This window comes from Aegilops tauschii, chromosome 6, assembly GCF_002575655.3.
Source record: "Aegilops tauschii subsp. strangulata cultivar AL8/78 chromosome 6, Aet v6.0, whole genome shotgun sequence".
NCBI classification, from domain to species: Eukaryota; Viridiplantae; Streptophyta; class Magnoliopsida; order Poales; family Poaceae; genus Aegilops; species Aegilops tauschii.
This window is the reverse complement of record NC_053040.3, coordinates 18,645,313-18,717,401: the sequence shown is the minus strand read 5'-3', so window position 1 is coordinate 18,717,401 and position 72,089 is coordinate 18,645,313. Positions and strand designations below refer to the sequence as shown.

The window sequence follows — 72,089 nt, the reverse complement described above, 5'->3', positions numbered from 1 at the left end:
ACAGAAGCCTTCACCACCGCATGCACCGCTAGTGGGAGAGAAAGAGGGCAGGGAAACCATACAGTTCGCATCCTCTATACATGGAGCGGTAGCAATTAACACACATTTTCCCCTCTTTCTCCAAAGCCCCAGGTAAAGACCTCCACAAAAGATCAGTCAAATAGCAGGCATCAGTGATTCCTATCATTGTTGTCCTCGTCCATCACATACGCCCCTTCTTGATCTTGCTCCTGCATTTGGCACCCCTCCTACAGGGAATTAATCACCATCAACTTCGAGTGAAGCCCCATCCCTCGTAATCCTAGTCTAGTCCAATGTTGTTCATACGGGTAATTCAGTTTAAAAAATGCAGTGGGTAAGCATCCATCCTCGAACATTCGGAACAATAAGGGAATACGGTCTAAAAAGGCACTTCCACTGTTTTAGACATTATAGTTGAAGTAGCAAAAAATACTCAGGATGGTTGTAAATATTAAAGATACGAAAATAATGTGAGGACACCAAACACATAATATCATTTAAGAAAACTGAAACATTCACGAAGCTCGAAGAAATAAAATATTGGCACCCATAATTTGATCATTATGAAGTAGGGGCACATCCGCATATTGGACTGCAAGGCAAGATACCATTCGCAGCAGAGCGATCAACAACAACACCTAGTAGCTGCACATGAGCCAAAAAAGAAGCCACAATATTAAAAGAAGACCGTCTCTTCGTGTGACATCTATATGGAAAATATGCATGTAAGCATGTTGGCAAGAGCAACTCATGATGCAAACATAGCACAGATCATGAACAAGTTGTTAAGAACTAGTGGTATAACTCAAAGGCACACCTTATACAAATGAAGAACTTGATAGAAACTAATTAATCAGTTTAATACACCAGTAACATAAACAAAAAAAATCATTCATCATCTTATTAATTATGTAACCATGACAAAAAGACATGCTTATAGCAAAAATAGAAATTACCTCACCTGTTCAACCAAAACAGCACATTGGCAGATCTCTTGTGTTCAGAGATTTGGATCCACCCATTTCCAGCCAACTCCCCTGCCTATATCAAATGAAGCCCAATAAATCAACGAAAAAACAGGGAGAAGTTGGATCATGACAATGCACGGTACGCTTTTGTGACAACTACAGTACATGAAGCCACATTAGTTGTGAGGTGGAAAAGATAATTATAATATTCCTTTACCAAGACATGCTTGGACTACTTAGAAGTTTAGAGAAAATACAATCATACAGAACACAACTGCAGAGACTATGTAAAGGTTAATGCCCAATATGGCTGAAAGAAAATATGCACAAATTGGAAAAACTCAGTCTTCTCAAACTGAGCATTACTTGTTATTGCTCGAATTTGAAGAAGTAGTATTATTTTCCGATGAAAATGTACATGCCGCCATGAATTGATGATTAGTATGAAGAACAAACAAGACAAACAATGTCTTGCAAGGAGACACATTGAGTGAAAAACGTAACACAAGCTTTAATCATCCAATCGAGAGTAACACATTTTCAAAGATTACTTGGTTCACTATACTATTTACATGGAGTAGACAAATACTCACATCACATGAACACTAATACAACAAACACATATCAATAGTAATTGGAAGTTGGAACTAATCCTGTTACAAATGAGGTACAGAGGTATTACCTGCAGTGCAGAAATTTCTGTAGGGAAAGTAAACCGTATCAGCCCACTCATCCGTTTTAGAAATTAATCTGATCTGCATCGACTTAAGGTGGAGCATGAAGTCGCCACTGTACGTAGACAGCACCATCACATTTAACTCCTCGTCATACCTCATCATCTCTGCATTTCTGAAGGCGCAAGAAAAGATCCCCTCCAATTGATTGATTTTCTGCAGAAGCACCCATCCGGCAAGACCATCAGAGTTCAGTTTCCTCTTCCATATATGAATGCCCTCCCATATATGAATTCCTGGTTTCGACATAACGGCGAGGCCAAAACACTTTCCTCATCTGTCCGTAAGAGCTGAAAGGACCAGTTGTTGACATGTTGGGCCTCTACCGGCATCTCGAATTCTCGATGACACAAAGAGTATGCCTTTCAGTATCAAATGCAAGGATTTCGCGTCCATGAAACAACCAGTAAACTGTTTCCCCGATGAGGATGCCGGGCCTTAGTTTCAGAACCATATCTGTAGTCGACGTTGAGACAATATTCCCCCATACACCCGACGCCGAATCATAGACACAAGCGAGTGATGTCTTCAAGTCTCTACTGGTGCAGATTAAGACCACTTTGAAGGCGGGGCTCAAGAAGCAATCGTCGTGCACATGCCTGTCTTGATCGTCAGCACACATCACCGTGGCGCACCTACAGAAGCTCTCCCTTTCGGTGTCGCGGAGCTCCGATGGAAAAGACACGCGGTGCTGCTGGCTGTTGAGGGGATCCCACACAAAGACTCGCTGAGCATGACGGCGAGGCCGTGGCGGCAGCCGAGTAATTCCCAATCAACCCCGTGCTCTGGCACAAACAAGCGTTGGGACGGGATGCGATTGGGCGGGTCCAAGACGGGACACGGGAGTGAAGACCGGAGTGAATACAAGAGACCCTTTGGAGAAACCCAACGGAGGAGGTCCGGGGTGGTGTCTCCTCAAGCTGTGAAGAAACCGAACAAAGAAGCCTTCGGCGGGGATGCGGTCGGGCGGGTCCAAGATGGATTTGAAAGCGGAATATCTGAGACGAGACCCTTTGAAGAAGCCCAAGAGAGGAGGTTCCGGCTGGTGTCTGCTGAAACGGTGGAGGAAGCGGGGATCAGAGAGGATACGGCGCCAGCGCGCGCACACGGGGAGGCACGGGAGAGGGTTGACGGCACCGGAGGAAGCCGGAGGAAAATCTCTCGGAGGAGGTTCTCATCCTCCAGCGGCGCTGGAATTGACATGGCGCGGCGGCCGGAGTTTGCTAGCCTGGCCGCGTGAAGCCTGGCACGCGCGGAACGACGCCCAGCACCACCCTCCGGCTCCTGGACACGGCCCCCCGGAGCTGCTGCGGTAGGAGTGGATGTCGGCGGATCAGGAAGCGGGACGCGTCTGGAACGGATCGGGAGATTGGAACTTTGTTATATGAACTTTGCGGTAAGATTGGAACTCCGTGTCCGTATATGTCCGTTACTTATATGAGGTTACAAAAAAAGAGGACAAGTTAGTTTCGATTCCGCTTCAATATGTGCCACTTCATAGCTCGGAAAGTCAGATTCATTTGTGATCCGTGCCCAGCCTCTCCTACTACATACTTTTTTCTTCAAAAAAGGGTCACCCCAGCCTCTGCATCAGAACGATGCATACAACCAACTTAATTAAATAGCAAAAATGTTCAACAAAGGTTTTAAAGTCTTAAAAAAAAGAGCTCACATAGAGCCAAAATAAAGTAGACATAAAGCCACAACCGGCTGGTATAAGAAAGATAGGAAAACTAATTGCCTATCTTATTACATGACCGTCATTCAAACCAGTTGAAAATATTCCGTGCTACCATCTCCCACCGGATAGATCCAGTAACCAAATGCTCCCTGGCCTCCGTCGGAGTGAGTAGCGACCACATACGGATCAACGCAGTGGCTCGGAAGATAACCTGCAAAAAATGAATATTTGTTGTTCTATTAAAAACCAAATCATTTCTGCAGTTCCAGACTACCCTCAATAAAGCATATACTCCTACTCGAATGTGTCTTGCTGTTTCGAACTCTATCCCGTTAAGCCACGTCCCAAATAACGTGCTGACAGAGTTCGGAGGAGTAATGTTAAAGGCTATGCGAACCGTTCGCCATAGAACTTTTGCCAACGGGCAGTCAAGAAAAAGGTGTTTGGTAGTTTCATCCCGATCACAAAAACTACATCTAGTATGTCCAATCTAATTACGCTTTTTCAAATTGTCCTTTGTTAAAATGACTTGTTTATGTACAAACCACATAAACACTTTAACTTTCAAAGGGACTTTGACTTTCCAAACATATTTGGAACTAGGAATGGAGTTAGAATTGATAACATCGAGATACATCGATTTAACCGTAAACTCTCCAGTCCTAGTAAGCTTCCAGCGCAATTGATCGGGCTGTTGAGACAGCTGGACCTCCATGAGTCTACTCACTAAATGGAGCCAAGCTTCCCAACGATTTCCAACAAGCGTCCTCGTGAATTGAATATTGAGAGGGATGGCCTGAAGTACTGTTGCAACGTAAGCGTCTCTTCATTGAACAATGCTATATAAAGACGGGTATTGAAGTGCGAGGGGTGTTTCCCCTAGCCAAGTATCCTCCCAGAAACGCATGGTGGTGCCATTTTCGATTATAAACTTTGTCCTATGGAAAAAGGCTGATTTAACTCTCATCAGCCCTTTCCAAAAAGGCGAGTCCGTCGGCCTCGCTGTCACTTGGGACAAAGTTTTGGAGTGGAGGTACTTACTACGAAGAATCTGCGCCCATGTGGCCTCCGTCTCTACAGATAACTTAGACAGCCACTTGCTGAGAAGACATATGTTCTTGACTTCAAGATTTTCAATGCCAAGCCCCCCTTGGTCTTTTGGTCTACTCCCATTTGGCGAGTCTGTATTTTCATTTTAGTTCATCACTCTGCCAGAAGAATCGGGATCGATAGAAGTCCAACATTTTCCTAACTCCAACTGAAACCTCGAAAAAGGACAAGAGAAACATAGGCATACTCGTGAGAACCGAATTAATAAGAATTAATCGTCGTCCATATGACATGAGCTTGCCCTTCCAGCAGCTCAGTTTCTTTTCAAATCGATCCTCAATGCACTTCTATTCTTTGTTTCTTAGCTTACGATGATGAATTGGTATACCTAAATACGTGAAAGATAAAGCTCCCAATACACACCCAAACAATTGCCTATAAGCCTCTTGTTCCTCATTGGCCTTGCCAAAGCAGAACAATTCACTCTTATGAAAGTTAATCTTTAACCCGGCCAATTGTTCAAATAAGCATAACACCAATTTCATGTTTCTCGCTTTTGCGAAATCATGCTCCATGAAGATGATAGTATCATCAGCGTACTGTAAGATAGACACACCTCCATCAATTAGATGAGGCAGCAGTCCACCTACCTGTCCGGCCTCCTTAGCCCTTCCCATTAGAATTGCCAACATATCGCAGTACGGATACATACTATAAGAAATGATTTTTCAAATATAAACCAGGGATCGTATCTCAGTACGGATACAATCGACTGACTCGGAGTATAGTCTATCAATATTTATCTCCACTTGGATACGCAGGTCGCAACATTCTAGATCAAGGGTAATTCTAGCAAGTATCAATGTGGTTGGACCCGTGGTGGCGTTGGCATGGACGCGCAAAATGGAGAGAGACAAGGGGCGGGGAAATGAAATGACGGACGCTTCTTCAAAGCAAACACTTGGCTTCCTTGCATTCAAAAAAATATCAAAATAAGAAATGAAACCAACACATTTATCCAAACAATGTTGACCAATCCTTAACAAGTACACCCTTTAGTTATTACAATGAACTAGTCCAATGCACGTGCATTGCCACGGAATACGAAATAAAATGTAGTCATTATTATTATATATTTGTCTTAACTCAAAAATGTCTGCAGAACATGGCAGTACATGATTTTCATTCATATCCACTCGCTGCTTTGCTCCAAGTCAGCCTTTGTGTTTCATTAGGCACCCTTTTTCTTGCATGCAACGAAAGTGATATATTTCTCCCTTCCCTCTTGCCCCACCTGTTGGGGAACGTAGTAATTTAAAAAAAAATTCTACACACACGCAAGATCATGGTGATGCATAGCAACGAGAGGGGAGAGTGTGTCCACATACCCTCGTAGACCGAAAGCGGAAGCGTTAGCACAACGCGGTTGATGTAGTCGTACGTCTTCACGATCCGACCGATCAAGTACCGAACGCACGGCACCTCCGAGTTCTGCACACGTTCAACTCGATGACGTCCCTCGAACTCCGATCCAGCCGAGCTTTGAGGGAGAGTTCCGTCAGCACGACGACGTGGTGACGATGATGATGTTCTACCGGCGCAGGGCTTCGCCTAAGCACCGCTACGATATAATCGAGGTGGATTATGATGGAGGGGGGCACCGCACACGGCTAAGAGATCAAGAGATCAATTGTTGTGTCTCCAAGGGGTGCCCCCCTCCCCGTATATAAAGGAGTGGAGGAGGGGGAGGGCCGGCCCTCTCTATGGCGCGCCCTAGGAGGAGTCCTACTCCCATCGGGAGTAGGATTCCCCCCCTTCCAAGTAGTAGGAGTAGGAGTCAAGGAAAGGGAAGAGGGAAGAGAAGGAAGGAGGGGGCGCCGCCCCTCCCCCTAGTCCAATTTGGACTAGTCAATGGGGGGGCGCGTGGCCTGCCTCTCCCTCTCCCCTAAAGCCCAATAAGGCCCATATACTTCTTCCCCCGTATTCCCCTAACTCCCCGGTACTCCAAAAAATACCCGAACCACTCGGAACCTTTTCGATGTCCGAATACAGTCGTCCAATATATCGATCTTTACGTCTCGACCATTTCGAGACTCCTCGTCATGTCCCCGATCTCATCCGGAACTCCGAACTACCTTCGGTACATCAAAACACATAAACTCATAATATAAGCGTCATCGAACTTTAAGCGTGCGGACCCTACGAGTTCGAGAACAATGCAGACATGACTGAGACACGTCTCCGGTCAATAACCAATAGCGGAACCTGGATGCTCATATTGGCTCCCACATATTCTATGAAGATCTTTATCGGTCAAACCGCATAACAACATACGTTGTTCCCTTTGTCATCGGTATGTTACTTGCCCGAGATTCATCATCGGTATCTCAATACCTAGTTCAATCTCATTACCGACAAGTCTCTTTACTCGTTCCGTAATATATCATCCCGCAACTAACTCATTAGTTACAATGCTTGCAAGGCTTATAGTGATGTGCATTACTGAGTGGGCCCAGAGATACCTCTCCGACAATCGGAGTGACAAATCCTAATCTCGAAATACGCCAACCCAACAAGTACCTTTGGAAGCATCTGTAGAGAACCTTTATAATCACCCAGTTACGTTGTGACGTTTGGTAGCACACAAAGTGTTCCTCCGATAAACGGGAGTTGCATAATCTCATAGTGATAGGAACATGTATAAGTCATGAAGAAAGCAATAGCAACATACTAAACGATCAAGTGCTAACCTAACGGAATGGGTCAAGTCAATCACATCATTCTCCTAATGATGTGATCCCGTTAATCAAATGACAACTCATGTCTATGGTTAGGAAACATAACCATCTTTAATTAACGAGCTAGTCAAGTAGAGGCATACTAGTGACACTCTATTTGTCTATGTATTCACACATGTATTATGTTTCCGGTTAATACAATTCTAGCATGAATAATAAACATTTATCATGAAATAAGGAAATAAATAATAACTTTATTATTGCCTCTAGGGCATATTTCCTTCAGTCTCCCACTTGCACTAGAGTCAATAATCTAGATCACATCGCCATGTGATTTAACATCAATAGTTCACATCATCATGTGATTCACACCCATAGTTCACATCGTCATGTGATCAACACCCAAAGGGTTTACTAGAGTCAATAATCTAGTTCACATCGCTATGTGGTTAACACCCAAAGAGTACTAAGGTGTGATCATGTTTTGCTTGTGAGAGAAGTTTAGTCAACGGGTCTGCCACATTCAGAGTCGTATGTATTTTGCAAATATTCTATGTCTACAATACTCTGCACGGAGCTACTCTAGCTAATTGCTCCCACTTTCAATATGTATCCAGATTGAGACTTAGAGTCATCTGGATCAGTGTCAAAACTTGCATTGACGTAACCCTTTACGACGAACCTTTTTGTCACCTCCATAATCGAGAAACATATCCTTATTGCACTAAGGATAATTTTGGCCGTTGTCCAGTGATCTACTCCTAGATCACTATTGTACTCCCTTGCCAAAATCAGTGTAGGGTATACAATAGATCTGGTACACAGCATGGCATACTTTATAGAACCTATGTCTGAGGCATAGGGAATGACTTTCATTCTCTTTCTATCTTCTGCCGTGGTCGGGCTTTGAGTCTTACTCAATTTCACACCTTGTAACACAGGCATGAACTCTTTCTTTGACTGTTCCATTTTGAACTACTTCAAAATCTTGTCAAAGTATGTACTCATTGAAAAAAACTTATCAAGCGTCTTGATCTATCTCTATAGATCTTGATGCTCAATATGTAAGCAGCTTCTCTGAGGTCTTTCTTTTTAAAAACTCCTTTCAAACAGTCCTTTATGCTTTGCAGAATAATTCTACATTATTTTCGATCAACAATATGCCATACACATATACTTATCAGAAATGCTGTAGTGCTCTCACTCACTTTCTTGTAAATACAGGCTTCACCGCAAGTCTGTATAAAACTATATCCTTTGATCAACTTATCAAAGCGTATATTCCAACTCCGAGATGCTTGCACCAGTCCATAGATGGATCGTTGGAGCTTGCATATTTTGTTAGCACCTTTAGGATTGACAAAACCTTCTGGTTGCATCATATACAACTCTTCTTTAATAAATCCATTAAGGAATGCAGTTTTATTTATCCATTTGCCAGATTTCATAAAATGCGGCAATTGCTAACATGATTCGGACAGACTTAAGCATAGATACGAGTGAGAAACTCTCATCGTAGTCAACACCTTGAACTTGTCGAAAACCTTTTGCGACAATTCTAGCTTTGTAGATAGTAACACTACTATCAGCGTCCGTCTTCTTCTTGAAGATCCATTTAATCTCAATGGCTCGCCGATCATTGGGCAAGTCAATAAAAGTCCATACTTTGTTCTCATACATGGATCTCATCTCAGATTTCATGGCCTCAAGCCATTTCGCGGAATCTGGGCTCATCATCGCTTCCTCACAGTTCGTAGGTTCGTCATGGTCAAGTAACATGACCTCCAGAACAGGATTATCGTACCACTCTGGTGGGGATCTCACTCTGGTTTACCTACGAGGTTCGGTAGTAACTTGATCTGAAGTTACATGATCATCATCATTAGCTTCCTCACTAATTGGTGTAGTAGTCACAGGAACAGATTTCTGTGATGAACTACTTTCCAATAAGGGAGCAGGTACAGTTACCTCATCAAGTTCTACTTTCCTCCCACTCACTTTTTTCGAGAGAAACTCCTTCTCTAGAAAGGATCCATTCTTAGCAACGAATATCTTGCCTTCGGATCTGTGATAGAAGGTGTACCCAACTGTCTCCTTTGGGTATCCTATGAAGACACATTTCTCCGATTTGGGTTTTAGCTTACCAGGATGAAACTTTATCTTATAAGCATCGCAACCCCAAACTTTAAGAAATGACAACTTTGGTTTCTTGCCAAACCACAGTTCATACACTGTCGTCTCAATGGATTTAGATGGTGCCCTTTTTAACGTGAATGCAGCTGTCTCTAATGCATAACCCCAAAACTATAGTGGTAAATCAGTAAGAAACATCATAGATTGCACTATATCCAATAAAGTACGGTTATGATGTTCAGACACACCATTACGCTGTGGTGTTCCAGGTGGCGTGAGTAGTGAAACTATTTCACATTGTTTTAACTGAAGACCAAACTCGTAACTCAAATATTTTACCTCTGCGATCATATCGTAGAAATTTTATTTTCTTGTTACGATGATTCTCCACTTCACTCTGAAATTCTTTGAACTTTTCAAATGTTTCAGACTTGTGTTTCATCAAGTAGATATACCCATATCTGCTCAAATCATCTGTGAAGGTCAGAAAATAACGATACTTGCCGTGAGCCTTAACACTCATCGGACCGCATACATCAGTATGTATTATTTCCAATAAGTCAGTTGCTCGTTCCATTGTTCCAGAGAACGGAGTCTTAGTCATCTTGCCCATGAGGCATGGTTCGTAAGCATCAAGTGATTCATAATCAAGTGATTCCAAAAGTCCATCAGCATGGAGTTTCTTCATGCGCTTTACACCAATATGACCTAAACGGCAGTGCCACAAATAAGTTGCACTATCATTATTAACTTTGCATCTTTTGGCTTCAATATTATGAAAATGTGTATCACCACGATCGAGATCCAACAAACCATTTTCATTGGGTGTATGACCATAGAAGGTTTTATTCATGTAAACAGAACAACACTTATTCTCCAACTTACATGAATAACCCTTTTGCAATAAACATGATCCAATCATATTCATGCTCAACGCAAACACCAAATAACACTTATTTAGGTTCAACACTAATCCCGAAAGTTATATGGATTGTGCGATGATGAGCAAATCAATCTTGGAACTACTTCCAACACACATTGTCACTTCATCCTTAACTAGTCTCTGTTCATTTTGCAACTCCTGTTTTAAGTTACTACTCTTAGCAACTAAACCAGTATCAAATACTGAGGGGTTGCTATAAACACTAGTAAAATACACATCAATAACATGTATATCAAATATACTTTTGTTCACTTTGCCATCCTTCTTATCCGCCAATTATTTGGGGCAGTTCCGCTTCTAGTGACCAGTCCCTTTGCAGTAGAAGCACTTAGTCTCAGGCTTAGGTCCATACTCAGGCTTCTTCACTTGAGCAGAAACTTGCTTGCCGTTCTACATGAAGTTCCCTTTCTTTCCCTTTGCCCTTTTCTTAAAACTAGTGGTCTTGTTAATCATCAACACTTGATGCTCTTTCTTGATTTCTGATTTCATCATCATGAAAAGCTCAGGAATCGTTTACGTTATCCCTTGCATACTATAGTTCATCATGAAGTTCTACTAACTTGGTGATGGTGACTAGAGAATTTTGTCAATCACTATCTTATCTGGAAGATTAACTCCCACTTGATTCAAGCGATTGTAGTACCCAGACAATCTGAGCACATGCTCACTGCTTGAGCTATTCTCCTCCATCTTTTAGCTATAGAACTTGTTGGAGACTTCATATCTCTTAACTCGGGTATTTTCTTGAAATATTAACTTCAACTCCTGGAACGTCTCATATGGTCCATGATGTTCAAAACATCTTTGAAGTCCCGATTCTAAGCCGTTAAGCATGGTGCACTAAACTATCAAGTAGTCATCATCTTGAGCTAGCCAAACGTTCATAACGTCTGCTCCTGCAATAGGTCTGTCACCTAGCGGTGCATCAAGGACATAATTCTTCTGTGCAGCAATGAGGATAAACCTCAGATCATGGATCCAATCCGCATCATTGCTACTAATATCTTTCAACTTAGTTTTCTCTAGGAACATATAAAAATTTAAACGGGGAGCAACATCGCGAGCTATTGATCTACAACATAGATATGCTAATACTACCAAGACTAAGTTCATGATAAATTAAAGTTCAATTAATCATATTACTTAAGAACTCCCACTTAGATAGACATCCCTCTAATCCTCTAAGTGATCACGTGATCCATATCAACTAAACCATGTCCGATCATCACGTGAGATGGAGTAGTTTCAACGGTGAACGTCACTATGTTGATCATATCTACTATATGATTCACGCTCGACCTTTCGGTCTCCGTGTTCCGAGGCCATATCTGTTATATGCTAGGCTCGTCAAGCTTAACCTGAGTATTCCGCATGTGCAACTGTTTTGCACCCGTTGTATTTGAACGTAGAGCCTATCACACCCGATCATCACGTGGTGTCTCAGCACGAAGAACTTTCGCAACGGTGCATACACAGGGAGAACACTTATACTTTGATAATTTAGTGAGGGATCATCTTATAATGCTACCGTCAATCAAAGCAAGATAAGATGCATAAAAGATAAACATCACATGCAATCAATATAAGTGATATGATATGGCCATCATCATCTTGTGCTTGTGATGTCCATCTCCGAAGCACCGTCATGATCACCATCATCACCGGCGCGACACCTTGATCTCCATCGTAGCATTGTTGTCGTCTCGCCAATCTTATGCTTCTACGACTATCGCTACCGCTTAGTGATAAAGTAAAGCATTACAGGGCGATTGCATTGCATACAATAAAGCGACAACCATATGGCTCCTGCCAGTTGCCGATAACTCGGTTACAAAACATGATCATCTCATACAATAAAATTTAGCATCATGTCTTGACCATATCACATCACAACATGCCATGCAAAAACAAGTTAGACGTCCTCTACTTTGTTGTTGCAAGTTTTACGTGGCTGCTACTGGGCTTAGCAAGAACCGTTCTTACCTACGCATCAAACCACAACGATAGTTTGTCAAGTTGGTGCTGTTTTAACCTTCGTAAGGATCGGGCGTAGCCACACTCGGTTCAACTAAAGTTGGAGAAACTGACACCTGCCAGCCACCTGTGTGCAAAGCACGTCGGTAGAACCAGTCTCGCGTAAGCGTACGCGTAATGTCGGTCCGGGCCGCTTCATCCAACAATACTGCCGAACCAAAGTATGACATGCTGATAAGCAGTATGACTTATATCGCCCACAACTCACTTGTGTTCTACTCGTGCATATAACATCAACGCATAAAACCTGGCTCTGATACCACTGTTGAGGAACGTAGTAATTTCAAAAAAAATCCTACGCACACGCAAGATCATGGTGATGCATAGCAACGAGAGGGGAGAGTGTGTCCACGTACCCTCGTAGACCGAAAGCGGAAGCGTTAGCACAACGCAGTTGATGTAGTCGTACATCTTCACGATCCGACCGATCAAGTACCGAACGCACGGCACCTCCGAGTTCTGCACACGTTCAACTCGATGACGTCCCTCGAACTCCGATCCAGCCGAGCTTTGAGGGAGAGTTCCGTCAGCACGACGGCGTGGTGACGATGATGATGTTCTACCGACGCAGGGCTTCGCCTAAGCACCGCTATGATATAATCGAGGTGGATTATGGTGGAGGGGGGCACCGCACACGGCTAAGAGATCAAGAGATCAATTGTTGTGTCTCCAAGGGGTGCCCCCTCCCCGTATATAAAGGAGTGGAGGAGGGGAGGGCCGGCCCTCTTTATGGCGTGCCCTAGGAGAAGTCCTACTCCCACCGGGAGTAGGATTCCCCCCCTTCCAAGTAGTAGGAGTAGGAGTCAAGGAAAGGGAAGAGGGAAGAGGGAAGAGAAGGAAGGAGGGGGCGCCGCCCCTCCCCCTAGTCCAATTCGGAGTAGTCAATGGGGGAGGGGCGCGGCCTGCCTCTCCCTCTCCCATAAAGCCCAATAAGGCCCATATACTTCTTCCCCCGTATTCTCGTAACTCCCCGGTACTCCGAAAAATACCTGAACCACTCGAAACCTTTCCGATCTCCGAATATAGTCGTCCAATATATCGATCTTTACATCTCGACCATTTCGAGACTCCTCGTCATGTCCCTGATCTCATCCGGGACTCCGAACTACCTTCGGTACATCAAAACACATAAACTCATAATATAACCATCATCGAACTTTAAGCGTGCGGACCCTACGGGTTCGAGAACAATGTAGACATGACCGATACACGTCTCCGGTCAATAACCAATAGCGGAACCTGGATGCTCATATTGGCTCCCACATATTCTACGAAGATCTTTATCAGTCAAACCGCATAACAACATACGTTGTTCCCTTTGTCATCGGTATGTTACTTGCTCGAGATTCGATCGTCGGTATCTCAATACCTAGTTCAATCTCGTTACCGGCAAGTCTCTTTACTCGTTCTGTAATACATCATCCCGCAACTAACTCATTAGTTACAATGCTTGCAAGGCTTATAGTGATGTGCATTACTGAGTGGGCCCGGAGATACCTCTCCGACAATCGGAGTGACAAATCCTAATCTCGAAATACGCCAACCCAACAAGTACCTTTGGAAGCACCTGTAGAGCACCTTTATAATCACCCAGTTACGTTGTGACGTTTGGTAGCACACAAAGTGTTCCTCCGGTAAACGGGAGTTGCATAATCTCATAGTGATAGGAACATGTATAAGTCATGAAGAAAGCAATAGCAACATACTAAACGATCAAGTGCTAAGCTAACGGAATGGGTCAAGTCAATCACATCATTCTCCTAATGATGTGATCCCGTTAATCAAATGACAACTCATGTCTATGGTTAGGAAACATAACCATCTTTAATTAACGAGCTAGTCAAGTAGAGGCATACTAGTGACACTCTATTTGTCTATGTATTCACACATGTATTATGTTTCCGGTTAATACAATTCTAGCATGAATAATAAACATTTATCATGAAATAAGGAAATAAATAATAACTTTATTATTGCCTCTAGGGCATATTTCCTTCACCACCACCACTCTCTTCATCCACCATTACTCTAGCATCATTGGTGCTAGTCATGGACTCATAGTTGTTGTTCCTAATGGCTACACATATTCTTGCACAACTATATGCTTCTTGCCACATCTTGGACGCATATATTGCTCGCATCAAATTCTGACCGAAACACCATGCAATTATAGTGCACAACTATCAAACCCAGGCAGAGAAAGCTTAATGGCAAAGGGTGAAAAATTGGGCTGGGTTTTTGAGATGTCTTCCTAACGAACAAATTTGACACCAGCCAAAGCGACCGCTACAGAACAATTCATTTCCTCAATTTCACCCTTCACGTCTGCTCCTCGACTCTATTTTCACTCGCTTTGTTACAACACGTAATTCTCCATTATGACCTGACAACTAACAAGAGACATTAAGTGGAACACATTAACACGAATGTCAACTCTGCCAACAAATATTTGGTGATACTGGGGCAATGATCAAATTCTCCTCCGGCTCCAAACCAATCAAGGCATAGGGCAAAATATAACAAGGATACTAAATATTACAAGCTACAACAGGGGATCGATAGTTTCATCTCGGTCCCAATAGCGTTCAACACCTAGTCGAAACAGACCGAGCCACCATCTTCTTTATCTCCGGTGGCTACAAAATAGCAAAAGGATAGAGCGCTATTGATTACATGGCTGTTTCAGCGAACTGCGACATGAAAAATGTTGTTATTCGCTCATGCTTCCTGCTCTGCCAACTACGACCATATCGTACCCCTAAAATCACTTACTGTAGTGGAACTCCTTTTCTGTGACCACTTTGCAAGAAGACAAAAATATGTATTCTTCCTCCTTTTTTGTACTCCACCATCATGTGTCACCATCTTCTTCAAATCCAGTGAACCTTCTAGTGATTCTCATAATCATCTGCTGATGGACACCTCAGTGATACTATGGCTAAAGATGTGTGGATGCCGTAATAGATCCTCACTTTGGAATGGCATAGAGGTAGACATCAACAAGTTGGAAGGAACAAAGTTTTCTATCTGACAGAGAAGCAAAGATATTTAAGACCGCTCATAACAAACGCCAGTAATTTCCGCACTTTAAAATCAACAATGCGGCATAGAGGTAGACATCAACACGTTGCAAGGAACAAAGTTTTCTATCTGACAGAGAAGCAAACAAATTTAAGACCGCTCATAACAAACGACAGTAATTTCCGCGCTTTAAAATCAACAATGCGTCAGCGAATCATCTAGAAAGTTATATGCTCATTATATAGTGTTTCCTACAAATACACAACAATTCTTCCAGTATCATTGTTAGAGATGTGCTACTGTTAGTTGACATATCAAATTTATACTAAGACATCTATAATTCCAAGTTCACATGATATTGTTGCCAGTTTATATCCAACAAATTTAAAAACCACAATACCAGATATCATACTTTAAACATATTGAAGATTATGTTGTTTATTTCTTTCTCAATGTTTATAACAAATAGTGATTTAGGAGAGAAATAAACAACATAATATTTTGTGGAAACTTTTGCAGTCGATGAAAAGCTTGATCATTACAACATAATGGTGCTGGATTGGAAGAAAAAGTTCACTTAATAGGTCAGATACACCATGCATAGCAGTGTCGAGGGCACACCAGAATTAACGAATAGCATGGTAAAATGCCATTCAGTTTCACAAAGGCATGCATCGAGCTAGTGCTGACAAACTTTGGTGCCTTTTTCACACTTGCTTTCTGCATCTCCACTCTAGGATCAAAACACATTCCCGGTAAACATTTGGAATTTTAAGTTTGTCCGAGAAGAAGGAGTAAACTCACTAAACTACCAATACAAGCACAAAGCATGTCCATATCTCCGTACAAAAGACATAATGCAGTACATGTATCAGTTTGGATACACATGCTTCAGTCAACTTGACCATGACTAACTCCGTGGTCATTTTATCCTACAATCCAGCATGGCCGGAAGTCACTCTTTTGTAAATGTTCGATGAGATTTTTGCACTACGAAGAGTACGAAAAATAAGGAGGGAGGATAATGCAAAAATAAAAGTTGTCTAAATGGTGACTTGAACCAATGATATTTAGCTGTACACATGGAGCAAGAAGTGCCTATATATGTACGCACCTATATTGCATGTGCTCGTACGTGTGAAGTACTCCTGGCCCAAAGTAATGGTTAATGGGCTAATGGCCGGCTAGTTAATTGGCCCAGCAGGCTAGCATCGTTACATGCATACGTACATTCAATACACACGCACGTGGCAACACTTTGCATGGAGTTCGTACATATACACTGCGCGTATGTATTTGGTATCTGCGGCCGGCAAGCACGCGCATGTACGTAAGAGAAAAGAAAAGGAGAGAAAGGGAGAGTCATGCACGTCACAAGCCCTTGCTGTTTTCATGTACATGCATGAAGTGTCAAGAGTACGCTGGTGTATACGTATTTATACTCATATACCCGCCGGCGAGCTTGCGCGTACATATCCGAATACCCGTAATCAGAAGTATACTATGTATATGGAATGTATCCATGTGTTGCCAACTTGGCATTGGGTGTAAGATGCACTCATACACGTATGATGTTGGGATTTGGCCTGACACGCACTCGTACGAGCCTGAGAATTGGCAAGTAAATACTGGACTTTACTCTCGATCAGGTACGTTTCCTTTTTGGTTTTATTTTGCAGGCTCATGAGATCAAGCAGTCGGTCAACCGGGGACGAGGCGCAATGCAAGAAATGGAAAGAGTGCAAACAATCGGCAAGCTTTAAATTGGAAAGAGAGGAGAAGATCATCATTCAAAGGCATATACATGACCGTATCAGCTTATTTTCCATACTTGGAGTAGGCTTGTGCGTCAAGAAGAATTAAGAAAGGAAACCTTGTGGGCCAGGCTGTGCGTCGGCTCTCCATGAGACCCCGGTTCTCCCAACCTATAAATACAGGAGCAAACCTACGTGAGAGACCGGAGGGAGGCAGCCGAGGCCAAGAGAGATACAACGCACATATCAAAACCCAGGACGCACCTTTGGGAGGACTTGAAGATGGTGGCCGCTGTGTGCAGGTTGCAAGCAGCACGCGCCTGAAGGCGGCGGGCGGTGCCTGTACCTGAGGAGATCAAGACGCGCTGAGCACCCAGGAGGACGTGCCCATGGCAGCGGGGTGTGCACCGAGAAGGACGCAGTGACGACTATGGAAACAGCGTCACAATAATCTTTCTTTTTCTATGTGTTGTCAGCTGTTTTGCAGGAAGAACTCACGCACGCACAAATAGAAGAGGCTAGGCCCGGGCAAAGGAGACGCGCCGGCGACGGCAGCTTCCAGAGAACCCAGGCAGGAAATGAGAGAAGGAGGCAGCGCCGGTGTACGACGACGCGCCATGGTGCCGAACACGCCGCCGAGATAACGGCTGTGCGGAGATACAGCTGTGGGAGGCATCTACATTCATACAATCACAAGAATCGTGCAACAGCTAGCACGCCATCTGGTACGTTGAAGTGGTTTTGTTTGCAGGTTTCACGACGGCAGGCACCAGATCGCATCAAGACGACGAGGCTACTTCCGCACTTCACCAAAACGCTGAAGACGACAGCGTACCGATGGTGCTGCCGCCACCCTCTACATCATCAAGCCGACGTCTACTTCGTCATGCTGGAGCCAGAGAACGGAGGCGTGGCGCTCGTTGGGGACGTCGCTGATGTCTACTGCGCCAAGACGGAGCGTGCCAAACGATGGAGGCGTGGAGCTCGCGAGGATGCCACCGTCGTGGCGTCGTCGATGGCGGCGCGGAGCTCGCCAAGACAACGCCAATCGCCAACATCATCAACCCGATGCCGCGGAGGATCATGGAGTTGAGCTCGCAAGGGGGACGACCGTCGTTTTCTTCATCAACCCGGTGCCGCGGAGGATCATGGCACGGAGTTCGCAAGGAGGACGCCCCCGTCACCTTCATCATTGTGCCGGCGCCACGGAGGATGGAGATGTGGAGCTCGCGAGGATGCGGCTGCCGTGCCATGGAGGATTGAGGTGCGTAGCTCGCCAAGACGACGTCTATCGCCAACATCATCAACCCAGTGCCGCGAAGGATCATGGAGTTGAGCTCACAAGGAGGATGCCCATCATCTTCTTCATCAACCTGGTGCCACAGAGGATCGCGGCGTGGAGTTTGCAAGGAGGATGCTCGCCACCTACTTCATCATGCTAGAGCCAGGGGCGGAGGCGTGGAGCTCGCAGGGATGCCGCCGTGTGCCGCGAAGGTTGGTGACACGGAGCTCGCTAGGATGACGCCCGTCGTCTCCTTCGTCTATCCGGTGGCGTGGAGGATGGAGGCACGGAGCTCGCAAGGATGCCGCCACCGTGCCGTGGTGGATGGTGACACGGAGCTCGCAAGGACGACACACATCATCATCATCAAGCCGGTGCCGCGGAGTATGAAAGCGTGGAGCTCGCGGGACGACACCATCGATGTCCACCTTGTCAAGACGGAGCCCGCAACCCGGAGTCATGAAGACGAGATACGCCCCGATGCTGCCCGCACACTAGTAGAAAACTGGGCTTTGGTCACAGGGCAATATTCACATTAGTCCCGGTTCAGTCACGAACCGGGACTAATGTTAGCATTGGTCCCGGTTCGTGAGGCCAGGGGCCTGCCGGGCCTCGTGGGGGCATTGGTCCCGGTTCGTCTAGCCCCTTTGGTCCCGGTTGGTGGGACGAACCGGGACCAATGGGCTTCGCTCCTGGCCCACCATCATTGGTTCCGGTTGGTGTCTTGAACCGGGACCACAGACTGCCCTTTAGTCCCGGTTCATGCCACGAACCGGGACCAATGAGGTGCCTATATATACCCCTCGCCCACGAGCAGAGCACTCCAGTGTTCTGTTTTTCTCTGGCCGGCGAGGGGAGGGCTTTGTGTGGTGCTCTAGCTCACCTCCTATGCACATGAGGTGTTCGATGAAATGCCCGAGCCATAGTAGTTAAGCTTTCTCCCCTCGAAGCTCGACCTCAAAGCTCCATTTTCCTTGAGATTGTCTAGGTTTAGCGGAATGCACGCAGATGAACCGGCAATGGATGTACGGTGACAGACACACCTCCGAGTACATTAAGGGCGTGCATGATTTTCTCGAAGTGGCCGAGGAAAACAAGCAGAATGGTTTTATGTGTTGTCCATGCCCTACATGTGGGAATACGAAGTCTTACTCTGACCGGAAAATCCTTCACACCCACCTGCTTTACAAGGGTTTCATGCCACACTATAATGTGTGGATGAGGCACGGAGAAATAGGGGTTATGATGGAAGACGGCGAAGAAGAAGAGGACGATGACAACTATGTGCCCCCTGAATACGGTGATGCTGCAACGGGGGAAGCTGCTGAAGATCAAGAAGAACCAGATGATGTGCCCAATGATGCTGCAACGGGGGAAGCTGCTGAAGATCAAGAGGAACCAGTGCCCGATGATGATGATCTCCGCCGGGTCATTGTCGATGCAAGGACGCAATGCGAAAGTCAAAAGGAGAAGCTGAAGTTCGATCGCATGTTAGAGGATCACAAAAAAGGGTTGTACCCCAATTGCGAAGATGGCAACACAAAGCTCGGTACCGTACTGGAATTGCTGCAGTGGAAGGCAGAGAATGCTGTGCCTGACAAAGGATTTGAGAAGCTATTGAAAATATTGAAGAAGAAGCTTCCAAAGGATAACGAATTGCCCGACAGTACATACGCAGCAAAGAAAGTCGTATGCCCTCTAGGATTGGAGGTGCAGAAGATACATGCATGCCCTAATGACTGCATCCTCTACCGCGGTGCGTACAAGGATCTGAACGCATGCCCGGTATGTGGTGCATTGCGGTATAAGATCAGACGAGATGACCCTGGTGATGTTGACGGTGAGCCCCCCAGGAAGAGGGTTCCTGCGAAGGTGATGTGGTATGCTCCTATAATACCACGGTTGAAACGTCTGTTCCGAAACGAAGAGCATGCCAAGTAGATGCGATGGCACAGTGAGGACCATAAGAAAGACGGGAAGTTGAGAGCACCCGCTGGCGGGTCGCAGTGGAGAAAAATCGAGAGAAAGTACTGGGCTGAGTTTGCAGGTGACCCAAGGAACATATGGTTTGGTTTAAGCGCGGATGGCATTAATCCTTTCGGGGAGCAGAGCAGCAATCACAGCACCCGGCCCGTGACTCTATGTATGTATAACCTTCCTCCTTGGATGTGCATGAAGCGGAAGTTCATTATGATGCCAGTTCTCATCCAAGGCCCTAAGCAACCCGGCAACGACATTGATGTGTACCTAAGGCCATTAGTTGAAGAACTTTTACAACTGTGGAATGGAAACGGTGTACGTACGTGGGATGAGCACAAACAGGAGGAATTTAACCTGCACGCGTTGCTGTTTGTAACCATCAACGATTGGCCCGCTCTTGGTAACCTTTCAGGACAGACAAACAAGGGATACCACGCATGCACGCACTGTTTAGATGACACTGAAAGTATATACCTGGACAAATGCAGGAAGAATGTGTACCTGGGCCATCGTCGATTTCTTCCGACCAACCATCAATGTCGAAAGAAAGGCAAGCATTTCAAAGGCGAGGCAGATCACCGGAAGAAGCCCGCCATGTGTACCGGTGATCACGTACTTGCTATGGTCAATGATTTACACGTAATCTTTGGAAAGGGTCCCGGCGAACTAGCTGTTCCGAATGACGCTGAGGGACACGCACCCATGTGGAAGAAGAAATCTATATTTTGGGACCTACCCTACTGGAAAGAGCTAGAGGTCCGCTCTTCAATCGACGTGATGCACGTGACGAAGAACCTTTGCGTGAACCTGCTAGGCTTCTTGGGCGTGTATGGGAAGACAAAAGATACACCTGAGGCACGGGAGGACCTGCAACGTTTGCATGAAAGAGACGGCATGCCTCCGAAGCAGTATGAATTAGGTCCTGCCAGCTACGCTCTTACGAAAGAAGAGAAAGAAATCTTTGAATGCCTGCTCAGTATGAAGGTCCCGACTGGCTTCTCGTCGAATATAAAGGGAATAATAAATATGCCAGAGAAAAGTTCCAGAACCTAAAGTCTCATGACTGCCACGTGATTATGACACAACTGCTTCCAGTTGCATTGAGAGGGCTTCTACCGGAAAACGTCCGATTAGCCATTGTGAAGCTATGTGCATTCCTCAATGCAATCTCTCAGAAGGTGATCGATCCAGAAATCATACCAAGGCTAAGGAGTAATGTGGCGCAATGTCTTGTCAGTTTCGAGCTGGTGTTCCCACCATCCTTCTTCAATATCATGACGCACGTCCTAGTTCATCTAGTCGACGAGATTGTCATTCTGGGGCCTGTATTTCTACACAATATGTTCCCCTTTGAGAGGTTCATGGGAGTCCTAAAGAAATATGTCTGTAACCGCGCTAGGCCAGAAGGAAGCATCTCCATGGGCCATCAAACAGAGGATGTCATTGGGTTTTGTGTTGACTTCATTCCTGGCCTTAAGAAGATAGGTCTCCCTAAATCGCGGTATGAGGGAAGACTGACTGGAAAAGGCACGCTTGGAGGGGACTCAATAATATGTAGGGACGGATATTCTTGGTCTCAAGCACACTATACAGTTCTACAAAACTCTACCTTGGTGACCCCGTATGTCGATGAACACAAGAACAGTCTGCGCTCCAAACACCCGGAGCAGTGCGACGACTGGATTACATGTGAACACATCAGGACTTTCAGCAGTTGGTTGGAAACACGTCTCAGAGGTGACAACACTGTTAGTGATGAGCTGTACTCGTTGTCCAGGGGACCATCTTTGACTGTATTGACTTACAAAGGATACGAGATAAATGGGAATAAATTTTACACGATCGCCCAAGATCAAAAGAGCACCAACCAAAACAGCGGTGTCCGCTTTGATGCAGCAACCGAGAGGGGAAAGGACACATATTATGGCTATATAGTGGACATATGGGAACTTGACTACGGACATGATTTTAAGGTCCCTTTGTTTAAGTGCAAATGGGTCAATCTGTCAGGAGGCGGGGTACAGGTAGACCCATAGTACGGAATGACAATAGTGGATCTGAACAATCTTGGGTACACTGACGAACCATTCGTCCTAGCCAATGATGTGGCACAGATTATCTATGTGAAGGACATGTCTACCAGACTGAGAAAAGAAAAGATAAAGGAAGCGAATACATCATACGATGAGCCAAAGCGCCACATAGTTCTTTCAGGAAAAAGGGACATCGTGGGAGTGGAGGGCAAGACAGACATGTCTGAAGATTATGAAAAGTTTCATGAAATTCCTCCCTTCAAAGTCAAGGCTGACCCAAGCATCCTGATAAACGATGAAGATTATCCATGGTTACGACGCAATAAGCAAAGGACACAAGCGAAAAAAAAGTGAAGACTTTCTCTCCACAACTATTATGATGATACCATGCCAACTTTCAACCTTTTCGTAGTTCATTTGAAATGCCTGTTGTAACAGATGAGTTTCCGTATGAAACCCTGATATCTCGAAACAGATTGTCCATTTTGTACACGAAGTGCATCCAGTTTTTGACGTAACCCTCTCAACTTTTAGCACATGCTATGTGGGTGAAATGATGACACCATGCCAACTTTCAACCTTTTCAGAGTTCATTTGTAGTGCTTTTCAACTTCACGGCCATATAGCTCAAAAAAATCAGTAAATGCATGAAAAATAACAAATGAAGTCAGAAAGGGTTGAAAATTGATGATGTGGCTTTGAATGGTGCATTTTGAACACACAAAAAGTCTGGTGTTCAAATAAATTCAAAAAAATGAAATCCCTTCGTAACTGATGAGTTTTCGTCCGAAACCCTGATACTTCGAAAGAGATTGTCCATTTTGTTCACGAAGTGCATCCATCTTTTGTCGTAACCCTCTCAACTTTTTAGCACATGCTATGTGGGTGAAATGATGATACCATGCCAACTTTCAACCTTTTCAGAGTTCATCTAAAGTGCTTTTTAGTTTCAGGGTCATTTAGCTGTAAAAATCAGTAAATGCATGAAAAATAACAAATGAAGTCAGAAAGGGTTGAAAATTGATGATGTGGCTTTGAATGGTGCATTTTGAACACACAAAAAGTCTGCAGTTCAAATAAGTTCAAAAAATCAAATGCCTTCGTAAAACATGAGTTTCCGTCCGAAACCCTGATAGTTCGAAAGAGATTGTCCGTTTTGTACACGAAGTGCATCCAGTTTTTGCTGTAACCCTCTCAACTTTTCAGCACATGCTATGTGGGTTAAATGATGATACCATGCCAACTTTCAACCTTTTCAGAGTTCATCTGAAGTGCTTTTCAGTTTCAGGGTCATTTAGCTCAGTAAAATCAGTAAATGCATGAAAAATAACAAATGAAGTCAAAAAGGGTTGAAAATTGATGATGTGGCTTTGAATGGTGCATTTTGAACACACAAAAAGTCTGGTGTTCAAATAAATTCAAAAAAATGAAATCCCTTTGTAACAGATGAGTTTCCGTCCGAAACCCTGATAGTTCGAAATAGATTGTCCATTTTGTACACGAAGTGCATCTAGTTTTTGCTGTAACCCTCTCAACTTTTTAGCACATGCTATGTGGGTGAAATGATGATACCATGCCAACTTTCAACCTTTTCAGAGTTCATCTGAAGTGCTTTTCAGTTTCAGGGTCATTTAGCTCAAAAAAATCAGTAAATGCATGAAAAATAACAAATGAAGTCAGAAAGGGTTGAAAATTGATGATGTGGCTTTGAATGGTGCATTTTGAACACACAAAAAGTCTGGTGTTCAAATAAATTCAAAAAAATGAAATCCCTTCGTAACTGATGAGTTTCCGTCCGAAACCCTGATACTTCGAAAGAGATGGTGCATTTTGTACTAAAAAGCTTTTATAAAACTCCAATAGCAAAAGGAATCAACAAAAAAAACTTTTATAAACCTCTAGTATTATTGAAACTAAAATTATATAAAATTTATGCAACTAAAATTATCAAATCATTTTCTGTTCAAAACATTAAAAGCAAAAAGAATTTTCATAAAGAATGTTTTTGTTAGACATTTTAATAGAAAAAAGCATTATCATAAAGATTTTTTTGTTAGAAACTAAAATAACAAAATCTTTTTTTGAATAGAATCATAAAACACAGTAATATTAAATAGCAGGAAAAAGAATCACAGAAATTTCAAAGAATTCAAATTTGAAAACTAATGGCACTAACAGAAAGTTTATAATTTTTGTGACCTAAAAGCAAAAAGAATTAAAAAATAAAATTTAATAAAATAAATAAAAATAGCAACAGTAAGTATTTTGTTGTAAGTAGAAACAAAATACAATAAATAAAGCAACAAAGAAAAAGAAGTGCCATCTACTGGGCCACCACGGCGTGAATACGACTAGAAACCCAACCATGGGCCAGGATTCAGGCCCGCAGTTGGCCCAGTAGGCCCACAGGCACACAGTGTACGGTTCGGCCCGAAAGCCTGCAATTGAGAGGACCTCGAGAGGGTGGGCGCAGCAGCGCTTATAAACCACTCTCGAGCTCTCTCAACTAGCAAGGTGGGACTAAACTTTGGCCGCGACTCAGGCAGCACATGTCCTTTGGTCCCGGTTGGTGGCACCAACCGGGACTAAAGGGGGCATTGGTCCCGGTTGGTGCCACGAACCGGTACCAATGCCAACCCTTTAGTGGCACCAACCGGGACCAAAGGCCTCTTTTCAGCAGCCCAAAGGGCGGGAAACGGCGGGAAACGGCGGCCTTTGGTCCCGGTTGGTGCCACCAACCGGGACTAAAGGGTGGCATTGGTCCCGGTTGGTGCCATGAACCGGGACCAATGCTCTCAGTATATAAGAAAACACTTGGCATTTTTCAGATTCATCTCTGCATCAGTTGCCCCGCCCCGACGACGCCGCCAGGCTGCCCGAGCTCGCCCCGTCGACGCCGTCGACGCACAGCCGCCCCTGCCACGAGCACACCGCTGGCGGCCCGCCCCGACCACACCGCGCGCCCCTGCCCCGACCACGTCGTCGTCGCCCCAGCTGCCCCGACCACGCCGCGCGCCTGAGCTCGCCTCTGCCTCGCCCTGCCCCGACCACGCCGCCGTCGCCTCTGCCCCTGCCCCGACCACGCCGCCGTCGCCTCTACCCCGACGCGCGCCGTGCCTCTGCCCCTACCCCGACCACGCCGCACCTCTCCTTTGGTCAGGCCGGCCGGCACCGCTCCCTTCCCTCCCTGTTTTTTTTCACATATACAAGATGTTTTTTTCCTGATTATATGTATATGTGTGAGTATATGTATGTGTATATATCTGTTTATATGTCCTTTTTTAGATTTTTTTTGTTTTTTGCATTTTTATAAAAATGTATATATGTATGTATGTTCTCTGTGTATATATATGTTCATGTATGCAAAAGATAGATTTTTAGAAAAGTTAGGATTTTTTCTGTTCATTGATTTTTTTGGTGATATTAATTATTGTAGAATATGCAAATGTTTGTATATTCATATGAACAATGCATTAGGCAAAACCTTTACTTTTTTTCTAAATTTTCTATTTGAACATTTTTTTAAAACAAGCAATACTACAAGAATGAGAGGAAAAAGGAAAATAAGAAGAGGAAGAAAGGAGAAGAAGAGGAGAGGAAGAAGAGGAGAAATAAATAAGAAGAAGAAAAAAGAAGAAAAAGAAGAGGAGAAGAAGAAAGGAATAGAGGAGAAGAAGAGAAAATAGAATATTCTATTTTCTCTTCTTCTCCTCTATTCCTTTCTTCTTCTCCTCTTTTTTTCTTCTTTTTTTCTTCAATCTTCTCCTCTATTCCTTTCTTCTTCTCCTCTTTTTATTACTTCTTCATCTTCTTATTTTTTATCGGATATGTCGTTGTCGATATACCCCGTGTCCCGATAACTTCAACACGGGGGGGGGGGGGGGGGGTCGACCTACCCCCTCCCCGATAACATTATTTTCCAATGTATGTATGTCGTCGTTGTCGATATAACCCCTTCCCGGATAACTTCGACATGAGGGGCGATCGATATATATACCCCCTCTCGACCGTGATAACTTATACCACGGGAGCACCCCCGGCCCTCTCGCTCGACCAAAACTCTCGAGGACACCCAAACCCTAGAAAAAGACAATGTCGGTCTCCTACCCCCTCCCGCCGCGCCCCTACCCTTGAAGCGTTGCCGAGGCCACCCCAAACCCGGAATAAGCTAGGTCTATGTTTGCCACTAATATATCCACCTGCTGTCATGTTTGTGTAATAATTGCCATGTTGTAATATTTGCAGAAACAATGGAGCATGGACGAGACAAGGAAGCAGAAGAAGTGTTGGGGGACATAATCTTAGCCGGAGGTGATATCTTGTCGTATCTTAACGACAATGATGGTCTGGAAGAACAGGGTGAAGAAGCAGGCTACGGTGATCGAAGAGTGGAGGAGGAAAGACATGATTATGATGGCTCCGGTGACCCAATGCTGGTGCAAGAAGGAGCCCATGGTGACGGCTCCGATGACCGAACAGAGTCTGGCCAGGTAAATATATTAGTTAAGCCTGTGCTGACTAGCTAATTGATGCATTCATTGTTTTGGTATGTACACATATTAATTAACTCTCGTCTTTCTTCTTTTTTCTAGCCCTCCGGATCAAGCACAACTTCGGTAAAGAGACGAGGCCCGAAGAGAAAGTTGCGCTCAAATGAAAGGTTTGAGATCACAGCAATCCCGCGCGACGGCCAACCGATTGAACCCATCCGGACAAAGGAAGCATTTGCTGCTTAGTGCGGGGTTCTTGTTAGGGACAAGATCCCGATCAGCATCCACCAATGGTATAAGCCTAAGAAGGAAGACCCTGAGGTGTCTTATGTCAATGATATGTAGAAAGATGATCTTTGGACTGAGCTGAAGGAAAATTTCACCCTACCGCCAGAGGAGGATCCGAAGAAGCCAGTTAAAGAGCAATTAATCAAGTCTCATGCTCTTAAGAAGATGGCAGACCTATTCAGGAGGTGGAAGAATGAGCTGAAAACGTTTGTCGACAAAGAAAAGACACCAGAATTCATCGGCCGGTATGAGAAGATCAGAGATCACTGGCCCTCATTTGTGGCCCATAAGACATCGGAAAAGAGTAAGAAGATGTCAGCGACAAACAAGAAGAATGCTGCGAAGAAGAAGCTTCACCATCGCACGGGGTCAGGTGGCTACCTCAAAGCCCGGCCTAAGTGGGCCAAGGCTGAGAATGATCTGCTTGAAAAAGGGATTGAACCACAGACAATGAACTGGCCAGACCGTTGCCGGACTTGGTTCTTCGGGGCTGGCGGAAAATTGGACCCTGTATCAGGGAGGTGCGTTTGGACGGACGAGCTTTTGAGAATACCAGTCAAGAAGATTCAGCAATATATTGATTCAGCGCGGGAAGGGACGTTCGGTCCAGATAGAGAGAACGACGCACAATGGCCCTCAGGAATCCTGAGCACCCTGGACGGACACGAGGCACGCCAGGCTCCGTTCCGTGGAAGGCTGGTTTTCCGGACGCAGGCGGTTACAAAAGCCAGGAGAGGAGGAAAAAAATGGAGCAGACACAAATTCAGAAGCTGCACGAAAGGGTTCAAGTGCTAGAGGAACGAGACGGCAATCGACATGCCAAAACTACCCCCGAAGCTACCCCGCCATCTCAGCGGAGAAGCAGCGTGGCTTCCACCCAGCTGCTTCAGCCGGAGCATGTCTTGACGGCTCCTGCTAGCTACCCCGTGGATGCTATCACGGAGTCTCAACATTGCCACCTTATGGCGCAATGGCAGAACTTCAAAGTCAAGGCGGTTGTTGGCTCTGTTTTACCTCCTGAACCTGGCACAACCTACCATTGCCGGCCGATTCCAGAAGGATATGCTAGGGTGATGGTGGATGAAATAACGGAGGGATTTGAGGACCTCCAGCTTGACCACCCTACCGGTGAAGGGGAGACTCGGCTGGGTTCTGCTCTGAAGACTCCATGCCTATGGCGGAAGGAGCTCATTAACCTTCCGAACTGGACGCCTCCGGCGAGTAAGGGCACTCCGCCTCCTCCTTCGGCGAGTGATCAGGGCACTCAGCCTCCTTCTCCGGCGCGTGGCGGCACTCCGCCTCCTCCTCCGCCTCCTCCTCCGGCGAGTGATCAGGGCACTCAGCCTCCTTCTCCGGCGCGTGGCGGCACTCCGCCTGTGCCGGCGTGTCAGAGCAGCCAGCCTCCTCCTTCTCCGCCTCGTCAGGGTAGAAGAGACTCGCCGCCGCTCCGGCTGCTCCGGCGCGTCGTAGTCCTTCTCCTCCGCCTCGTAAGCAAGGAAAGAAGACAGCCGCAGTCGCTCCGTCTGCTCTGCCGGCGTCTAGTAGTACAGCTGCCAGAGGTGGGAGGCAATACAGATTCGGTCCTTCTCTGAAGACTCCAGAGAAGTTACCATACGATAGGACCGAGGAGGAAACCACGAAGATCGTGCGAGCCGAAGTGACGAACTTCTTTGAAGGGGTGAAAGCAAAGAAACATCCACCTCCGGAGGAGAAGATAGATCCGGTGAAAGCGAAGCGCACTCTGGCTGCCCTGACAAAACCACCAAAGTCTCCGCCGAGAGGCAACTATGAGCGCATTCTTGCAAAGACATTTGCCGAAGCGGAGCGGTCGGGAAGTACTGTCAGTGATCAAAGGTTAAAAGAACGACGAGCTGGGAAAAAAATTGCCCAGCTCGGCGAACAAGCGAACCAATCGTGCCCCCCGCTCAAGGTGTCTAGAGACATCGTCGCTAATGATCCGAGGATGGTGCCCGGTTATAGCAATCTTGGAGATTACCTGCCCGACGATGTACATTATGAAATCATGGAGGTGGACAAACACAAATACCATTACGGGAAGCCTCTCGTCAAAGATGAAAGATCTCTAACAACGATGATGCGAAGATTACATGATTGGTACATGAAAACCTGCAGAGAGTTTGGGGGAGGAATACTTTGACGCTGAGAGTTAAACCGGAGCATGACCTCGTTGGAATTGAACTGTTGAATGTTCCATTTGAGGAGTTCTTCCAGTTTTTCAATCAAAAGGCCCTCGATAAATCAACGATCAGTTGCTACTGTCTGTAAGTAGTACTACTTCTGTCATTAAGTCTCTCTATATAGGTCAGCTCTTTCATTGCATGTATTTATAATTATCCTCAATATATTATGCAGATTGAAGATCGCCGAATTGAAGAAAAGACAAATCGGTGATATTGGGTTCATTAACACAAATCTCACAGATGCAACTCAGGTTAAATATCATGCCGAAGATACCGAGGCCAACTTGCTACGATCGTTGGTAATAAATGAAAACAAAGATATAATACTCTTTCCTTACAACTTCAAGTGAGTGTTACTGTCTTGTGCATATTCGGTTTCCCTTATTAGTCCAGGTTATGGTAATGTAATTGATGACTTATGCATGCGTGCGCAACTTCCACTATATTCTCCTAGAGATTAAGCTTGAGCAGGGAGTAGTAACCGTCTTAGACTCGAGACGAAAAGATCCCCAGGACTATGCGGACATGACTCAAATGCTCGAGAAGTAAGTTAAATCGATCATTATCCACCATATCAGCAACTTTGTTCATTTCCTGATATCAAGTAATTGTTTTCTTTGTCTGGCAGGGTTTGGATAAAATTCACCAAAAAAGCTCTGGGACTGCCGAAGAAGCTGCAATTTAGACACCCGAAAGTAAGTACTATAGTAGCATGTTCCGCGCATCTCCTAGTGATTCAAGCGCTAGTTTCATCAATACCATTTAGCATGCTTGCTTATCAGTTTGATTAACCTCTATTTCTTGTAAAGTGGTTGTGGCAGGAACAAGGGAATGATTTCTGTGGATACTACGTTTGCGAGTCCATCCGCCACACGACCTGTGAGCGGGGCTACTCTGACGAACAATATAAAGTGCGTAAGCAATAATATTCACAATTTTATTTTATTACCATCATTTGTGTCGAGTTTCATTTATTCATATATATATATGTATTGACCCCCTTCTTCAAATTAGATCTTTCGGATGCGGGATGAACTCCTAGCACCAGATCGTATGTGAGCAATTCAAGAGGAATTAGCGGCATTCTTCCTTGACCACGTGATCGCTGAAAACGGAGAATACTATGTGGACCCTGTGTTCTTACAATTTAATTAGGAGATTATATTGTAAGAGATAATTATTGTATATATGTAGCCGGTAGTGTCAGATAGATATACGAGAACTTGTTGTTCGACCAATCTCTCGGAGAAGGAGAGGTGGTCGATATCACTTCTCTCTGTATGCATATGTTCATGACGATCTTCTGTTTCCTTCATTTGCTTACTAGCTAGCGTGTCTAGTCCTCTCCATACGTATATAGTACGTAGCGTCGACCAAGCACGGAGATAAAAGAGGACACTTCTCTCTATTAATTAACTAGCTAACACAATATATGAAACACCTAAATTAACCCCCCAAAACCCCCACCCCCCCCCCCCTTTCAAAAAAAACAAAAACCCCAGCCCCTGAAATGCTGACGCGTGGATGCCTATTGGTCTCGGTTAGTGTCACCAACCGGGACTAAAGGCCCTCCTGCCTGGGCTTGCCGCACCGGCCACGTGGAGGCTATTGGTCCCGGTTGGTGCCACCAACCAGGACCAAAGGCCCTCCTGCCTGGGCTCGCCGCGCCGGCCACGTGGAGGCCCATCTGTCCCGGTTCGTGTAAGAACCGGGACTAAAGGGTTAGGGCATTAGTAACGACCCTTTAGTCCCGGTTCGAAAACCGGGACAAAAGGCCCTTACCAACCGGGACAATAGGCCCTTTTTCTATTAGTGGCAACACGGAGAAGAGGATAGCGCTACACGGTGTTGTCCATGACCCAAAGGAGAAGACGGTGAGGCAGGGCGCTCTCCACGACCCGGATCCCATGAAGATGAGGCGTGATGGCAAGGAGGCGACATGACTTCACCAACCCTTATGCCCGATGGCCCCGTGAGGCGGTGCTCTTGTCTTGGCGGACCACCGTAAACTCGGTGTCCAGCCGAGACGAGGCACCAACCACATCGGCTATGCCGATATGAGCGTGTGTTGGTTTTACACCGACGTCAATCTTCACCAAAGAATACTCTCACGAGGCGAACCCCTTGCATACCCCGACGAAGACACTACATCGTCAAGAAGTCCGAGCAGAGCAGGACCCACGCTACTCCAACACAAAACTACATAAACGTTGTCAAGATCGACGAGGCGCGACGGCGAGGGCAGACATGGCTAGCACAAAGCCATGTTTTGAGCGGCACGTGTACCGATGAGGACACGGGCTTTGCCGCCGCCCACACCACACACACACCAACATCATCAGGCAGGGGGATTGTGAAGCGAAGATGACGAAGACGACCACACGGCTTAATCGGAGGTATCTTGCGGAGCAACCCGCGGGAGTAATTAACCGGGAGCCTTCCGAGGCCCCGGGAACCAGGAGATCGCACATCCTGTAGTCAGGCTGGCCGCACTAGTAGGCCACGAAGCGCATTCATTTTATGGGATCTTGTAATTTTGTTTATCCGATGTGATTAATGAAATACTTGTTTCCCGTACCCCTTTTCTTTGTGTACTACGGTACACTGGCACGCCCGCATTTCTTTCCTAGGCGCATGAGAGAAATCCATACTCCTTCCCTTCCCTTCTCATGGACTGCTTATCAGATTTTTCTCGTGTCAAAAAAATTGGCACGCCCAGTGGGACCTGGTTCTCCTCCCATCTTTGCTCGATGTGGTCGTCAAAATTGTCTTCGCCAATCTCCCAATGTGCACAACATGCTGCAAGGATCTCCGCCAGTAAGCCTCTTTCTTGCAGGTGAACTCTCCCACGGCAGCAAATCGGAGCCGGTGGTGATCTAATACGGATCAATGCTGCCTCATCGAGCATGGCGCCAGGGTCTACATGTACCAAGCCCAAGATCCCGCGCAGTTTCAAATTGTGCAGTCAAAGAAGGCGCAAAGGCGGGTGGCCACCAAGACGATGGAGCGCCACAAGCTAATGCTGGTGTTGCACCCTGTTGAAGGAGTCATGAAGGGCGGACATCCATGGAGACGTGGAGGCAGATCAACGCCTCCGCGCTAATACCACCAATGGAAGGGCAAGTGCGGCGTCCCATGCCTCTACCCGGCTCGGCTCCCACTCGGAGCCGCCAACACCAACACCACGACGCACCGAGGAAAAGCTACATGAAGGCTTGGAGGCCATCTCCCACAACTTGCATAGGCTCATGGTTGCAGGTAGGATGAGGTGCCAATCACCAACTCATCATGCTCAACATGAGCACCTCAATGATAGTCTCCACCAACAGTTTAAGGATATAAAAGTAGCAAGTTCTCTCATCATTAGTGAATAGGGTGGTTATATCATTTAATTTAGTAAGATGTGCCACAATAGTTTCAGATTCATAGCCATAAAAAGGATCAGACTCAACAAAAGTAATTATATCAGGATCAATAGAGAATTCATAATCCTTATCAGTAACAAAGATAGGTGAAGTAGCATAAGCAGGATCATATTTCATTCTAGCATTCAGAGTTTTTTGTTTAAGCTTAGCTAATAATTTCTTAAGATCACTTCTATCATTGCAAGCAAGAAAGTCTCTAGCAGTTTCTTCATCCATAACATAGCCCTCAGGCACAACAGGCAATTCATATTTATTGGGAGAGTCTTCATCATCACTTTCATCAATATTATCAGTTTCAATAATTTCATTCTCTCTAGCCCTAGCAAGTTGTTCATCAAGAAATTCACCAAGTGGCACAGTAGTATCAAGCATAGAAGTAGTTTCATCATAAGTATCATGCATAGCAGAAGTGGCATCATCAATAACATGTGACATATCAGAATTAATAGTAGAAGCAGGTTTAGGTGTCGCAAGCTCACTCAAAACAGAAGGTGAATCAAGTGCAGAGCTAGATGGCAGTTCCTTACCTCCCCTCGTAGTGAGGGATAAATTTTTGTTTTCTCGTCTTTCAAGTTCCTCATAGTGACCAGCAGATATAAATCCCAAGTGACTCAAAGAATAGAGCTATGCTCCCCGGCAACGGCGCCAAAAAATAGTCTTGATAACCCACACGTATAGGGGATCGCAACCGTTTTCGAGGGTAGAGTATTCAACCCAAATTTATTGATTCGACACAAGGGGAGCCAAAGAATATTCTCAAGTATTAGCAGTTGAGTTGTCAATTCAACCACACCTGGATAACTTAGTATCTGCAGCAACGTATTTAGTAGCAAAGTAGTATGGAAGTAACGGCAACAGTAGCAAAAGTAATATTTTTGGGTTTTGTAGTGATTGTAACAGTAGCAACGGAAAAGTAAATAAGCAAAGAACAATATGTGAAAAGCTCGTAGGCATTGGATCGGTGATGGAGAATTATGCCGGATGCGGTTCATCATGTAACAATCATAACATAGGGTGACACAGAACTAGCTCCAATTCATCAATGTAATGTAGGCATGTATTCTGAATATAGTCATACGTGCTTATGGAAAAGAACTTGCATGACATCTTTTGCCCTACCCTCCCGTGGCAGCGGGGTCCTAATGGAAACTAAGGGATATTAAGGCCTCCTTTTAATAGAGTACCGGACCAAAGCATTAACACATAGTGAATACATGAACTCCTCAAACTACGGTCATCACCGGGAGTGGTCCCGATTATTGTCACTTCGGGGTTGCCGGATCATAACACATAGTAGGTGACTATAGACTTGCAAGATAGGATCAAGAACTCACATATATTCATGAAGACATAATAGGTTCAAATCTGAAATCATGGCACTCGGGCCCTAGTGAAAAGCATTAAGCATAGCAAAGTCATAGCAACATCAATCTCAGAACATAGTGGATACTAGGGATCAAACCCTAACAAATCTAACTCAATTACATGATAAATCTCATCCAACCCATCACCGTCCAGCAAGCCTACGATGGAATTACTCACGCACGGCGGTGAGCATCATGAAATTGGTGATTGAGGAAGGTTGATGATGACGATGGCGACGGATTCCCCTCTCCGGAGCCCCGGACGGACTCCAGATCAGCCCTCCCGAGAGAGTTTAGGGCTTGGCGGCGGCTCCGTATTGTAAAACGCAATGAATCTTTCTCTCTGATTTTTTCTCCCTGAACACGAATATATGGAGTTGGAGTTGAGGTCGGTGGAGCTCCAGGGGGGCCAAGAGGCAGGGGGCGCGCCCAGGGGGGTAGGGCGTGCCCCCCACCCTCGTGCCCAGGGTGTGGGCCCCCTGGCCTTGATTCTTTCGCCAATATTTTTTATATTTTTCCAAAAATAAGCTCCGTGAAGTTTCAGGTCATTCCGAGAACTTTTGTTTCTGCACATAAATAACACCATGGCAATTCTACTGAAAACAGCGTCAGTCCGGGTTAGTTCCATTCAAATCATGCAAGTTAGAGTCCAAAACAAGGGCAAAAGTGTTTGGAAAAGTAGATACGACGGAGACGTATCAGCTACCAAACGTCACAACGTAACTGGGTGATTATAAAGGTGCTCTACAGGTGTCTCCGATGGTACTTGTTGACTTGGCATAGATCGAGATTAGGATTTGTCACTCCGATTGTCGTAGAGGTATCTTTGGGCCCTCTCGGTAATGCACATCACTATAAGCCTTGCAAGCAATGCAACTAATGAGTTAGTTGCGGGATGATGCATTACGGAACGAGTAAAGAGACTTGCCGGTAACGAGATTGAACTAGGTATTGAGATACCGACGATCGAATCTCGGGCAAGTAACATACCGATGACAAAGGGGACAACGTATGTTGTTATGTGGTTTGACCGATAAAGATCTTCGTAGAATATGTAGGAGCCAATATGAGCATCCAGGTTCCGCTATTGCTTATTGACCGGAGACGTGTCTCGTTCATGTCTACATAGTTCTCGAACCCGTAGGGTCCGCACGCTTAACGTTCGGTGACGATCAGTAATATGAGTTTATGTGTTTTGATGTACCGAAGGTAGTTCAGAGTCCCGGATGTGATCACGGACATGACGAGGAGTCTCGAAATGGTCGAGACGTAAAGATTGATATATTGAACGGCTATATTCGAACACCGGAAGTGTTCCGGATGGTTTCGGAGAAAACCGGAGTGCCGGAGGGGTTACCGGAACCCCCCGGGGAAGTATTGGGCCTTAGTGGGCCTGAGGGGAGGGCCTTAGTGGGCCTGAGGGGAGAGAGAGGGCAGCAGCCCAGGAGGTGGCGCACCCTCTCCCATGAGGAGTCCGAATTGGACTAGGGGAGGGGGGCGCAGCCCCTCTTTCCCTCTCCCTCTCCCTCTCTTTCCTTCCCCCTTCCCCCTTCCTAGTAGGACTAGGAAAGGATGAATCCTATTCCTACTAGGAGGAGGATTCCTCCTCTCCTTGGGGCGCACCAAGGCCGGCCGGCCTCCCCCCTTGCTCCTTTATATAGGGGGCGGGGGGCATCCAAAGACACACAAGTTGATTGTTCCAAGCCGTGTGCGGTGCCCCCCTCCACCATAATCCACCTCGGTCATACCGTAGCGGTGCTTAGGCGAAGCCCTGCGTCGGTAGCAACACCATCACCATCATCACGCTGTCGTGCTGATGGAACTCTCCCGCAAAGCTCTGCTGGATCGGAGTTCGTGGGACGTCATCGAGCTGAACGTGTGCTGAAGTCGGAGGTGCCGTGCATTCGGTACTTGGATCGGTCGGATCATGAAGACGTATGACTACATCAACCGCGCTGTTATAACGCTTCCGCTTTCGGTCTACGAGGGTACGTGGACAACACTCTCCCCTCTCGTTGCTGTGCATCACCATGATCTTGCGTGTGCGTAGGAATTTTTTTGAATTTACTACGTTCCCCAACAAATATATGGAGCGATCCTTGGATACCTTCAAGCTCAGATATGAAGGTAATTACACCGAGAGGCCAATCAATTATTACAAGAGTTTGTGAACTCATTGATCCGATGACCGGGGAGTGGGATGAACAGCTACAGAGCCTTTTCTACCTTGTGGATGTTAGAAGAATACTTCAGATCCCGCTCAACACACACGCATTTGAGGATTTCATTGCCTGGCAACCTAATCGCACCGATTTTTTTAGTGAAAACTGCGTACCATTTGCAATGGATGCACACTTATAGTGCACATGCAAATATGATGGAGAGGGCCGGTGGTTCAGCGCCTTTGGCAGTGTGGAATACACTTTGGAAAGTGCAAGTCCTACGTAGAATTCAGATTTTTGGGTGGAGGGTTCTGCGAGGAATCATTCCGCTAAAAGCAATCCTGACAAACAGACACATTGGTTCTAATGGGGCGTGCCCGATATGCCATCAAGGTGCGGAGGATATTAGGCATCTTTTATTTCTATGTGTGCATGCAAAGGAAGTGTGGAGGCGCCTTGGGATGCTGCAACTGGTGGAAGATGTTGTACCAGTGGATAGGTCGGGCTCGATTATATTCGAACATTTTTTAACCTTTCCGGATGATCTACTGATGGTACATTCTAATGTCAATTTCGAACAAGCACTAATGGTGGGAGCATGGTACTTGTGGTGGATACGTAGGCGAATGACACATGATGAGCCGGTTCCACCTTCTTGGAGATGGCCCATATCCGTTCTATCGATTGCTTCAAATTTCCAGAATTCATCAAGTTCACATGTAATGCCAGAGACTAAATGGTGTAAGCCGGACCCAGGATACACAAAACTAAATGTTGATGTAGCCTTTTTTCCAGATGAAGGGAGTGGGGCAACTGCGGCTGTTATCAGGGATATTCATGGAAACTTCATTGCCGCGCAATGCAATTTTGTACCAGTGGCGGCGGATGCAATTACAATGGAGGCGATGGCCATGAGGGATGGGCTATTCTTTACCAACTCTCTAGGACTAAACTAGATTGAAGCGGAATCAGATTCTCTCCAGGTAATTAACTTCTGCAATGGCCAAGAAAGATGGTGGGATGAAGCTGCGGCTCTCTTTGCAGAATGCGTTGATATTAGTACGTCGATTGGAAAGGTCATTTTTAAGCATTGTATTCGTTCTTGTAATCAAGCGGTGCATGTGCTAGCTAACTTCTCTTTTTATAATAAGTCGAATCTCAGTTGGTTAAACGAGCCACCTGATGTCATTGTCAGTAAGCACGTGGACGATGTAAGTGTTCTATAATTCAATAAAGCTTGCCATGATGGCCTTTCCAAAAAAATCACTGTACAAATCAGGACTCTGAATTATACAAAGTATTTGCATTAACCCACAGGTCCCACGATCGGAGATTTCACACAGCATATGTTCCATCCAAAGAAAGCAAAGTGGTTAGACTGATGCTCTCTGAAATTCCACCGATGGTGCTCAAGGATGCTTGGGCCAACTATGAGGGCAACTGTGTTAAAAAAAAACTATGAGGGCAACTTATGAATACATTCAACTGGGACTGCTGTACGTCAACAACAGGAAGAATTAATGAACAGATTTTGGCCTCAATGCTTTCCAACACACGGAGATGTTATAAGTACGACGACTTTTGAAGCGGAGATGACAAGCTAATCCCCAACTGCTTCTACTATGCCTCAAGCTTTGTTCTTGTGCAGAAGACGACGCTGTTCCATTTTCCAGTGACAAACTGACAGTGCTAAACTGATGGTGGGTGAAGGGAGCCAGACATGGCAAACGCTTCCAAGGAGGAAGAACGGTGCCTTTGGGCGCCGCCGCCGTCACGGGCAGCCATGGATTTCTCTGGCTCCACATCACCACCATTCCACCCGCAGCATGGAGGTCGAAGACCCCCGACCCATATTCGAAGGGCGAACCCGCACCAGGTCAACGTCCACTGGTGCCCCACCACTCTCACAGCCAGGGACACCACCGCCACGCCCATGCCCCCGCTCGACACAGAGCCGGTGGCGGCACTCCAACCGAGGCCGCCGCCCAAGATACATCGCCCCCCCCCCCCCCCCCCCTGCGAGATAGCAGAGCGGCAGAAGCCCCGCCGCCACTTTCCTTGGTGGTTCCGCGGGCTTGCCCGGCGGCAGCCTCACGCGGCTGTGAGGGAGGGCTGCTATAGGGACGACAATATGCGGCTGATGTTTGGACGATGCTATATGCATCCAACCATTAAACCCGTTAAGCGTCGCCTGAAGGGCGGCCAACCAGCTATGCCATGTGGCGCAAACTGGTTGGCCGCGGTTAAAAAGCTTTTGCATATTATTTTTAGATGGAGGTGAGAGTGTTTTTAGTGTTTTTTTCTTTTTAAATGGAGGTGATGACCTCACATATCTTACATTTTTAAGGAGTTGATCCCTACTACTATCAATTCTTTCAATATGCAGCCCATCCACGTCATCATCTAGCCACATCAGCAATTCTCCTTATGTATACATGCATGCATCCTGTATGTAGGGTTTGTGTTTGGCAACGGAATGCATCCTGTATGTCGTTTCACTTATGACGTCCCACTACTATGTCGTTTCATCCTCCCACGCATCCCCCACACAAAAAACTGACGAGGCAGTCAAGCCGCCGGCCGGCGGCTCATCACCAGTCACCACTAACTAGCCAGTGTTGCGTGTTTTATACAGTCGCCTATCCACTTTCCTTCCCGTGCGAACACATGATGTTAATCCCCTAGCTTCCTTTTCTTTTGCGGGAAATCCCCTAGCTTCCGCTTTGATAAGCGAGCTGCATTGGTGTGGTTCGAATTTGGAACGCTTTCGGATATTTGCTGCTCACGTATGGAGGCGCCCAAGTGAAGCAGATGCTATAATTGCTTACGTCAGCCCAAAGGTGCCCCTCATCTGTCGTACTACAACTAATTTGTTTGTTTTCTCTTCCTTTGTTGAATTTAGGACTTGCAAAGCATATGCCTGCATTTTTAGGCGCGACTATATATGTATTTTTTTAAATGAAAATGTGCGCACAACTTTCTCTCAAGCGGCGTGTATGGTTATGAGCAGCGCTCGAACAATAGCTGGATCAGGGGTCGTGTGAAGATCGGCCACCATATTGTCGGACGCAGAGTAGTTTCGTATCTAACGACATTGAGGCAAACGTTTTGACCATTTGTGCGAATGCACGATCCCTGGAATCAACGCACGTCTATCCAGACTAGACGAGAAAACTCCAACTAAAAAAGAAAATAAAAGGACTAGAGTAGAAAACATAGTAGTACCAAGGTGATCGCGATTACCAGTTGGATCGATGTCTCGCGGCCGACCGGAGGACTGCAGAGCTGATGGTAGTATGTAGCTGATGCGCGCGTGCAACCACATCGATCACCTTACCGGTTTCCTTCTCCCTCCGTGAGAACAGACGAGACTTCCATCGCTGTCTGTCTGCCCAATAAATCCGTCGCTAAATCTTATTTAAATCCACAAATAGTAATTATGCCAACAACATCAGAGTGGCGCAGCGAAAGCGTGGTGGGCCCATAACCCACAGGTCCCAGGATCGAAACCTGGCTGATGTTCTCCGAAAAATTCCAGAGGTGACACAAAACGGTGCTTGACCCACCATGAATAGCACTTACATGGACCTCTGCTGTAGCCCAACAACATGAAGAATTAACAGATTATGCCTCAATGCTTTCAAAATTCCAACATTCGGAGATGTTCTTTTGTTGGTGCAGAAGATGGCACTCTTTCAGTTTCAGAGACAAACTCATGCTCCTAACCCGAACCTTTCGTGTGAACTTAATGAAATTTTACAGTTAAAAACTCAATGCATCACCAGAGCCAAAAGAAAAAGAAAAGTCAAAGTTTGGTGTGTTAAATGGGAGCTAAAAGGTAGCAGGGAAGCATGGCACATACACTTCTGATTTAAAAATCAAAATACAGCAGGCATTTTTGGTTTTCAGCATGGTGCACCCACCGAGCATCTGCGGTGCATGCTTTCAGAAAATCAAGAGATATCTTTTGGCGTTATAGTTATATCATGAGACACAAAGCCATCACGCTCGTAAAGCGTATATCCCCCTTCTTTACCGATTTTTGTCCATTGACCGCCTCAAAAAGTTAGATGCAAATTCATCTGTATTGCATGGACCTCTGATGTAGGCCAACAACATGAAGAATTAACAGATTATGCCTCAATGCTTTCAAAATTCCAACATTCGGAGATGTTCTTTTCTTGGTGCAGAAGATGGCACTCTTTCAGTTTCAGAGACAAACTCATGCTCCTAACCCGAACCTTTCGTGTGAACTTAATGAAATTTTACAGTTAAAAACTCAATGCATCACCAGAGCCAAAAGAAAAAGAAAAGTCAAAGTTTGGTGTGTTAAATGGGAGCTAAAAGGTAGCAGGGAAGCATGGCACATACACTTCTGATTTAAAAATCAAAATACAGCAGGCATTTTTGGTTTTCAGCATGGTGCACCCACCGAGCATCTGCGGTGCATGCTTTCAGAAAATCAAGAGATATCTTTTGGCGTTATAGTTATATCATGAGACACAAAGCCATCACGCTCGTAAAGCGTATATCCCCCTTCTTTACCGATTTTTGTCCATTGACCGCCTCAAAAAGTTAGATGCAAATTCATCTGTATTGCATGGACCTCTGATGTAGGCCAACAACATGAAGAATTAACAGATTATGCCTCAATGCTTTCAAAATTCCAACATTCGGAGATGTTCTTTTGTTGGTGCAGAAGATGGCACTCTTTCAGTTTCAGAGACAAACTCATGCTCCTAACCCGAACCTTTCGTGTGAACTTAATGAAATTTTACAGTTAAAAACTCAATGCATCACCAGAGCCAAAAGAAAAAGAAAAGTCAAAGTTTGGTGTGTTAAATGGGAGCTAAAAGGTAGCAGGGAAGCATGGCACATACACTTCTGATTTAAAAATCAAAATACAGCAGGCATTTTTGGTTTTCAGCATGGTGCACCCACCGAGCATCTGCGGTGCATGCTTTCAGAAAATCAAGAGATATCTTTTGGCGTTATAGTTATATCATGAGACACAAAGCCATCACGCTCGTAAAGCGTATATCCCCCTTCTTTACCGATTTTTGTCCATTGACCGCCTCAAAAAGTTAGATGCAAATTCATCTGTATTGCATGGACCTCTGATGTAGGCCAACAACATGAAGAATTAACAGATTATGCCTCAATGCTTTCAAAATTCCAACATTCGGAGATGTTCTTTTCTTGGTGCAGAAGATGGCACTCTTTCAGTTTCAGAGACAAACTCATGCTCCTAACCCGAACCTTTCGTGTGAACTTAATGAAATTTTACAGTTAAAAACTCAATGCATCAGCAGAGTCAAAAGAAAAAGGAAGTCAAAGTTTGGTGTGTTAAATGGGAGCTAAAAGGTAGCAGGGAAGCATGGCACATACACTTCTGATTTAAAAATCGAAATACAACAGGCATTTTTGTTTTCAGCATGGTGCACCCACCGAGCATCTGCGGTGCATGCTTTCAGAAAATCAAGAGATATCTTTTGGCGTTATAGTTATATCATGAGACACAAAGCCATCACGCTCGTAAAGTGTATATCCCCCTTCTTTACCGATTTCTGTCCATTGACCGCCTCAAAAAGTTAGATACAAATTCATCTGTATTGCTGAGCCAAAAGCATGATTCCCAGCAAGAAAAAAGGGCTAATCGAGGTTTTATTGAATCTGATCCTACTTGTTGTTGCTCGACATTATCTTGACAGGATCAGAACTTTAAAGTATGGCTATGCTACGTACAAGCACTGAATATAATGTATAAATACTTATGCAAATTGCAAACTTTGGCATGGCCTTTCGATGATGATGGAAGCTGAAGTTACCCTCCATGTTGATTGCGTCGACAATATCGGTGTTTGCAAGCGGTGTTCATTCCATCTTTGTAGCTTCCATGGTGTTTCTCTTCTTTGAGGTCTTGCTATAGTTTTAGGCTTTTAGCTATTTCATTATGAGTAGAAAACATAACCGTGTGTTGGAAGAAACAAATTCTCGTACACTCCTAGCGACCCATCCTGGCCCTTTCATGTTGCCACTGCTCCTCTTTGCCACTGTTGTAGATTGGGTCACGTATCCACCAATTCACGACGAGCGTCATCAATCCCAAGCCAATGAGGTTAGTCATCACATTCTAGCATCCAGCTTTCGTGAGCCCCTTTATCCACTGACTTGTAATTTCCGACTTGTTACGAGGAGTCGTCAGATGCATCGATCATACGTCGCAAGGATCACCGATGAGAGCATACAAGAGTCGTTCATTTCCAAGGCCATAGCCCATTTGACCATATGTCCGTTTGGATAGCCAGAACATGTTCGTGTCCGCGTCCATGCCACTAGAACATGGCAAAATGGGCCAACCCGGCTCGGCCCCCCATTAATTTTTTTTCAAACACAATACAGACACAAACACTCATCTAAACGCGTATACACTCAACCCTATGAATACGCACACGCCACCTTAAATGAGTCTAGCACAACATAACCCCACGACGGCCCGTTTATAAATGGGTCGTGCCATGCTAGTTCGCGTGGCACGACACATGAGTTAAATGTGCCGGCCGGTGGCCCATTTGTCCCTTATGGATGGTGTACTTTTGGGGTCATTTGAGTTGTTTTGGGGCTTTTAGGCTGTTTTTTGGGAATATCCTAAACGGTGCCCTCAGCGCGCGTCATAGCTAACCGCACAGGGCGCACACCCCCTTGTCTGCGCTGGGCCGGCCCATATTTTATTTCTGTTTATTAAAGAAGCAAATAAATGCACGAACGTACTCGTGATTCAAACTCACGATCACTTGGTTTGAAGTTCACTGCTATAACCAAGCACCCAGTCACCCTTGCCACGTTTAGTTGTAGCTTTTTCAGTCTTTTCATCTTTCGTTTTCATTTTTCTGTTTCCTTTTTGCCTGAGCAGTTTTTGTTTGTTTGTTTCTTCTATTTTTTTCATTTCCATTTTTAATTTTTTTGCTAATAATTTTTCGCGAATACTTGAATTTTTGTTTCAAATTCGTGATTTTTTTGAAATTTCATGAACTTCCTTTTGAAATTTGATCAATATTTTTTCAAATTCGATGAACTTTTTTTCAATTTGATGAACATACTTTCAAATTTGATGAACTTTTTTCAAAATTGATGAACTTTTTCAAATTTCTGAACTTTTTTGAAAATTTGATGTACTTTTTTCAAATCAGTGAACTTTTTCTTACTTTCTTTTGTTTCTTTTCTGCTAAATTTTCTTTAAATTCGTGATTTTTTATTCAAAATTGATGAACTTTTCTTCAAGACCGATTAATTTGTTTCAAAATTCAATGAACTTTTTTCAAATTCGATGAACTTTTCTCAAATTCAATGGACTTCTTTGGATTTGATAAACTTTTTTCAAAATCGATGAATTTTTCTCAAATTCGATGAACCTTTTTCAAAGTCGATGAATGTTTTCTCAAATTTCGATTAACTTTTCTCAAATTCGATGATTTTTTTCATTTCAACGAACTTTTTTCAGAATAGATGATTTTTTTCTTTTTTTCAAATTTGATGAACTTTTCTCAAATTCAATGAACTTTTTTCAAAGTCGATGAACGTTTTTTCAAATTTTATAATTTTTTCTCAAATTTGATAAACTTTTTTTTGGATTGATGAACTTTTTTTCAAAGTCAGCAAACTTTTTAAAATTCAATGAACTTTTCTGAAATTAGATGAACTTTTCTCCAATATGGTGATTTTTTTCCAAATTCGATGAACTTTTTTTCAAACGATGAATGTTTTCAAACTCACGATCATTTTTCAAATTCTTAAAATTGTTTCTCAAATCAGCGAACTTTTTTCCATGTTAATGAACTTTGTGAATATCTGAACGTTTTTCTAATTCATGAACTTTTTTTGAATAGACCAATGTTCCTTTGCTTGTTCATGAACTCTTTTTGAAATCTGTGAACTTTGTCTTTTTTAAGAAAATCATGTTTATCCAAATAGACTTTCCTTTTTTAAAAGAAAATCACATTTGTCCAAATTGTTATCAAATAATTCCAAAAATATAATTGATACACAAATAACACGACTATTGTTATTCTTATAATGTTCGCGCTTCTGTTTGGAGCATTTTTGTTGTGAGCAGCGAGCGCTTTGGTTTTTGCCACGTCATGGGCCGGCCCATATTAGGAAGTGCGTGGGCACTGAAGGCGCAGGTTAGGAGCTCTTTTTTTTTTCACATATCTATACCAATATAAAAAGATCCAAAAGGGTAGATCCAATTAATCTCGGCATCAAATCATGTCAATCCAACAATGTAGACTGTTTCGATATCGAGCGCTCAACACGTTTAGCGTGCAGTTAATTTCATGCCAAAAATAGTGCTAATCACATAATAACACACAAATAATATTCTACTTAATATCCGCATGCACTTAATATACTTCTAAATTAACATGCATTACACGTACATATTGACTAGTAAAAACAAAAGAGCAACTAGTTAACGAGCGTTTGTTTTGCAGCCTCGCAACGATCAGCGTCGCTTGGTGCGCTCTCTTCGGATTTTATTATTTATTTTTATTTTTCCGCACGCGTTTTCGACTTTTAAACGGGTTTTTTACATTTCAATTTTTCACCGGTAATCCTTAACTTTTGGATTAAAACAATTTGAAATTTTTTTTACGTGAAAAACACGTTTTTTTTCTTTCGCAAGAGTCATGGTTTTGCTTTCGCAAGAGTCACAGCCGTGCCTCTCGAAACGAAAAAAACGCGTTTTCTGTTTTTTTCCTTTCATGAGAGGCACGGTTTTGCTTCCGAAGAGGCACAGTTTTGCTTCCGAAAGAGGCACAGTTGTACTTTCGCGAGAGGCACGGACGTGTCTCTCGGAATTTTCTGTTTTTTCCTTCCGAGAGAGGTACGGTTTTGCTTACGCTAGAGGCACGGTTGTGCTTTCGGGAGAGGGACGGACGTCTCTCAGAATTTTCTATTTTTTTCCTTTTGAGAAAGGCACGGTTTTGCTTCTGCTAGAGGCACGGTTGTGCTTTCACGAGAGGCACGGCCGTGCCTCTCGGAAACGGAAGAAAAATGCGTTTTCTTTTTTTTTTCGCGAGAGATATGGTTTTGCTTCCACGAGAGGCATGGGTGTGCTTTCGCGAGAAGCATGGCCGTGCCTCTTCGGGAATGAAAAAAAACATGTTTTCTTTTTTCTTTCTTTCTCGAGAGGCACGGTTGTGATTTCGCGAGAGTCACGGGCGTGCCGTTTTTGGAAAGGGAAACAACCCGTGCTCCCGGTTCAGTTTTTTCGTCCGGCTTTTTCGTGAATTTTTTTTTTCATCAAAACCTATCAACATGGGATCTAGTTTTAAAGATCTCGACGCGAAGAATCCAACGATGAAAACGGTTCGAGATTTGGACGCACGGTTTAAGAGATAAAACGTTTTGAATAAACGAATCTACGAAAAAAAGAAAAACTTCCAGGTTGCAACAAGTGGTACACATGCAACGCGCCACTTGTCGCAACCTGAGGAGGTGGGAGTGATCTTTACAATGAGTACTTCTCAACTAGTGATTTCGTCCCTAAAAAAACTAGTGATTTTGTAAAAACAATTCTAGTTCTTTTAGACAAACGGGTTGTGCCTTGCCAGCATGCGGGCCTGGCTCGCGGCCCTGGCACGGCCCCAGGCCCGGCCCATTTAGCCACGTGCTGTGCCGGGCAGAGTCGAGGTGGCGAGGTCATGATTAGACCCGCCCTATGTTGAATCTCCGTCCCCGAGCTCGTCTCCCCGCCCATGCCCATCTCGCGCGACCACTCCGGCGCCACCGCGTGACCCCTCCTCCCGTAGCTCTGCCTCACTGTGCCATGACGCATCATCGCCGGCTGCTGCGTGCGTTGATGTCATGATGTGTGCTCGCACCGCGTGCGCGCAGGTGTCGTCGAGCTGGATGGTGCACACCAGGTGTTCGATCAAATGCGTGCCCTTGGAGATGCGCCAACTAATCTCGTTTTCGGCCGTGGCTCCGTCAGCATCGAGTACGGTAATGGCGGCGCTTCGTGGGAGAAAATCAGTGAGTTCCCCGGGCTCTCATTTGGTACACAGCTCGAGCAATTGTGCATCTTCTTCTGCTCTGAAGCCGCCGTAGAAATATATTTGCTATGTTTCTTAGGTACCTGTATATAGAGCGTGGCTTGCTGCACGGCGAAGAGACCGCAGATCCAATAGCTGGGGCGGAGTACTTACTGAGGTAGCCTTTGGGGATCAGATGCCTCTCCGGGTCTGGCGGATGTGGCCGTTCAAGCACCCTACTGTATCGCCCGCATCCCCAGCCGGCTGTGCCGAACCAGCCGGTGGCCGTTGTGCGGTCTCCGGGCTCCGGGCACGATACCGGACCGGCCTGCCGGTCCAGTTGTCCCTGATCCGAACCGCTCTGTGGATGCCTCTCTCAACGTGTCCCGGGTGGGTGGAAGCGCAGGTACAACCTTTTTGTCTTTGTTGATACTGAATTGCAGTATGAAGAATTCTGCGAATTACTTAACTGCTGTTCACCTGTTCGATGTTTCCTTACTATTATCGGAGAACAAGACCAGCTTGGTGTGTCCTGTAGTTTTCGCTCAGAAAAGTGCACTGGAAACAAATCCAGCATTTTTTTTGCAGAGACATTATCCATATCCCCAAATCCAATTAACGTTTTTGAATCAAGGAAAAAAATCCAACTATAATAGCGTGCACTTATTTTTCTCCTCCAATTTCAACCCTATCCTTTTCCCTGCGGATATGGTTTGTGGTTCTGATCAGCACTAAAAAGTCAATAGTGATCGTTTTTAGTGGGTTTGTATGTCTTGGTGGCATTTTTCAGGCAGCACCATCCAGCTGTACGCGATGAAGAGTGGTCATTGTAAACCGTGTACCTCCACTCGTGGCGGCAATCAGGAGTTTTCCTCAAGGAGCGAATTCTGCAATCTGTACTCGTGGGAGTATGGTGTTCGTATCAGGAAAGTGTCACCAAAACGTCCCAGAGATTGTTTGCAGTTGTGCAGTGAGTCCCTATTTTTTCACTTTCTACTGGAATGAAGTGCTTGCGGATTTATGTGCAGGAGTGTGAATTTACATGGTGGTGTTTCTGCAGGGCAAGCCGGACAGGGAGAACAGTTCATCCGCTAGAACAAAGTGCCCTGCGATGCTAAGCCTGTTAAGGACGGAAGATGGAGGCTGGTATGGTATTTATGTGCGCACAGGGTGTTGCATAACCATGAACGCCTCGGAACTTGTGCGGAGAAGTTAAATTAGCCCCACTGATAGACGTTGCAATCTTGAAGTCAGAAGTGCCTTCACGACCGGAGCAAGCGCCACCCGGACCAGACTGGCATTTCACTTGAGATGGTGTTGTGATGACCTCCTGAAGTATGGTGAGTATTGAATATCCTTTCTCCATCTTTTTTTTTCTTGTAGAATAGAAGATATGTATATTGAACTTTTTTTCCTTTTTGTAAACACACAAAAGCTTCGCGCGTCATACATCAGAAGATTAAACACAGTTAGATAGAACAAGTTCCACTAGAAAAACTAGCCAAGAACAACATCGGACGGGTCCGATACATCCCAACTCAAATGCAATACAACACCAATTTAAAATCTGATGAGATATAGTGTCTTATTCAAACTCAACCCAGATGCGACTTGTATCCGCCTTCCATTTACACAACTCTTTTTTAGAGAGTAGGCTCGAAAGCCCGACTTGGCCTAGGCTAAGGCCTTCAACACTCGTTGGACCTCTCTGAACAAATTACATATGTATATGTAACTAAAAGATAATGGCTAGGCAGAAACTAACATATACAACACCACACTTGGAATGCAAAACATAACCACTACAAAGCAAATTAAGCATGACGCCGCTTCAGGGGGGCTGACCTGGATGTTTCAGGTGCTGATCTTGTTTCAGCAAAATGCTTTGTGTTATATGCAGTTGCAACAACTTCCTCAGTTTGTCTTATTTTTAACATAGCTATCCGTTATCCTGCGAATCGCAGCAGCAGCATCTCTCATGCACATTCTCTCTGTTGGTGCATGATTGCTGCATGATAGCGCAACCTTCATGACAGACAATATGGCATTTCTGCCATGTTCCATTGTGTTGCTTCCATCCTGCAGACTAGTCAGATTGGCTTCTTCAATGGAAAGTAGCACTGGATCAACAATCTGCATTAGCATCCCTGTAAATGCATTCTCGGCATGCTTATGCAAGGTTAACCCGTCTCTGAGCATATCATGAGTTGGTGCCATGCCTGTAAACAACTCGAGGATGACAGTTCCGAAGCTATATACATCTCCACATGAAGAAACTTGACCGCCTTCGCCATACTCTACATATCGTACACAAATATAGTCATTTTGCATGCAAAAATGTATGTTGCAGAGTGTAATGTTAGAAAATTTGAGCTACCTGGAGCTACATATCCAATCGTTCCTCTTATTCCAATGGAGCTCTTTGAATTAATCAGCTGCTCCGCTGCTGGTTCAGAAAGAATCTTTGCAAGGCCGAAGTCCCCAATGTGAGCAACTAAATCCTCGTTAAGAAGAATGTTGCTTGGCTTCAAGTCGCAGTGAATTATTGGTGGTTCACAGTTGTTGTGCAAATAATCTAATGCATCAGCAATATCAACTGCAATATTTAATCTCTGCATCAATGTCAAACCTTGCAGTTGCTGTGATGCATGTACATCAATGTGTAACCACCTATCTAGGCTCCCATTAGGCATGAACTCCAACACAAGGGCCTTGAAGTCGTTTTGGTCTGAGTCAGAGCTTGAGCAGCAAGTTATGACACTAATCAAATTTCGATGGCGGATCCTACCAAGTGCCTCACATTCAGCTAGAAAGCTTTTGGAAGATCCAGACTGTCGAAGATCAAACACCTTCACAGCTACTGTGGTCATAATGGTGTTTAGCAGCAAACTACACTTATACACTGATCCATATCGTCCTCTACCAATCAAATTGTCTGTAGCAAAGCCACTTGTTCCTTGGACCAATTCAGCATAAGTAACTCTAGGATAATTGTCATCCATAAGTTGAAATCCTCCCATGGTTGTGGACCGAGCTTTTGATTTCTTTCTTATTGTGAAGAAAACAAGCACCACACACAAGCATATAATTATGCCAGCAATTGGGGTAGCTATTGTGATAATCAAATTGCGTTTTCTCATGGTGTGTTCCATTGATTCTGGTGGGCATGGGGGCAAATGTAATTCTGAAATACCACCACAAAGCCCTGAATTCCCTTCAAATAGAAATCCGGTCACATTACTAAACACGCCCTGTGATGGAACTTTGCCATCCAGATTATTGAAGGACAGGTCTAATTGGTACAATGATGCCATGTTTTCCAAGCTTTCAGCAATATGACCAGACAAGTTGTTGTGTGCAAGATACAATTCTTTAATGCCGCCCATGAGTCCGAACTCTTGAGGAACCTCACCGGAGAGTGTGTTCTTGGTAAGATTTAGAAATGCCAAGCCTCGCATTTTGCTGATAGATGAGGGAATAGTACCACTAAAGGAGTTATGGTCCAACAAGAGTGTTACCAAGCTTTGACAATTGCTGAGTTCATTGGGCAGTGTCCCAGATAAGTTGTTCTGGGAGAGGTACAAGTTTGTAAGCGCTGTCAGACCGCCAATTTGAGGTGGAAGAGGACCAGTAAAGTAGTTGCCTTCCAAATCTAGGGTGTCCGACAGGGACGATATGTTAAAGATCTCTTTAGGCAATGGACCTGTGAACTTATTATATGATAAGTCGATTGCAGTTATCTCCTTGAGGCTCCCTAAGCTTGCTGGAAGAGGCCCCTCAAACTTGTTACTCCATGCACCAAGACCTAGTAGCTGTGTCATGTTTCCAAGGGAGGATGGAATGAACCCTGTCAACAGATTATCATGCATAAACAAGGCTTGTAGCAAATTTAGCCTTCCCATGCTTTCAGGCAAGACACCAGTAAATTGGTTGTGAGAGAGTGTTAAATAATTTAGTCTGACAAGATTGCTTATGCCAAATGGTATTGTTCCAGAAATCATATTATATCCAACATAAAGTACTTGAAGTTGTGCTGATAAGTTGCCAACAGAGCTTGGCAACACGCCAGCTAGCATGTTTCCAGAGAGCCTTAATACACGAAGGCGTGTGCAGTTTGTCAAGAACGTCATGAACTCCCAGTCCTGCGGGGTACTTGCCACGATCTGATTTTCTGAAACACTGAGGTATTTTGGGCAGAGCATTCCAATCTCCGGAGGCAATCTACCGGTCAAGCCGTTGAACGACATGTCTAGTCTATAAATCTTTGTTGCATTCACAAGAGAAGCTGGAAGGTATCCTGTAAACCTATTGGTGCCGAGGAGTAGGTCCTTGAGATTTGGGAGGTGAGCCCCCAAGTCTGAGGGCAGTTTACCATGCAACTTATTTGCTGCCACAGCGAAGGTGGTCAGAGAGGAAAGGTTAAAGAAAGCTGCAGGGATAGTGCCTGCGAGGTGGTTTTCACTCAGTATAATGGAGGAGAGACTAGTCATCTTGCCAAGGCCCTCTGGGATGACACCTTCCAGTTGGTTTGCAGCGAAATCGATTGTTTCCAGTGCTGAGAGGTTGGCAATTGACGGCGGGATTATCCCAGTGAACCTGTTCCTATACAGTTGTATGGTCTTCAGATTTGGCAAGCCTCCAAGCCATGCAGGGATTTCTCCGGTTAGCAAATTTAAATCAAGATCGACGCTCTCAAGACTGGAGCAGTTCTTCATGTCCGGGTTTATATCACTATCAAGTGAATTGCTGGAAAAGTTAAGATGTTGTAGCCGAAATAAACAGCCAACTGATGAAGGTATTCCTCCATGAAAATTGTTTTGGCTGAGGTCTAGTATTTTCAGAAACGTGAGGTTTCCAATTGATGGTGTTATTGTTCCGGCAAGGCCCTCCGAAGCGAGGTTCAGCACGGTAACCCTGTGCTTATGCTTGAGGCTGCAACTGACACCTGGCCATGAACAGAAATCAGTAGTTGTGTTCCATGCAGCTAGGGCACCTGGCTGGATGCTTAGACTTGCCTTGAATGCCAGCAAGGTATCCATGTCAGTCATGTTACTGAATGTTCTCGCCCATGCCGACTGGAGTACATGCGGCAACAAAAGCAGCAGAAGAACAGGGAACATCGATGACACTGGAAATCATGGAAGAAATTTCAGCTTTAATTAACTCCCACATGCTACACTCAATACCAGTGAACTGGTTAATGTAAGACTACTAATCTTATTGCCAAAGCTTCACTAATTTCATTGTTGGGACTTACTGAGTTTTTTTGTTACGAAAAAGTCTATTTTTGTCCATGTGAAGCCACATCCAGTATGTTAAACAATCTCATCCCAGAACATCCGGAAACTAAGATATCTTGCTACCCTCGTGCTTAAACATTCATTTGCTAATAAAGTCAGACCTTGTGCTTCTATGTGATCTTTTTCTTTTAAATAATACTTCCTCCGACCGGAATTAGTTGACGCTCAAACGGATGTATCTAGACGTATTTCAGTGTTAGATACATCCATTTGAGCGTCAGCTAATTCCTGACGGAGCGAGTACTTCATGTGTTCCAACTTTCCTTTGTTCCTGTTATAACTATGTATTGAACATGTGTGTCCTTGATAAATTCTTTTCATGTTTCACAGGATCTGCTTGCGCCCGTATCGAGCGATGGTCGATGGCAGTGATTATGCGGATTGCAGAACATGTGTTTTCCTTAACTGTGCACACGCTATGATATTTTCAAAGTATTGCTGTGCACAAATACAAAAGAGCAACTCTACGAGGCTTGGATCACATACCTTGTGTTGTATCCTGCTGCTGGTTTCTGAAGAGAGGACGGCGCCCTTTCCTTGCGGTTGCACACTGCGCCAGCAATCGGTATGTGTGAGCTACAGAGGAGGCATTGCGTTCATATGCTCCATGTAATTGCAATGCATGGGATCAGCTGGTAGGTCTTTGTGGCCACAATTTGGCCACTTGCGAGGGGACTTATTACAACTTTGGGGCTGTCGGTGTCGCTGCAGGAGACGGAAACGTGCACGGCAACGGCAAGGGTAGGAGTGTGTGGGCGTGGGGACATGCGGGAAAAGATGATGTGAGGAAGACAGCATCATGGCGGATCACTTGCACCAATATAAAGATACATGTCGGTTTAGTGTCTTTTGACTTTGTGGAGAATTTTTGTTTTAGCAGCTGATCATGTCATAGCGCACCGCGTAACAAAATACTTTGAATACTGATACAAAGGAGTTGCTATCCTATATTTATTTATAATTTCTATAGTTGCAGCAATTTTTTAGCAAATTCTACATGGTAGGATTTCCGTATGAAATTTTCCTTTAGAGCCATTTAGTTTACAGGAATATATCATATTCCTGTACATGATTGACTCTCATCCTTTATATTTTGAAAGAGAAAGAAACATGAGCTTAGACTTAATGGACAAAAATCCTATTTTGTGAGCCAAATGACATTTATCCTGTGAACCAAATAAAAAAAAAAGGAAATCCTATCATGTGAACCAAACATTAGGATTTGAGATACGTTTCATCACACTTTATATAGTTCTCCTATTCCAATCCTTCCAATCCTAGAACCAAAGAGGGCCTAATTTTGGTGCAAAACAAACATGAGATCCTATCTTATATGTTCTTCTCTTTGTATAAGTCTTGTGTTATTCATGTGTGACGTTCAAACGCTAGTTTTGGTGTTTTATGTGTGTTTTAGCTCATGTAACATGGGCGCATCTAGTGTGGTCTCACAAAGAATTTGCAGAAAGGAATTTTAGCAGTGCATATCAGAAAGTCGCTTTGGCTATCCTAAAAAAACCCGCTTTGGCTCCAAGGAGAGCTGTAACGAAATTTCAAAAATATTAACTTATATTGCTTGAAAATTTCCAAAAGCGATTGTAAGTGTTTATATATTTTTTGCATGGTATTGTAAGTGTTTATATAGATGTTTACTATATCTATATGAGGTTTCATGACTATATGTATTTTTATGGGGTGTATACAAAAAAGACAAATACATGAACAAAAATGGCTGTGTATTTTGTTGTTTTGGGACCGATTGTTGTCTTTTTCGCAGCACATAATATATTATATTATCTATTGAAATTTTACGGGTACGAAGATAACGTCCATGTGTACTCATAGAAATGATTTCAAAAAAAATTCAAAGTTTGAAATACCATTTTAATTTTTTAAAAATTACAGGCTCCATAGAACCTGGGAGCCAAAAAAGGGTATTCTTACGTATTTTCATTATACTCATTTTGGTGCAGCCCAATGCTCGAAAATGGACACCCGCAGAATTAGGATTCAGCCTAACATGCCTACCCTAAAGCCTATTCCATGCACATAACCCCATCTCAACTCCCCATGACTGCTCCAACCCAGGTGTGTATTTACCGCGCAGGTCGACGGAGGGAGCTCCTGTATGATGCCTATAGGCGTCAAACAAGGGAGCTTTCGCTAAAGGGCAGCGAAAATGGGCTGGCCCACTTTACCCATAACCGATTTTCACCCAAAAAGCAAGTTGAAGAACCTACATATAGTAAAAGCCTATTAAAAATAGAAATTTATTTTGTGGAAAGTTGTGATTTTTTTGAATTCTGAACGGGTTTTTAAAATGTGATTTTTTAAAAAGTGAACAAACTTTAAAAAACGTGCAGAATTTTACAATACATGGACAACAGTTTTCAAGAAATGTCAGCATATATGAAATTATGAACCAATTTGAACTCCGAAATGGTTTATTGATTTTCGAAAAAAAAACTAAATTTTTTAAAAACTTGAGCAACTTTTTGAAACGTGACCAATTTTTTTCACAAATGTGATTTTCGTTTGTAATTTCAAAGAACCTCTAATGACGAATATGATTTTTAAATTTTGAACTTTTTGTAAAAAAAACTGAACAAGTTTTGGAAACTTTGAACAATTTATTTCAAAATGTGAAAATATTCTAAAAATTTCGAATCCCGCACAAGTTATTAGAATTGTGAAAAAAATTAGATGACTGAACAAAATTTGAAAAATGTTAGCAAGTTCTTAAAATATGAATACAAAATTTAAATATCGTAACAGATTTTGGAAATTACAAACAAATTTGAAAACCATGAACAATTTTGAAAATTTGAATAATATTTAGAATTGAGATGATTTTTTGGAAAAGATGAAATTAATAAAATAAAAAATAAATAGATGAAAGAAAAGAAATAGAAAAAAAAACAGAAAAAGGGAAAACTAATCTTTTTTTGCATGTAATACGTGTCTCATTTATATAAAATAAAGATCAAGTTACAAGGCACGTAAGCACCGACCATACAAGACTGAAAAGATAGGAAAATCCTATGCAAAATACCAACGTCTGTCCCTCTCCTACGACACCACGGAAGCAGCCACCAATGGGTAAAAAGACAGATCACCTCTCGACCCAAGCTCAACGCGGCTCCATCGCTGATCAGCAGCTTTGTGGACCTCCAAAGTAGTTTGCCAGAAGCAAAACCATAGCCGTTGAAAGAATCAGACCGGGGCAATATGTCCTCGGACACGCCATCGAACTTCAGAACTGACACCCCCGCATGACGACGACGTCGGAGGAGGAAACCAGAACTGTCAGCCTTCAACCACAGACCCAGCACAAGATTCTCCATCTTCCAGCTGTCACTTGCGTAGACAACCGCCTGCGCGTACTCCTGAACGACAAAACCTCCCTGCTCCACCATGACGTCGGAGACAACGCCATAGCAACGGGGACAGAGCAGAAGGAGAGACACACCTGATGGAGTCGTCGCCGCCGCCTCGCCAACACCATCCATGAACCCTAACGCTGCCGATCTGAAGGATCGGCAGAGACACGATGCCATCAACTCCGAGACGCCGCCATGAAGGGCACCGCCGGTATGGGAGTGAAGCTGAGGCAGATTTATTCGTCTGTGCGCCGCTCCCACCACCCCAGCGACGCACCACGACCTACAAATCCAAAACCTAACTATAGAGCGGAGGAACGAGGTCCCCCCTCCCTCCTGCCGCCGGAGCAGCGGCCGGAGGGAGAGGGGGCCAACGCACCGGCCGGTGAAGATCGGTGGAAGGAGATCGCCTCCCTAGTCGCCTGGCTGTTGGCGGCGGCTAGGGTAGGGAAAGCGTCCGTCAGGGAAAACTAATCAGGAAAAAGAGAAGAAACAGTGAAACACGACCGTGTACGGGCCCAAACTGAGGCGTCAGGGTAGGTGCCTTCACCGAAGCCGTCCAGCACAGGATCTGTTTTCTGGTTTTGGGAAGGTCCTACCACCTTCGCAGACCAGTTTTTTCGTTTTTCTGCCGGATTCGCATTTCATTTTAGTTTTTCATTTGCAATTCTACCTTTTCTTCATGTTTTTATTTACTTTTATTTTTATTTCTCTGTTTACCTTCATCTTTTGTGTCATTTCGGGGATATATTTTCACATTTGAAAATAATTTTTTTTTAAATCATAAACACGCTCTGTTCATCAAATTCAAAAAATATTCGCCAAATTCAAAAACTGCTCAGAAAATTCAAGAAATGTTCAACAAGTTGAAATTTTATTCATAATATTAAAAATTTGCTAATAGAATTCAAATTTAATCATCAAATACCAAAAATATTCATCACAATTCAGGCAATGTTCATCATACTTTTTTTTAATAAAAATTCATGAATTTTAAAAATATTTCGTCAAATAAAAATTTGTTCATCGAATTAGAGATATATTTATCAAATTCAAAACAGTTCATTGAATTGAATTTTATTCATAAAATAAAAGAATGTTCTTCAAAATTTAAAAAATGATCAGATTTAGAAATTGGTAAAAATAATATTGATGAACTTATCTTTATAATCAAGATTTGTTTTCGAATTACTGAACATTTTTTGGAATTTGGATTTTTTTAATCAAATTTGTGAACATTTTTTGAAATCCTAGACTATTTTTAAAATTTATGAACCTTTTTGAAATTTTAGGAATTTTTTAGATTATAAACATATTTTGGGAAACTAATATTTTATTTAAAGAAGAAAAAAATATAGGAAAATAAAAAATGAACGAAAAATGGGCGCCCTGCCCCGCACATGGGCCGGCCAAAAATGGTCCGGGGGAGGGTCGCATGGGTTGCGCGTGTTCGCGCTTTTTCTCGCGGTAGTCACGGAATAGGAGATCCCTCCAACCCACTTCTTAAGAAAGGATACATTTTAATGCAGCAGATTGGTTTCTCAAACGAAATTAGCCGCGTCGAACGCACAACACGTATCTCTCTCCCTTATCCTGAATACAAATGCATCTTCTTCACGATCGCGTCATCCATATCTCGTCTCCTCCTCCCCTGCCGTTGTAACCCGCCGGCACCATCGGTTGAGCCCACGCAAGCAGCCACACCCCTGGATAACCATTGGGGCCGGAGAGAACCGCCGCTGTTGCAAACCCGAGCAGGGGCGGCTGCTGGAGGATAGATGACATCTTAATTATTACACATTTCCCATTTCTATTTCTTGAGTTCATGTGTCCAAATGAAACACTAACCTTGCAACACAAATTAAAAGGGGAAACCTCGAGCTCAATCATGTGATAATTGGGCACACGTCGACCACCTTCCCCGCGCGACGTGTGTCCTATGGGATCCCGTGCCCACCACTAACGGCTTCAAGCCTTATCTCGTAGCGAAGCACCGTCCACTCATTTTTCCTATCATGGCCTTCTTCTTCCTCTAGCAAATCTCCCGTCGAACCCCCCATCATCGGTCGAGCGTTGTTGTGCCCACCACCACTGCTAAAAACCATCATTGACCAAGGAGAGATAAGGCTCCGCCACCACCGCTATTGTGGTTGCAACCCACAACAACACATTTTTTGCAAGTAGGGAAAAATCTCGGCGCCGATACAATGGCAATGGGCATGACCGCAAGGCAGGGCGGCGCTGCTACAATGAGTACGACAGGGCGATGATATGCAGTTGGGACTCATCTTGAGCATCTACGATGTTGTGGTGGTCGCCGGAATTGGCAACACAAATAATGTAAGAGGGGGGGGGGAGGTCTCACTTGAGGTGCTTTGGAACAGGGGGTTGTGTTGCAAGGAGGACTCACCAAAGGTGCTTGCAACAAGGATCATGCTACAAAATGCAGGGGGGGGAGGGGGGGGGCTTGCTAGAGGTGCTTTCGCAACATTGGTTGTGAAGCAACGGGGTTTGCAACATGGGTCACATTGCGACGAAGTTTGCAAAATGGATCATGTTGCAACATAGGATGGGTCGGGGAGAGAAACGAGTTGCACGGTGGGAATCACACGCATTGGACGGCTTGCGACCCGGCTAGTATTTGCTCTGGCCGACGTGTTGCAAATTAAAATCGATGCTAGCCTACCATTATAGCTTTTGTTATTTGCAAAGGAAATTTCAATAAAGGTACATGTGCTATGCATCTTATGTCCTATAGTTGACCATATATGTGGTCAAATTGTTGGAGAATGGAAAATTATTCCTGTTAGGCTGGCCATGGTGGTGAGTAACTTAGACTGGTAACACGCATTACTATTTTGAAAGTCATTGTTCATTGGGAGACGCTATGTGATGGTAACATATTATATTGTTCAATTTCTCTCTCTTCTCTTTACTTACTTGCCACATTATCTATTTTGCGTGTGTGGCATGTTATTACCTTGTTACTCCCACTATATGTCCTTTGATCGAACGACAACATCGTTAGTATGCCATGCAGCTTGGTGGGCCCCGTGTACCACTATATCTCCCCCACCTTATCTTCGCCTGAAGGGTTCGCGCCCATTTGTTTTTTCCTCAGCCTCCTCCCTTCTATCTTTGTCCTTCACCCGACAACCACCAGAGCACCCCTCCTCTTTTCTCTTTGTCTCCTCAGCCTACATTATGGGCTTCTCTCTCCAGCCGATGCGCTTCTCCCAAGCTCAGGGGCTGTCGCCTGAACCCGACCACCGCTGCCACATTTTCGGTCAAAGGAGGCCAGCTACCGCTAGCGAGCTGGGGTGGCTACAACAACACCACTGTCAGTTGCTGGTCACTACGTGTTGCTAGCGGAGTGGCATATCGGCTGACAATGCTGTGAAGCGTCGCCGTGTTGCAAAGGGACGCCGTCAAACGCGACATTTTGCAACATCTGAGCAGTTGTGGGAGGCGCCAGTAGTGCGAGCTTGCCGGAGATGTTTCCCAGGGCACCGATATTGCGTGAGGGCGACGACTGAGCATGTTGCAAAGCACTCGCCGTGCAAGTCTTTGAGCACAACATGACCCATATTGCAACCTGTGGATCGGACGGTTACCGTGTGGTGTGTCCAACGGCTCGTGACGCGGCCAATCTTTTTAAAGGTCATCAGTAAGGAATACACCGACCGTACATGAGTCAAACGGCCTTGTTTGGCACGGCTAAGAAGAGAGGGCGAGGCCACCACAGACTAAAAGTAGAGATACCAGAACATCTTATGATTATGAGAGTTTTGTGGCACACGGTGCATATTGCCTTTAACATTACTCCTCCGAATTCGGTCAGTACGTTATTTGGAACGTGGCTTGTTGGGATAGAGTCCGAAACAGCTAGACACATTCGCGTAGGAGTATGTGCTTTGTTGTGTACAATTTGGAACTACAGAAATGATTTGGCTTTTAACAGAACAACAAATATTCATTTTTTGCAGGTTTTATTCCGGGCTACTGCGCTTATCCGTATGTGGTCGTTACTCACTCCGACGGAGGCCAGGGAGCGTTTGGTTACTGGATCTGTCCGCTGATAGATGGTAGCGCGGAATATCTTCAATCGGTTTGGATGGCGGTCATGTAATAGGATAGGTGATTAGTTTACCTATCTTTATTATGCCAGCCGGTTGTGGCTTTTGGGCCTATTGTTTTTGACGTTGTGGCTCTTTGTGAGCTTGCCGTTATTTTGTTTTCAGACTATAAGACCTTATTGAACCTCTTTATTTATCTATAAATGTGGCCGTATGCATCGTTCTGATGCAGAGGCCGGGGAGTCCCCTTTTCGAAAAAAAAAGCACAAGAGTGGGGCTTGGGGGCATTTATACAACTTCTTACGGATCGAAAGCCTCGGAAAACGGCAACCGAATCTACACAAAAGAAAGAAAAAGAAAACGAAATCCAGCTAACGCAACCTCCTTCTATGTCCTCCACTCTCAACGCCATGGCGGTAACGGGAGAAATGAAGCCAGAGCTGCTGGAAGCCGAAGCGCATGAGGAAGAAGCAGAGCCTGCCCACCAACACCACGGACTCCACCAGCCACATCACGTGGTACACCACCTGCTCGCACAGCACGATCAGCACGTTCACTCGCGGCCGCCACCGCATCAGCGCCGACAGGAAGGCCCTCGCCCGGGACTTGGAATGTCGGTAGAGCACCGCCACCGCCAGCACCATTCCCGCTCCCGCTCACGGCCGCATTCCTAGGTGTTGGCGGCACTGCCGCAGCTCTCCAACGCTGCCTCCTTCCGCAGTATCAGTTCCGACGCCCCGCTGTTCTTGCTCTGCTGCTTGGCCGCCGGCTTCCTCAGAATGGTACGCTTCCGTATCCACTCGGCCACCTTCCCGCGCGCCATCAAATCTTGGCAATCCAAGTTGATCGAACGATCTCCACACGATCGAGTCAGTTGCTTCTTGTTCTTGTTGCTTGTTTGCTACAGCTCTGCATGTCTGACTCCTCCTGACCGAGCTTTATATGTTGGCGACTATAAAGGAAAATGATTCTTTGTCAGACGTACGTAAGCCTGGTCAATGAAGGAATGCCTCTGCTTGAGCCCGATGGCTGTGGGGTTTGCTGGGAAGATTCCGATCTCAAGAAATGCTCAAAATGCTGACGTTCTGATAGATGGCTTGGAAAGTGGATCGGAGAAGTTTGATTAACTAATTATTAATATGTCTCGTTAGTTAGTTAGGACCAGTAAGTTGAGCTCATCATTGTTGTTTGATTGGAGTATGCCGCCGTGGTGTCCAAGCCAAATTTATTCCGTTGATCGCTTCATCGTCTCTGATGTAAAAAAACATTGTTTGACTCTGATGACAGGAGCGATGACGCTAACATGCAGGTGGTGGCTAACTGTATGTCTGTATGATTGTTTTTTTCTTGTTCTTAAAAGGCATTGCTTTTGAAGACCTTTTATATTTTTCGGTTGCTGTATTTGGTGGTGGTTTGTGTGTGGCTGCTGGGAGGAGTCGATCACTGTGATGGGACCTTTATTTTTTTTCCTTTGGCTATGTGCATCCTGAATGTCGTTACGACATTTTGTATGTGCATCCTAAGTGTAATTGGTATCTTCGCGATACCCCTTACATATATCACAAGTTCATTCTCAAAGACATATATCACAAGTTCGTTACACACATTACAAAGTGCAATGTCCTACATACCATTAGAAATTCATACACATCAATCACAAGTTCAGGGTTATCCAGAATGACATATAAAAAATACATTGAATACTGATACAGATGAATTACTATATTAAATTCTTTTGCATTTTCTATGATTAGTGGAATTTTGTAGCAATTCTACATGATAGATTACTTTAAGAAATTTAACTTTAGAGCCTTTAGAGCATCTGTGTACAAAAATCTTAATAAACATATGGCTGGATTTCCCGGTCACAAACTGGCCGCCCAACTGGCCCACACGCCAAGCCAAAATGTCCGGGTTGTCCGACACTACCCAAACCTAACCCATATGTGGCAGATATGGGGCTGTCTGGATGTGCCTGGATGTGCCCAGGCCAGCCCCATCCGACTCCACTCCGCACCACCCCAAACAAAACCCTAGACCAGTGTTGAGCGCTCCATTCACAATCCAGTATGCTTCGATCTGAAGGAAATATTCCCTAGAGCAATAATAAAGTTGTTATTCTATATTTCTTTATTCATGATAAAGGTTTATTATTCATGCTATAATTGTATTGATCCAAAACTTAAATACATGTGTGAATACATAAACAAATACTGTGTCCCTAGTAAGCCTCTACTAGACTAGCTCGTTGATCAAAGATGGTTAAGGTTTTCTAACCATGGACATGTGTTGTCATTTGATAACGGGATCACATTATTAGGAGAATCATGTGATGGACAAGACCCATCCGTTAGTTTAGCATTATGATTGTTAAGTTTTATTGCTATTGCTTTCTTCATGTCAACTACATATTTCTTCAATTATGAGATTATGCAACTCTCGGATACCGGAGGAATGCCTTGTGTGCTATAAAACGTCACAACGTAACTGGGTGATTATAAAGATGCTCTACAGGTATCTCCGAAGGTGTTTGTTGAGTTGGCATAGATCGAGATTAGGATTTGTCACTCCGAGTATCGGAGAGGTATCTCTGGGCCCTCTCGGTAATACACATCATAAGCTTGCAAGCAAACGACTAAGGAGTTAGTCACAAGGTGATGTATTACGGAACAAGTAAGAAACTTGCCGGTAACGAGATTGAACTAGGTATGAAGATACCGACTATCGAATCTCGGGCAAGTAACATACTGATGGACAAAGAGAATTATGTATGTTGTCATAACGGTTCGACCGATAAAGATCTTGGTGTCTCGGTCATGTCTACATAGTTCTCGAACCCATAGGGTCCGCACGCTTAACGTTCGATGACGATATAGTGTTATATGAGTTATGTGATTTGGTGACCGAATGTTTTTCGGAGTCCCGGATGAGATCACGGACATGACGATGAGTCTCGAAATGGTTGGGAGGTAAAGATTGATATATAGGATGATGGTATTCGGACACCGAAAGTGTTCCGGGGTACCGGGTACATATCGGGTCACCGGAAGGGGTTCCGGGCACCCCCGGCAAAAGATATGGGCCTAATGGGCCAAGAGAGGAAACACACCAGCCACCAGGGGCTGGTGCGCCCTCCATATGGGCCAAACCAAAGGGAGAAGGAAAGGGGGAAGAGAAAGGAAAGGGGGGGGGGGGATTCGGCCTCCCCCTCCTCTTTCCTTCCCCCTCTGGTAAATAAGGAAGGGGGGGGGGTGCGGCTGGCCTAGGAGGAACCCAAGTAGGATCCAGTCCTACTTGGGGCGCCTCCTGGCCTCTCCCCTCTTCCTCCCACCTATATATATGTGTGTGTGTGGGGGGGGGGGGGGGGGGCTAGCATATCCCAGACAATTGCCTAGCCGTGTGCGGCGCCCCCTCCATCGTTTACACCCTTGGTCATATTTTCGTAGTGCTTAGGCGAAGCCCTGCGAGGATCACTTCACCATCACCGTCACCACGCCGTCGTGCTGATAGAACTCATCTACTACCTCGACGTCTTGCGGAATCAAGAAGGCGAGGGACGTCACCGAGCTGAACGTGTGCAGAACACGGAGGTGCCGTGCATTCGATACTTGATCGGTTGAAGTGCGAAGAAGTTCGACTACATCAACCGCATTGAGAAACGCTTCCGCTTAGGTATATGAGGGTACGTAGACACACTCTCCCCCTCGTTGCTATGCATCTCCATGGATAGATCCAGGGGCGGAGCCAGGATTTGGGTATAGCGGGGGCCAAGGCAACTCGGAAAAAATTTGTCTAGTGCTAAAAAAAAGTATGCGCAACTAGAACATTGATACAATTGTATTCATTTAAATTCAGCCAGAAAAATTTCAATACAATAAAAAATAAAATACTTTCTCAGATCATAACTTAGTTGATGGGTAATTAAATTTAGTGGAAATTATCATGCAATTCTGAAGCAAGTCATCTCCCCTTGGACTGGATTGATAACTTGCACTTTAGATTATCAATAGATAGAGCAACTGAAACAACATGCTTAGAAATCGAATTAATCCTTAAGATGTTTGGCGACGTTGTTCTATTCATAACGGTTCTGCAGATTACACAATCAAAGAAATTAAAAATCAATAGCATAGTAGATCACACAATCAAGATAATTAAAAATTGGATGGACAATTTCGTTGTACATAAGATGGGGATTGAGAGACTAATAGACAATACTCCGGTCGAATTGACTAGTTGGCTTGACCACCGGAGAATTGGAGTGTAGTATGAAGGATTTCCCAACGCGGAGCCGGTGTCGCCTAGTTTAATCGGACTAAATTTAATCAGGGTTAGTGAGGCAAGAAGGAGCAGCGACGGCGGGCTGGCAGCCTTAGAGCATAATGCCAAATATTGACGACTACTTGGTTGGCTACGAGTTGTTTTGCCTATCTCACATAAAATTGTCAATAGTTGACAAATCTTGATATTGCCAATAGTTGGCAATACCAACATTTGGCAAGCCAAATATTGGCAACAAACCAATTATGCTTTTAATCACGAGGGCTAACCTATTCTTTTAGGGTAACGTCATGGCCTAATGGGCTAGTAGTTAGTACGTAGTAGATGGAAAAGGAGGCCATGGCATTAGTGGGCTTTTCTATGGCCTTCCTTTCTCCAGAATTGTTTTACTCTCTCCGTCTGGGCCAGGGGGGGGCCAAGTACGTAGACTGATCCAATCTCATTGCTAATTACAGGTAGCTCGAAGCAAAATTGTCGATCGTTAGGGGGGGCTAGGCCCCTGCTCGCCCCCTTGGCTCCGCCACTGGATAGATCATTGCGTATGTGTAGATTTTTTTTTGTTTTCTATGCAACGTTTCCTAACATGATTCCCATCCCTTCTCCTCACCACACCATGATGGTCCGCTCTGGCAACGGATCTGGCAACGAGTTTGACACCATGAACTGAGACGTGCTTCTCAAGGAGGAATCCAGCCTCACTTGCAGGTGAGGAGCTCCTCGTTCAAATTGACCTCCGCCAGTCACGGATGATTAGAGGCGGGAGCTTGTGTTCCGCGCCCTCCCCGGTGGTTCGGTGGCTTAGCCCAAGCTATGCACGCCTATCGCAGTACCTGCCGACACGTCATGCTCCGCGCACGTCACCTTAAGCACCTGCTCCGACCGGCCGTGCTGGGAGCTCGTCCCCGCACCGCCAAGCCTGCGGTGGCGACTCTCGAATATGAGGAAAGGGCAACTCGCAGTGCGACACACATGATGCGTGGACGGCGTGCGGCGGAGGCCAGATCTAGCCGGTCCGGCTAGCGGTCCACGCCCGTCACGCTGCCCTCCGGCTCGGGGGACGACCTCCTCCGCAACGCCAACCGCCGTTCCTTGACTTCGACGGAGATAGGCACCCTCCACTGTCGCATTGCGGCTCGACATCCAGGAATGTGAGCTCGCAAGGTAGAGGGCGGGCAACGCAGCGAAAGCCATGCGCCTCACCAAGGATGCCACGACACTCGCCCGACTAGTCGCAACCGCCGGAGTGGGTACCCCTAGCCGCACCATGATGGGATCTCGGGGAAGGTGGTGGGGAGGGGAACGCAGCGCTAGACAGGGATGAATCTGCCCCGCCGCCACCATCCCGGGGCCCGGTCCGGCTTTGCCGCCCAGCCCTCTGGTGGTGGTGGTGCGAGAGCTGGTGGAGGAAGGCCTCCCGATGGCGCGGCGGCTAGGGTTCACCCGTAATGCCCATGGAGGCATGGAGGACGATGCGGCGGCCGTGCGTTCTATTCTGATCAAATAAGATCCGCTCAGAAGAAGAAAAAGAAATACATGAATATCTTATGATCATGAGACATATACATTTAGCTGAACCAACGAAGAAATTTCTTTATGCACAGAAGTGGGGCTGAAGGGCATGTACAACTTTAGGGATTGAACGCCTCGGAAAAACGGCAAACGAGTCTGCACAAAATTAAGAAAATTGAAGGGAAAAAAAGTCAACGCAATCTGCTTCTCCACCCTCAACTCCTTGGCGGCAAGGGGAGAATGGACTCAGAGCTGCTTGAAGCCGAAGCGCATGAGGAAGAAGCAGAGCCTTCCCACCAACACCACGGACTCCACCAGCCACATCATGTGGTACACCACCTGCTCCCACAGCACGGCCAGCACGTTCACGAGCCGCCGCCACCGCAAAAGTGCCGACAAGAAGGCGCTCGCCCAGGACTTCGAGTGCGCCGGTGACGCGCCGCCACCGGCGCACTCGAACGTATCATTCCCGCTCCCGCTAGGCGCCCCGCTGGAGCTGCTCCAGCTCTTCGGCCCCGCCTCCCACGGCAGTATCGGCTCGGACGCCCCGCTCTCCTTGCTCCGGCGCCTGCCCGCTGACTTCCTCTGCATCGCACGCTTCCGTATGCACTCGGCCACCTTCCCGCGCGCCATGAAATCAATCCAAGCTGATTGAACGAACGATCTCCACGCGATCAAGTATGAGCTGTTTCTTGTTGCTTCTCAACTACAGTTCTGCCGCACGTCTGAGTGTGAACTCTGACCTCCTACTCGTCTCTGGCCCGAGCTTTATATGTTGCAACGTCAGCGCCGTGGGCCAGTCTGAGTGCGTAGACTAGTACCTACGGGTTCATGGATGGAAATGGATAGGAAGATGCGAAAACAAACGATAACAAGAGCTAGGAAGACGATTCCAGGTCAAACAGACGCCTGGTCCATAAAAAAATGCCTGCTGAGGCTGACGCCTCTGGGGTTTGCTTGGAAGATTCTGATCTGGAAAACCGCAGACGTTGTCGGCTCAAATTGCTTGGGAAAGGGGATCAGAGAGTTCGTTAAGCTCATTATTGTTGTCCGCCATGCTCAAGCCAAATTTATTGAGTTGATCAGATCGTCATGTCTGATGTAGTAGTACAAGAACATGTGAACCCTATAATTGTTCTTCTTTGCATCTAGAAACTCGCCGCTCAAATGCATGCATCTTCTTCCTCTTTTGTCTTCAAACGCATGCATCTCAAGTACTAGTTCGTGACTAACCTAATAAAATCAAAAAAAGAAGAAGAGGTGCTAGAAGCAAGCATATGTTTTTTTAGAATATGCAAATTGCGTACCATAGCTTTATAGAAGAAAGAATCGCAAGTACAAGACGCCGCCGTCAGGACCTGGCAGAGTTCAGGATGATCCCCGATCGACGTGCCACAAAGACTCGGTTTCGTCATCTCCGGTCCGTCTTTCGATCGACGTGCCGAATCCGTGATATGTTTAATATGGGGATGCATCGTCTATTATATAGATATCCTGTCTTTTAAAAATTTCATAAATTTTAAAAATGTTCATGAGTTTTTTCAAAAACATTCATCGCTTCCCACCATGCCAAATCCGTGATATGTTTAATATGGGGATGCATTGTCTATTATATAGATATACTTGTCTTTTAAAAATTTCGTAAATTTATAAAATGTTCATGAATTTTATAAAAAAGTTCATCGCTTCCAAAAAAATTCATGATAGAAAAATAAAGTTCGTGTCCACAAAAAATGTCCATGATATTTTTTCAAAATATTCAAAACAATTTTTCGGAATTTGTTTAAAATGTTTCAATTTTATAAAATGTTCGCCGATTCGAAATAAAATTCGTGAATTTAAAAAATATTCTTCACAAAAATGTTTCTGAATTTCAAAATTTGTTCCCCAATTTCAAGGAATGTTCGCCTATGCAAAAAAAACTTGTCGACGAGTTCCAAAATAACTATTAGTCCATCATTATTGGGAATTTTATCAAACTACGCAAACTTTTCTTTTACATTGTAAAAACATTTGAAAATTTCTCATACATTATTTGTAAACTATGCAATTTTTTTACATTGTATAAACATTTTGGAAAATTTCACATACATTATTTGGAAATATGTGAGTATTCCGTTAAATGTCACGTTTATATTTAGAATGGGAATAAACATTTTTCTGAACATTGTTGGGAGTTTTGTCAAACAATGCAAACCATGTACAGTGTATTCTGCAGTATGACAGTTAGCCCGGTCCTGCTCGTCTGAATGGGCCCATATGTCAGTGGGATATATGAGAAATAAAAGAAAAAAACAGCACGTGGGGGTGTCGAACTTGAAACCTGTGCGCTGGTGAAGCACATGCTAAGCACCAGACAAAGCGTGTATGTGCTATATATCTGGAGATGCACTTCTTATATATTAGTCTTTTCTATTAGGAATCTATTTAGGTTTTTTTGGGTGAAAAGAAATCTATTTAAGTTTTTTGAGAACAGAAATCCATTTAGGTTTTTTTAGCAACAGAAATCCATTTAGGTATACACTAGCATAAATGCCCGTGCGTTGCAACGGGAAAAAACAGTTTATATTCAAGTTTATTTATAATAATATGTGCAAAAATACATTCGTTGTTCATGCAAATTTTAGTCAATTTTTTTTAAGATCCAAAATTATCGAAATAGGACATGCTAATCTTATAGAATATTTCTTTACCTACATCAACATACTTTCCTCCATGAAACAAAATAAAATTATGAACTTCTCCTTAAAAGAAATTAGGAACTCGGTAAAGTTTAGCCAATACCGCTCACAAAATTCGGAGAGAGATAGCATACCTTCGCAACAACTATTATATGTTTGGGCTTGTTCGAGTGGGGATATTTGTATATTTTCTAGATTTTAAAAATATTGTACTAAAATAGTGTTTGGGGCTCACCACGGTTCTTGTTAAAAACAAAGTCATATATGATATTTATTTTTTCGTTAACATTCTTCGTTTCACCGACAACTCAACATGGACATAGAAAAATCCCCAACGCAGCAGGAAGCAGGCCTTGCATTAGAATTTCAACAACTGTGGTTTTGTCGGGCGTCAAAAGCTCACAAAAAAAATTCGCTTTCCTTATTTACTTTTTGAAAGGTGGCATGATTTTTCCCTTGATTATTTTCCGTTTCTCAATTTCCTTTCCTTCCTTGAATTCTCCTTTCTTTATTTCCTGGGACAACTCCTTGATAACCAGGAAACTAAAAAATGTATATAAACTGGTTGTATTGTGTGCAAGGTGGGACTAAACAAAACCAATCTTTGCGTCTCTATCTAACACAAAAGTGACGTAGCTAGATGGTATGTACCATCTATGGATAGACCACAGGTCATGTGTTCGAAACCCATGATTGAAACGCTTATTTTTTGCGTGGGCTGCCAGTGTAGTTGGGCCGGCTTATAGCACGCGGCAGGCCTGATAGCTGGGCCAGCTTACAGCGCACGGTTCAGCCGTGTTTAATTTAACGGGCTGAGACCCAGCCAAGCGATGGGTGAACAGACCAGAAGCCAAAAGCAATCGATCGGGACGTACGAAGGCACTCTTGACGTACGATAAAAGGAAAGACGGAAGGACGAAGGTACGAAAAAACGGGACGAAACAAAACGGGACCAAACCAAGAATACCCCTTTAATAGTAGGTAGTATAGGTATAGATAGTCTTTTCTTTCGGGCTGGACGGGCCTGTATTTTTTGTTTTAAAGCTATGGCCCAGTTGTCTTCTGTGTGCTCTAGTTTTTTGTTCGTGTTCATTTTTTTGGCGATCTCCTATTTGGTGTGAGCGGCCTGGTGTGTAACCCCCTGCACTCAGTACGTACAATTTTTTTGAAATTTCGAATATTTTAAAATTCATGATTTTTTTCAAAATGGTAAACATTTTTACAAATTGGGGTGAACATTTTTCGAATTTAAAATTTGTTCACAAAATTGAAAAAATGTTCACCATAATTTTGAAGTTGCGAACATTTTCTAAATTCATGAACTCTTTTAAAATTCGTGAATCTTTTTTGAATTCACAAACATTTTGAAATTGCGTACATGTTTTTTGGAACTTGTCAACAAGTATTTTTTTTACATAGGCGAACATTTCTTGGCCATTTCAAATCCAAATGTAACGAGTTAAATATGTATTCCTATCAAGAAAGTGTGTTCTATCCATTTATAAAGTTTTTCCATAGTCTTGGTTAATTAAAATTGGTGCAATTTAAAAATAATTTAGTTACTCCTTAGAGCTTGCAAAAAATAAAACTTAATATCTATAAATTCGAATAATATATTTTTCCACTGTTTTACTTGCAACTAATCCAACGTCACACCGATGTTGCAATATCTTTTCGAATATTACCACGATAACGAGAAAAGAGAACAATACCGGTAACGAGGTAACTAGCATAGTGGACAAGTTGTTGATCCACGGGAATGCCAACATGTCTCACCTCGGGTATTTGTAACATATCGCGAAGCAACAGGAATAGCACACGGCAACTGGAGGTTCACTCGAATATTTATTCGTGTGGGTATAGGGGTCAATATGGGTGTCCACGGCTCCGATGTTGATCATTGATCGGAAGGGGTTCCGGGTCATGTCTATACTTCACCGAACCTATAGGGTCATACACTTAAGGGTCATCTATCTGCTGAATACTAGACAGGGAGTCTGAGAGAAAATCACCGAAAAAGTTTCGGACACCGAAAAGTTTCGGACAGCGGAATCGTACCGCAGAGAGAGGTCATCGGATAAGTTTCGATGATACCGAAAAGTTGTTTCGGGATACACCATTAAGTCAAATTGGTTTCGGCACATGCCTGATAATTCTTGGAGGATGCCAGAATCATTCTGGAAGCTTTTTGGAATTTTCTGAGATAAAAACCGGAAATGTTCTGGAGCTGCCGGAGCCACTTCAGATGCGTTTCGCAGATGAAAATCACTAAAACCGGAATTGTTTCGGAACGCGTTGAAAATCATTTTAGTGGGTACTGGAAATGTTCTTAGCCCACATAAATATTTTCAGTTCGATCAGACGCTGAAAAATGTCGTCGTGAATAGTGAAAATCAGCTTTATGGTTACTTTATGGAAAGCCACCTTTTGGGGCTTTGCTCCAAAAGATCTTGGGGATGACATGGATGGATAGGAGCCATTTTTTGGGCCCCTCATGAGGGTGTGGCCGGCCACATGGGGTATCCCCCCTTGGGGACCCTCTTGTTCCTTGGTTTCACTCCTAGGTCCTTGTGGAAGGACTTCATTCATGTGCATTTTGGATTTTTTGTGAAACTACCCTACCCCCTTGGGATTTCCTATAAATAGAGGTGGAGGGGCAGCCCTCCACACTCATCCCTTGCTCTCATACACATGCCATGCATTATCTGGCTTCTTTTCTCCCTCCCACGAAAAGAGTTTCGTAGAGCCGTAAGGCTGTCTGGGTTCCGGCAGGAACTAGTTCTGGACGGCGAAGCCCTGTCGGATAGATGACACCGTATGTGTGCAACTCTGTAGAGAGATCGTAGTTTCGGTCTTAGTTCGTGAGTGCCTCCCAAAGGGCTGTCCGTGTGACCGTCCGAGTTTCGAAGGTCCTCCCGAAGGGCTGTCCGAGTGACCGTTCGAGTTTCGAAGGTCCTCCCGAAGGGCTGTCCGCGACACCGTCCGGGGGGCTGTTCGACCGCCTCCCGGAGGGCTGTCTGAGGAGCAGATGAGGGTATACATCCTCGCGGTTGGGAGGTTGTAAATCCTAGCTGCGGGGATCTGCACCGCCGATCGTCATCGACTCTACTTCCCGCTGCGCTACGAGTCGGTAACGAAAAAGATCAAACCATGTATGCAGTCTCCATAGTGGTCCTGGGCTGGTGCGTAGGTCAGAAATTTTTTGTTTTCTGCTGCGTTCCCCTACAGTGGCATCAAGAGCCGTGCTATGCGTAGATGCAGGTTTCGATCTAGAATACATGGAGATGTATGGGTATTGCATAATATAATTAGGTAGTAGATGAGATCTATTGCTGAAAATTATTTATGCGGGTGACAGATGAAATCTGTTACCCGAGGTTCTTGTTGCTTCCCTAGAATTTGCGTTTGCTCAATCTCGAGACAGCATGGTGGAATTTGACAAAGTTCTGGCAATCCGTGATCCTGATTGATCATGGAAGTGCTATCAGTTCTTTGGGTTCTGCCGTAGTCAAAAGAAAGATGAAATTCGCAGATTAAAGGGCATTGCAGATATGATCTGCACGGGGGTCATGCGTATGACGAAGTTTAGTATGGGGCTCGAGATTTAATTATCCCGTGTTTCATACACCCCGAGATGTTAATGTAGCAACTTGAATAATCATACTTGATGATAAAACGTTGGTAGCTGCGGTTTAAGTCAAAACCTTAGAAGCCACGTAAAATAAAATTTTGCATAAACCTATTAGAGGTGTCTAACTTGGTTTTGCAGGATGTGCATGTGATGTGGTATAGCAGTGCTCATACTAATTCGATTATGTATGAGATGACTATATGATGTAATTTGATTAACATGACCTGCGTGTCATGATTCGGCATGATGGCTGGAGCCATATGATTGCACTTTAATGACCTGCGTGTCAACCTTGTTGTAATGCATTATTTTGTTAGCTATAGAGATAGCAATATTATCTGGTGCATCGACAAGGTGGTGGCAATCTTCGCGAAGGTGAACACCGACGCGAATGCCGAAGACGAAGAAATGAAATACTTCTCCGTCAGAAAGGGCTATACCATATCATGCTATTATGAATTGCCTGAGATGTTTATCCCTTATGATGCACCCTTCTTGATTGCGCGGTAGTCGCTTTTATTAGGGTGATCTCTCACTTAAAATATCAAGTAGTTAGTGTTCTCCCAAGTGTAGCACCGTCACGGCACCTATCTTTTCGGGGTGCGCCATGGATGCATGGGTACGAACGATTAGAGAAGTGTGAGGCGGGTGAGGTCAGACCTCGCAGCAAGATCACTTGGTTGTCTTGACGTTCATGGCAGGATAGTCCTGAGCTCGGAACACACGCATCGAAAGATGAGCAAGAGTCACATAGAGATGTGATCGGCAAGTTGGCCTACCGATTAAAATTCATGTTATGAGATGATGATTCTATGGCGATGAATTGAAGTCTGGATCTTGTATCACTCAAAATTAATTGTGAGAGATATTGATTTGAGTGGGAGCGCACTGTTGAATT

General features: G+C 44.5%; 2 protein-coding genes, 1 long non-coding RNA gene and 2 pseudogenes across 5 annotated transcripts; 1 reads left to right on the top strand and 4 right to left on the bottom strand.

Annotated features, from left to right (window-relative positions):
* Positions 1–1,021: 1,021 nt before the first annotated feature.
* On the bottom strand, positions 1,022–2,926 carry LOC109751147 (uncharacterized; annotated as a pseudogene).
* Positions 2,927–45,093: 42,167 nt separating this feature from the next.
* LOC109751144 (uncharacterized) lies at positions 45,094–52,615 on the top strand. Of its 2 annotated transcripts, none has more exons than XR_005759077.3 (5): positions 45,094–46,337; positions 46,413–46,742; positions 47,127–47,306; positions 47,397–47,676; positions 51,967–52,615. It is a non-coding gene; the product is annotated as an uncharacterized lncRNA (long non-coding RNA). The 2 variants fall into 2 exon arrangements; XR_002230043.4 differs by having other exon boundaries at positions 45,098–46,337; positions 46,437–46,742.
* On the bottom strand, positions 47,896–52,325 carry LOC109751143 (uncharacterized). 2 transcript variants are annotated; one of them, XM_073500870.1, is made up of 4 exons: positions 52,123–52,287; positions 51,352–51,464; positions 48,714–51,281; positions 47,896–48,633 (listed from the first exon to the last, which is right to left on the bottom strand). In XM_073500870.1, exons 3-4 carry the CDS (start codon positions 51,049–51,051, stop codon positions 48,251–48,253), a joined length of 2,721 nt encoding a protein of 906 aa, XP_073356971.1. In that variant the 5' UTR covers positions 51,052–51,281; positions 51,352–51,464; positions 52,123–52,287; the 3' UTR covers positions 47,896–48,250. The 2 variants fall into 2 exon arrangements, with proteins under 2 accessions (XP_073356971.1, XP_020165634.1); XM_020310045.4 differs by having other exon boundaries at positions 48,714–51,464; positions 52,123–52,325.
* Positions 52,616–59,238: 6,623 nt separating the features above from the next.
* Positions 59,239–59,947, bottom strand: LOC109751150 (uncharacterized; annotated as a pseudogene).
* Positions 59,948–64,949: 5,002 nt separating this feature from the next.
* On the bottom strand, positions 64,950–65,780 carry LOC109751156 (uncharacterized). Its single transcript, XM_020310051.3, has one exon. The coding sequence runs from the start codon at positions 65,510–65,512 to the stop codon at positions 65,126–65,128; it is 387 nt and encodes a 128-aa protein (XP_020165640.1). The 5' UTR covers positions 65,513–65,780; the 3' UTR covers positions 64,950–65,125.
* Between the last annotated feature and the right edge of the window lie 6,309 nt (positions 65,781–72,089).

What these genes read in the sequence shown, in the direction of transcription:
- LOC109751143 (XM_020310045.4), bottom strand. Translation starts at nt 51,456, where the DNA reads ATGTTCCCTGTTCTTCTGCTGCTTTTGTTGCCGCATGTACTCCAGTCG. An exon ending in GATTGGATATGTAGCTCCAG is followed by an intron (nt 48,634 to 48,713) that starts GTAGCTCAAATT and finishes TACGATATGTAG; the next exon opens with AGTATGGCGAAGGCGGTCAA.
- LOC109751156 (XM_020310051.3), bottom strand. Translation starts at nt 65,512, where the DNA reads ATGGCGCGCGGGAAGGTGGCCGAGTGCATACGGAAGCGTGCGATGCAG.